The 54,988-nt window shown below is 38.0% G+C and overlaps 3 protein-coding genes across 4 annotated transcripts; all 3 read left to right on the plus strand.

The window, feature by feature from the left end:
• The first annotated feature begins 23,622 nt into the window (after positions 1-23,622).
• LOC129941625 (chitin deacetylase 1) lies at positions 23,623-30,566 on the plus strand. Of its 2 annotated transcripts, none has more exons than XM_056050312.1 (6): positions 23,623-23,776; positions 23,855-23,931; positions 26,953-27,088; positions 27,272-27,402; positions 28,679-28,828; positions 28,894-30,566. In XM_056050312.1, exons 2-6 carry the CDS (start codon positions 23,880-23,882, stop codon positions 30,042-30,044), a joined length of 1,620 nt encoding a protein of 539 aa, XP_055906287.1. In that variant the 5' UTR covers positions 23,623-23,776; positions 23,855-23,879; the 3' UTR covers positions 30,045-30,566. The 2 variants fall into 2 exon arrangements, with proteins under 2 accessions (XP_055906287.1, XP_055906288.1); XM_056050313.1 differs by lacking the exon at positions 27,272-27,402 and adding an exon at positions 27,851-27,963.
• A 4,213-nt stretch (positions 30,567-34,779) lies between these two features.
• On the plus strand, positions 34,780-36,735 carry LOC129938814 (trafficking protein particle complex subunit 12). The gene is made up of 7 exons (XM_056046598.1): positions 34,780-34,978; positions 35,049-35,236; positions 35,290-35,470; positions 35,525-35,682; positions 35,744-35,983; positions 36,039-36,214; positions 36,275-36,735. Exons 1-7 carry the CDS (start codon positions 34,867-34,869, stop codon positions 36,651-36,653), a joined length of 1,434 nt encoding a protein of 477 aa, XP_055902573.1. The 5' UTR covers positions 34,780-34,866; the 3' UTR covers positions 36,654-36,735.
• Positions 36,736-43,176: 6,441 nt separating this feature from the next.
• Positions 43,177-54,601, plus strand: LOC129941628 (mRNA (2'-O-methyladenosine-N(6)-)-methyltransferase). Its single transcript, XM_056050316.1, has 5 exons — positions 43,177-43,689; positions 51,615-53,405; positions 53,467-53,592; positions 53,664-53,792; positions 53,856-54,601. The coding sequence occupies exons 2-5, from the start codon at positions 51,700-51,702 to the stop codon at positions 54,304-54,306; spliced, it is 2,412 nt and encodes an 803-aa protein (XP_055906291.1). The 5' UTR covers positions 43,177-43,689; positions 51,615-51,699; the 3' UTR covers positions 54,307-54,601.
• The last annotated feature ends 387 nt before the right edge of the window (positions 54,602-54,988 follow it).

Below are 54,988 nucleotides of genomic sequence, written 5' to 3' on the forward strand. Positions count from 1 at the left end.
TGTCGGATTTCGAAATTTAAATATAATTTTTAACTGATTTTTATCTAACTTGGTTCAGGGTGATATCAAAGATGAAAAAAGAGGCTGGGATGCGACCCACACTGATAACTTCCCATCCCGTCTTTCGATTTGTCTTGCTTAAAATTTGTCTATATGTACTCGTATAAATTTTTACCAAATTTGCGTAGGTACTATTTTTTGTAGATTTTATTTTTATAAATAACGGACTGTTGGATTTTTATATAAAAATTAATGAATATCGAAAACAATTTAAATTTTGTTTAGGTTTTTAATTTTTTGTTAAAAACGGTCAATTCGATTTTTCTCAACATTTTTCAGAATGTTGAAAACAATATTTCCTGTAAGATAAAATATGTTTGAAGCCTAAATTTCAAGTTTTTGAAAAGATATTAAATCGATATTCAATTTTTACCAACTCTGAGTAATGTTTTTTTTAGATTTTTATTTTTTATAAAAAAAACTGTCAATTCGATTTTTCGATGGATTTTTTTCAAAAAATGTACTTCTTTGATATCACGTTACACTATATTATATAAAATTTAATTCAAGTCTCTAGCGTTTTTGGTTCGTAAGATATTTAAGGTTAACCAAAGTTTTCACCTTTTTATCAAACTGCTATGGTAAAAAAAAACACCCACGCAATTTTGTTGAGAGCCCTTTCTGCATCTTTCTGCCTTATTATCTGTATAACAAAATTTATTTGAAGTCGATATCTCTTCTGTTTCTTGAGCTATGGACGACGAAAAAAACGTCGCGAACGTACGGACGTACAAACGTACGTACACACGCACGCACAGACATCTTTCTAAAAATCTTTTATTTCGACTCTAGGGACCTTGAAACGTCGAGAAATGTCAAAATTTTCAATTTGACAAATCGGACCCATTACAATAACTTCCTATGGGAAGTTAAAAAAAGGCGGAGACATTGTGGTGCCCTGTCCCATACCATAATGCATTTGTTAATTTCTAACTATTCATGCATTGTAACTTTAGAAACGATTTCATTGACGGTTTTTGGAGTATTGCTTATCTTATTTGATGTAAAGGGTTTTTCAAATGGTGGGGGTAGATTTTGGCGCCCTGTGGTGGCCATTTTATTTTGGTGACATCTGTCAAATCTTTTTTTTATTATTCAGTTGCTTATGCCAAATCATCATGGCAAGTTACACGATTGAAATGCATGTTCAAATGATAAAACTTTATTATCAAAATATGTATTCGTTAAAGTAAACGTTGCGCACATTGCGCCGATTTCACGGTAGAAGAGGTGACCCTTCACAGTCGACTTTTCAACTTTTTGTGGCCAAATTTGAGACGAAAGAAAGAAAAGATCATAGCGCGGTTCGTGAAAGTATACAGCACAACCCGAGGCAGTCTATTCCTCACCGTGCACAAGAACTCGGTCTTTCGCAGACTTCAACAACGACACCAACCCACACGGGGTTCACCAGGTGATATCCTTATCCTCACCTCAAAAAGTTACCGTTTGGTATGTGTTTGTGCCGGCGGAATTGGTCCGTACTTTTTTGGAAATGGCGTTTCCGTAAACAGCGAGCGCTGCAGTATGATGATAACTAATTTCTTATGGTCTAAAGTGAACAATATGGACCTAGACGACATCCGTACAGCGCTACATGGTACACCATGAACAATTCAGAAATCTCTAATTCTCATTACACTTAGCTTGCTTGGTATCCAAACTCTATAAGCCTTAAACTCTCCCGTAACCAACCTTAGGTGTAAACTTTAGACCCATTCTTTTTTTCAGAAAAGCCACATTTGGTTAGCTCCCACTCCATTGGTGTAGCTATTGCCGGATTGTGGGGAGGGCAACCGTGGCGGGGGGCCTTCGAATTTTTTTTTCAAACTCCTTCTAGTAAACTAGTAAACATCTTTTCCTTTGAAATTTATTTTTTTTTGCTCTTTTACCTTTACATAAAGCTTACAGTACTTTGTACATGATTATTTAATTATATTAAGCTTAAATAACAGAAATAATTGATCTATATTTGTTCACTCCAGTCATTCAATCAGTGAAATATTAAAATCAAATGAAAAAATGCTGCAAACATGAGTGACAAATACAAGGGTATGCGGGCTCTTATTTTGGAGAACATATCATTTATAGGCGTTTGTACGTTGTTGTGGTCATTCTCTAAAATTAGTGGGGAAGGCAGCTGCTAACTCTTGTCCATCGGCTGTTTAATTCGTGCAGAATTCGTGCAGAATTCTTACACGTATTTCACAGCCAGTACAGAGGGGCATAGGATTCTGATTGAGAAATTATCGGAGAAGAAAAGTGTCAAGTTTTTAGTCTTGAAAAAGCTCAGTGACATTCGTTGGTCTTGTCGAGCTGAAGCTACGAAAGCCATAGTCAACGGCTATTCGGAAATAAAAGAAGCTCTAACCAGCACATCTTCCAATAAAGAGCAAAAAACCATCGTGAGTATTGAAGCATCGCACCTAATACAGAAGATGAGTGGTCTCGAAACCACTTTGTTTACAACATTTTGGAACGATATCTTGGAGCTATTCAACGCTACAAACAAGATGTTGCAAGACCCGAAAATGATTCTTGAACCGGTAATGCGTGCACTAAAATTATTAAAATCCTTCGTGGAATCCAAACGAAATGGTTTTGATAAATACAAGGAAGCAGCCCAAAAAAAATGTACACGCTGCAGCAGAGGCATTGGTGAAAGTGTATCCGGATGATTTGGGGCCTAGTCTTGGTAATGAGTTGGTTTAATTTGTGTCTTTGATTGATTCATACAAAAATTAAAGGGCCTATGGAATAGATCAATCGTTGGAACTATTTTACTACCAAATCCTAAAAAATCGAAATTTTAAGAGCTACTATCAGAAATTGCTTTGAGAATGAATTTGGTTTTGATTGTAACAACTTGCACTAGAGTGCGTTCATTTTCAAAAATGAAAATTATAAAAAACAGGCACGATAGGACAAACCGTCTATCGAAGCTCTTTTTCCTGACCATTGAAAGCGATTTACTCCCAGAACTGGATTTTAACGAAATCATCAACGATTTTTCGGCGAAAAAAGCTCGAAAGGTTCCGTTCGTTAACCCTAAAATTTATTTTCTGATATTTCTTTTTTACGTTTATATTTATATGTGGTTGTTGATTACTTAAGGAATCTACTTGGTTTCACAAGAAATCTCCTTTATGAATTGTATGGCCAAGATTATAATGGGAATTCTCAACAAAAGGCTAAACTCATGAGTGAAAGCAAATGATATACTAGCAGAATTTCAGGCGGGCTTTAGGAAAAAATATTCGACGGTGGATAACATTATAATCTGATATCAATCGTTCATCTAAAGTTGAAACAAAAAAAGAAGGTGTATGCATTTTTTGTCGATCTGAAAGCTGTATTTGATATAAATCTCAAGAAAATTGCTTATCAACAAACTACACACAATAGGAGTTTCGACCAAATTTGTTAACTTGATAGAAGCCATATTCTCCAACAGACAATCAGCCGTTTGGACGGGAGAAGAGCTCTCCGAATATTTTGAGACACTTTTTGGAGTCAAACAGGGATGCTTGCTATCACTGTTGCCTTTCGCACTATATATACCTAAACGATTTGCATGAATCTTTAGGTTGCTGCTTCATGCAGACGATATGGTTATTCTGGCAGATGATGTCACGGTCTTGCAGCAGATGATAGTGCAACTGGAATGGTACTGCATTAATGGAGCCTAGAAGTAAATTTATCTAAATCTGAGATAATGGTGTTTAGAAATGGTGGAAGATTATCTAGTCAAGAAAATTGGACATTTAATGGAGAAAGAATTCGAATTGTCTAAAACTAATCTTACTTAGAAGTTTTACTTTCACCAAAGATGTCGTTCTCAAAGCACTTAGAAAAGAGAAACACTGCAGCCAAGAACAGCATAAACTCGGCGTGGCAATGCTTTCTAGCAAAAAAATATCAACTCAAAAACCAAATGGAAACTATTTCAGGCGGTTTGTAGAGCTATTTAAACCTACAGTGCTCAGATCTGGGGCTTTGGAATGTTCGAAGAAGTGGATAAACTTCAACGCTATTTTTTGAAACGAATTTTAAAATTACCTACATTTTCTCCAAACTCCTATTTGGCAAAGGAAACTGGGCGGAGGACGGACATTATTATACCCTAGATCTTCACGTCAGATATACATAAAAAACAATATGCAAATACAGTGAAACAAGACTACCGCATCAGCTAACAAAAATTCTTTTGAGGGAAACATTTTTCTAGGTAAAGGGATTGATATTGTTTTGGAATGCGTTGGGATGAGAGATCTAAATATTTCACAAACTAATTGGATCAAAAAAGGCAATGATCTATTGCGGCTGTTGAAATCAGAGGGTCAACAAGAAAACCTGAACAGGATCACCTGGATTTTTAAGGCAAGATGTGATTTAATCAAGCTTAATGGAAAAGGATTTGGCCAGAACGAATCATCATTATGTACTGTGTGCAGCTTAAGAGAAGGAAGAAAACATCCAGCACTTCTTCTCTGGGGCAGATGTCCGAGTTTAAAGGAATTTAGGATGGCCTTCCTTGAGAAAGTTTGGTTAATAGAAGCGGAAATAATCCAGGTGCTCAATGGAGAAAATAGCACCAATTTTGAATTACTTGCTTATATTTTTGGAAAAACGTCCAATTAACGGTTTTTTTATAAATCAAAAACAACTGAAAAAAAATATTTGTCACCTCGAAAACTTTACGAATAAAAACTGATTTTATTTCCAAAACAATGTTGTGCAACGAAAAATAAGGTTTTCAACATTTGGTAAAATTTTAAGTTAAATCAAACTGACAGTTTTTTTTCTACAAAAAATAAAAACTTAAAAGAAAATTTAACAGAATTGATTTTCGACACAAATATCTTTTAAATATTTGAGACTATGGCTTCCAACTAATTTTAACTCATAACAAAACATTGTTTTCAACATTCAGTAAAATTTTGTGAAAAATGTAATTGACAGTTTTTTTACAAAAAATAAAAACCTAAAAAAAACAAAACCAAAAACTTGTTAAAAATTTACTTTAGACTTAAATAGTTTTTCAAAAATTAAAAATATCTTCAAACTTTTTTTATTCCACAGAAAATATTGTTTTCAATAGTTTCTTTTTATCAAAATCCAAAAGTCTGTTTTTTTTATACAAAGATTAAATCTACAAAAAATAGTACACAAATTTGGTAAAAATTTATGTTCGGTTCTTGATATATCTCAAATTAATTTCATTCATCCAAATTGTAAAAATTTAAGAAATGCTTCTAAAATTGGTAAAAATTCGTTTTCTTTATATGAAAAAATATAGTTGGTAATTTTAAAATTTTAAAGAATAATTTAACTGACAACTTTCTTAATCCAACACGAAAACCTACAAACTTTTAATCAAGACAAATCGACAGATGAGATCTGAAGTTTTCAGTGTGGGTCGCATCCCAGCCTCTTTTTTAATTTATTGTTCATGGTTATGGCTCAGTATGCTGTAGATTGATCTATGAACTGAAGACGTCGCCATGTTGATACAGTCAACCCTATATTTTTCATCAACTTTAGATACTAAGTCATAGAGGGCATCTTTTACTACTTTTTTGTCATTTATGTGATGGCTTAAATTCAGGTTAAAATCACAATAGTCTGCAAGCTTCATTAGTTTCTCCTACCAAAGTCCCTTCTTCTGGATCGTATACAATGCTATTACTTTTGGCAATCTTCCACTTGGCATATTAAGCACTTTCAATACATAGTCAACATGTAACTTAAGTGTTTTGATAAACAGGGGTGACAATTCAGTTTCGATGTTTATCATGTAGTTCGGTGTGTTGATCGGTATAGCTGGAAACATCTTTTTATATAAAATCTCAACAACTTTTAAACCGTTTCATATTTTTCAAAATCCTAAGTTTGTGCTGAATACATCATCACGGATTCCGCCACTGCAAAGAAAACCTTGTATTTACCACTATGTGAAATTAAGTTGTTTCCGCAGCATTTCTTTCAAGTCGCGCTAATAGCACTTTAAGCTTTTATAAGTTTATCTTTTAAATGATTTTCCATGTTTAGATTGCTGGTTATAATCACACCAAGATATTTGTAGGCTCTCACAACTTCGATCGTTTCACTGTTTAAGTACTTACTTACTTATTTAAGGTGGCGCTACAGTCCGGGGCGGACCTGGGCCTCAACCAACAAGCGTCTCCAGCCAGCTCGGTCCCTAGCTAGCTGTCTCCAGTTTCGCACGCCAAGTTGGTTGAGGTCCTCTCCCACCTGGGTGCGCCACCTGAGTCGCGGTCTTCCTCTACTGCGCCGTCCCTCGGGATTGGATTCGAAGACCTTCCGGGCTGGAGAGTTGATGCCCATCCGCTCTACATGACCTAGCCATCTAAGCCGTTGGACTTTGATTCTGCTAACTAGGTCGTTGTGGCTGTACAGCCCGTAGAGCTCGTGGTTATATCTTCTCCCCATTCTCCATCTATGCGTACGGGACCAAAAATCGCCAGAAGAATTTTTCTCTCGAAGCATCCTAAGACGCTCTCATCTTTCTTTGACAGGGTCCAGGCCTCAGCGCCATAAATGAGAACCGGGATGATGAGTGTCTTATAGATGGTGATTTTACATGCTCGAGAGAGGACTTTACTTCTCAATTGCCTTCTAAGTCCAAGGAAGCAGCGATTTGCAAGAGTTATTCTTCGTTCGATTTCAGCGCTGGTGTCGTTGTCTGTGTTAATAGCGGTGCTTAGGTAGACAAAGTCCTTAACTACCTCAAAGTTATAGCTGTCCATGGTGACGTTTTGTCCAAGACGTCGTCGTTCAGTTTCCTTTTTTGATGACAGCATATACTTGGTCTTGCCCTCATTGACCACTAAACCCATCTTCTTCGCCTCCGTCGCAATGCTCAAAAACGCTCCACTGACATCACGCTTTGATCTTCCAATTATGTCAATATCATCTGCGTATCCGAGTAATTGGATGGATCTTTGGAAGATTGTGCCTCTAGTGTTGACGGTTGAGTTTTGCACAATTCTTTCCAGAACGATGTTGAAGAAGTCGCATGACAGTGCATCGCCTTGTCTAAAAACTTTTTTGACATCAAATGCATCGGTAAGATCTTTTCCGACCTTGATAGAGCAGCGTGCATTCTCCATCGTCATTCTGCACAAACGGATAAGTTTGACAGGGATGCCATAACTAGGTTGGTCGGTAGAGCTCTTGCCCATAGATGCTGTCATATGCGGCTTTAAAATCGATAAAGAGATGGTGGGTATCGATTTGAAGTTCCTGGGTTTTTTCCAGAGAGGATCTTATACACAATGTTAAGGAGATCGATGCCTCTGTAGTTGGCGCAGTTTAGAGGGTCTCCTTTCCTATGTATCAGACTATGCTGAGATTCCACTCATCGGGCATGCTTTCTTCCGACCATATTTTGCAGATGAGTTGGTGCATGCTCCCTACCAAGTCATCGCCTGCTGCTTTGAATAGTTCGGCAGCGATGCCGTCAGCTCCAGCAGCTTTGTTTGACTTAAGTTTAGATATCTTCACTTCGTCAAGGTCAGGTAGGCGGAATTGTTGATCTGCGTCGCCGAGGTTGAGTGGTTCTATCTCCCTCACCGCAGAATTCGGTTCGTCATCGCCGTTATTCAATTTGAACAAGTAGTCTTTCCATATTCTCAACATCGACTGCGGTTCTACAACGATGTTTCCCCTGATCATCTTTACAGGCTTCGGTTCGTGGCTGGTACCCTTGGGAGGTTTTTTTTACCTTTTGGTAAAATTTACGAACCTCATTCCTGTTGTGACATCCCTCTATCTCCTCGATCGCGCGCTTCTCATTCTCTCTTTTTTTCCGTCTAAGAAGCCGGTGTTCCTCTCTCCTCTTCTGCTCGTAGAGCTCGCGAGCAGCTCTCGTCCTTTTGTGCAGCGCCGTTTTGTATGCCTCTTGTTTCGCTGCGTGAGCTTGCCGGCATTCGTCGTCAAACCAGGGGTTTCGCTGTGGTGGCCGTGTGAAACCTAGCACTTCAGAGGCGGCATCTCTGATGGCTGCAAGGCAATGTTGCCACTGGTTTTCAATGCTTAATGCAGGAAGCATAGGACTCCTTAGGAGGTTATTAAAGACTCGATCGGAAAAGGACATGGCAGTCTCTTGCGATTGTACCCGTCGAACGTCGAATCTTCTCACAGTACTTCCTTGTTTTGGCTTGGATCGGGATATCCGTAGCCGTACCTTGGCTACAACGAGGTAGTGGTCCGAGTCAATGTTGGCCTCTCGGTATGTTCGGATATCCTGGATACTGGAGAAGTGTCGTGCGTCGATCGCAATGTGGTCAATCTGGTTGACGGTTGATTGATCAGGAGATTTCCATGTCCCCTTGTGGATTTTAAGATGCGTGAACTGCGTACTAGCTACCAAAACGTCTCGCCCCGCAGCGAAATCGACCAGCCTGAATCCGTTGTCGGAGGTGGTGTCGTGCAGGCTGTATCTCCCGATTATGCCACCAAAGATGTCTTCTCTTCCTAGCTTGGCATTAAAATCTCCTAAGACAATTTTAATGTCATAGCCAGGGCACTGCTCATATGTCTTGTCCAAGAGCTCGAAGAATATGTCTTTGGTGTCTTCATCTTTCTCCTCTGTTGGGGCATGCGCGCATATTAGGCTTATATTAGCGAATTTAGCCTTGATGCGGATTGTCGTGATGCGACAAATCACTGTTGAAACTCAAGACTTTTTGCCTGAGTCTAGTTCCAAACAACTAATCCACACCCAAATAGTCGCTGTCTTTGTTCTCGGTAGCAGTCGCCGTAGTAGATATCGCAGTCTTTTAGTTTGCGTTTGCCCGGTCCATCCCATCGCACTTCTTGGATGGCTGTAATATCTGCCTTGCAGCAGTTTAGGGCTTCCGCTAATTGTTCGGCTGCACGTGGTCTGTTAAGGGACCTAACATTCCACGTACATATCCGAAGTTCGTTGTCCTTATTTCGTTTGCGTGGGTTGTCAACAGTGAATCCGTCCGTATCCGAGGCTTGTTGTTGCTTTGAAACTATGATGTTTTTACGTGGCCAGGAAGTCACCCCGACGGCACAACCCCCAACCTGGAGGGCCAGATCCTAAGTATAACTCCAAGGAAGGGGAGCCGGATGAACCGCTCCTTATAGGCCTGGGCCGAATATGTCGAAGAAGCCCTATAAGGTGTTCACTAAGTAGTTCAACCTTACTGGAACTGTAGACGCCACCGTTGATTCTATCTCGAGAATTCGTCCGCTGCCGCCTGGATAAGGAGAGGTGCCTTAGTGGAAACACCTCTCCCCCCCTCTCTCGTTTGCTGCCCCTGTTTAAGTACCACTGCTCATTCCTGGACATTCTGCCAGAGCCCTTTTTAAAGACCATCACGTTGGTTTTTCAAACCATTCCGACATTTCATAACCGTTTCATACTGTAGCATGATTTTTATCATAAAGGTTTTCCAAGACTCTGTCAAACTTTGATGTCATTCCGGCATTATATAGTTTGTAAAACAACGCTCTTCTATCGAGTGTGTCGAAGGCTCCCAACGAATAATACGTATAAACTTCCTGCAAACATCTTAAGATAAAGATGTTATCACGATTGTTCAAAACTGACACAAAGATTTTGTATGCGGCATTGAGAAAGCATATTCCGCGGTAATTTTTGGTTCTGACATGTCTCCTTTTTTATGAATAGAGAACAAAATTGCCTCCTTAAACTGCTGTGGTATATTTCCGGTTTCTAAAATTTCATTGAAGGCCTCTGTAAGTTTTTTGCCAAGGTCTACCGTTCCAAATTTCAAAAGCTCTACCGTGATTCTATCAGATCCGGGTGCTTTTCCATCTTTAAGTTTGTTCATTGTCAGACGTACATCTTCATCTGTAAAAGGCGAATTCAGAATAGCCTCAGATGTAAACGGTTTTGCATATAAAATGGCTGGAGCAACCAAAACTGAATTTAAAAGATTCTGGAAGTGCTCTCGCAGTAAGGGTATCGAGAGATTATTGCTGATTTGGAGACTTTTACCGTTAATTTGTTTTATCTCCTTCCAAAATTCGTTTGTGCCTCTGCAGCATACCAATTTTAGGGCCGTAGTTTCATAGTACCTTATTTTTTTTTCCTTGCAGATTTTCTTGTAGAAATTGCTTGCTTCAATGTAATGCTTTTTCAGAACTGGATAGTTAAATTTTCGGAATATTCTTAGCCACCCAAATGATTTCTTTCTAACCTTTTCACACTCCGTATTATGCCACTCCTTCTTCGATTTCCCTCTTGCAGTATGTGATTGTCTACAAACCGGATTTGAAATTTTAATTAAGTGTTATTAATTATTACTTTAATGTCAAAAGTCGATAGTGTCAAAAGTGACAGCTGTCCCCACATAAAAAAAGGTTGATAATAACAAGTATTTAAGAAAGAAGAGAGGTGACAATGTGGAGTCCTGCTGCATGCCACAAATAATTTTGTTAATTTCTCACTATACTTGAAGACATCAAATACAACTTGTATTTCTTAGCCAAGAGGAGTTTCTATTGCACCAAATACACAATAGTTACAATATTTATCTCATCAACTGTCATCACAGCATCGTCGTCGCTTGGAGTCTCTTTATTCCAACAATTGTATATTGAAACACAAAAAAGGCAGAAACTCTTATAAATAATGAACAATATTTCAAAACATTGCGCTATTCTAACAATTTCCATGATTAGATACATGGTCTTGTTGTAAATGTCACACCACCTATTCCATTGCAATCCCCCCCCCCCCTCGAAGCAGCAAATTGCAACTTAACTCAACTCTTGTGCCATTTGTTTGCCTGAATATCTATAATACATCATTGAGACTGATGGTTATAGGATCGCTCGAGCTAGGAATCTACCTAGCCTAGGTTTTTTTTAACCAATTTCAAAAGACCACGACAATTATCGCACCATCATCACTTCCAAGTAGCTTAAGTATTTTTTTATACTCATTTATCAGAATACTTGATGGGTGCTTGTGGATCTCCCCCCCTGTCCAAAGTCTCCAACAACTCCACTCCACACTGACTGACAAACATCACAAGTCGCGCGTAAGGCGCAACAAAGCAAAACACCATCAGGCCAGGCTATGGCTAAATTTATTCCCTCAAGACTCAAAGACTCATGAAGCAATTCAAGCAGGAAGCCCAAAGTGCACGTAACACGCCTCAAGAACACAAATTCCTCTCTGTATATCTTCTTAGTGAAGGAAGAGTGGGGAGGGGTTGGTATGGGTATTGCACTCCTTCACTCTCACTCCTTTGGTGCTAGTTTTACCCTCGAATGGAACAACATTCAACTTTTACAATTTTATTTTTATTTTTTTTCAGCTTCGGCTTCAGCTTTATACCAAAGAATTGCCAGTACTGTCGTTGGTCCACATTCAAGTGAACTGTTCGCAATATGGGGGGAAAGTTGGGGTGACGAAGGGGTATTGGGACTAGTGCTGCACTGCACTATAATGTTGCTGCCATGTTTGCGTATAAAGACGGCGCGACGACTACGACAACAACTTGGATGGCTAAGGCAACAGCGCAGCGGTGACGGTGAAAGACGGTGGCGACGAACGCGAACGAGCGACGGCAGTTCGGACGACTAGTTGGCGATAGTAATGCAGTTTGACGCCCGATTGCTGCTGGCACAGAGGTTCACCTTGGGGGAGTTGTTGCCGCTTATGATGCTGATGGTGGATTTTTCTGGGGAATTCTCGGCTTGGTTGGTGGCGAATGCCATTTCATCAGTTTTCACCCGCACCAACTCCCGCGCCTCCACAGTGCCAAGCCGGGCAAAGCCATACTTTTTGCTATCTTGGGTATAGAGTATAGATTATGCGACGACGACGGAGACAACTACGAGAACGGAGACCACGAGAATCTACATTATAACTTCTTTGGCATGTTGACATTTCATCTTGTGTATCTAATTTTGGCATAAATTATTTCTATAGAATGTATAAAGTCTGATCGAATTGTAGGTGCAAAAATGTTATTTGAATTTTGAGTTGTGTGTCGTAGTCGGTAGTGCAGTTTACTCGACGACGCACGTCGACAGTCTGCACAATTAAGTGGTTTTTCTTGCAATTATTAGACTAACAACGATGATACTTTAAGTTGTTTAACTTATCTTATCTGCTTATGAAACACTTGTTATTAAATTTGTTGTGTAGAATAAAATTCCACAAGTTATAATTAAAAGAATTTGCTTTTAGTATGTCAACATATTTAAGTCCATTACCTTTAAATATGTGGAATGTGAACATTGTTTTTCTGCTCGACAACAGCTTGAAGCAATTCCAGCAGCCGATTTATTTCGGAATTTTAAGAAAATTACAGTTAGAAATATGTGAAAAGAACATTTTTTAAAAGCTGACTTTTTTTCAAGAACTAATTTTAAGGGCAGCGAGATACTGTCTTTCAGAATACTGTATAATATAAAGTGTTGGAAAATTTAATACAAAATCTCATAGAGTCCATGTCAAGCACACTATTTTGCAAATTACTCTAAAACTATAGTTTCACACTTTTTTTCGTAAAGTAAATGGATTGGGAGAAAATGAAAAGCCTACTACTTACTAACTTAAGGTGGTGCTACAGTCCGGGGCATACCCTGGCTTCAACCAATGCGTCTCCAGCCAGATCGTTTCCTAGCTAGCTGTCTTTAGATTCGCACGCCAAGTTGGTTGAGGTCTTTACTCACCTGAGTGCACCACCTGAGTCGCGGTCTTCCTCTACTGCACCATCCCTCGGGATTGGATTCGAAGACCTTCCAGGCTGGAGCGTTAATGTCCATTTGCTCTACATGACCTAGCCATCTAAGTCGTTGGACTTTAATTCTGCTAACTAGGTCAGTGTCGCTGTACAGCCCGTACAGTTCGTCGTTATATCTTCTCCTCCATTCTCCATCTATGCGTACGGCATCAAAAATCACCCGAAAAGTTTTTCTCTCGAAGCATCCAGGGTTCAGTCATCAGCGCCATAAATGAAAACCGGGATAATGAGTGTCCAAAGAAGCTACTATTATTCCTTATTCAATTTAAGCGCTGGTGTCGTTGTCTGAAATTATAGCAGTGCCTAGGTAGAGAAAGTGCTTAACTACCTAGAAGTTAAAACTGTCCATTTTGACGTTTTATTCGTTTTTTCCAAGACGTCGTCGTTCAATGTCCTTTTTTTATGACAGCATATAATTGGTCTTGCCTTTTGGACCACTAAACCCATCTTCTTCACTTCCGTAGCAATGCTCAAAAACGCTCCACTGAAATCACGCTTTGATATTCCAATTATGTCAATATCATCGGTGCATAAAATGCATCGGTGAGATCTTTTCCGCAATTAATAAAGCAGAGTGCATTCTCCATCTTCATTCTGCACAAACGGATAAGTTTGACAGGGATGCCAAAACTAGACATTGCTCTTCCCTATGAACCGCGTATGACAGGGTTTTAAAATTAATCAAGAATGGTGGGTATCGATTTGAAGCTCGTGGGTGTTTTCCAATGTTTGCCGTAGTGTGAATATTTGGTCGATAGTGGACTTTCCTGGACTGAAGCCATACTGATAAGGACCAATCAGGTTGTTGACGAATGGCTTCAGACGTTCACATAGCACTGCAGAGAGGATCTTATACGCAATGTCAAGGAGACTGATGCCTCTGTAGTTGGCGCAGTTTAGAGGGTCTCCTTTCTTATGTATCGGGCACACTATGCTGAGATTCCACTCATCGGGCATGCTTTCTTCCGACCATATTTTGCAGATGAGTTGGTGCATGCTCCGTACCAAGTCATCGCCTGCTGCTTTAAATACTTCGCAGCGATGCCGTTATCTCCAGCAGCTTTGTTTGACTTCAGTTTAGATATAGCTATCTTCACTTCGTCAAGGTCGGGTAGGCGGAATTGTTGATCTGCGCCGCCGAGGTTGAGTGATTCTATCTCCCTTACAACGGAATTCGGGTCGTCATCGCCGTTATATAATTTGGAGAAGTGATCCATATTCTCAGCATCGACTGCGGTTCTACTACGATGTTCCCTTGATCGTCTTTACAGGCTTCGGTTCGTGGCTGATACCCTTGGGAGGTTTTTTTTACCTTTTGGTAAAATTAACTAACCTCATTCCGGTTGAGTCATCCCTCTATCTCCTCAATCGCGCGCTTCTCGTGCTCTCTTTTTTCCATCTAAGAAGCCGGTGTTCCTCTCTCCTCTTCTGCTCGTAGAGCTCGCGAGGCCCTCTGGTCCTTCTGTGCAACGCCGTTTTGTATGCCTGTTGTTTCTCTGCGTGCGCTTGCCGGCATTCGTCGTCAAACCACGGGTTTCGTTGTGGTGGCCTTTTGAAACCTAGCACTTCAGAGGCGGCATCTCTGATGGCTGCAAGGCAGAGTTGCCACTGGTTTTCAATGCTTAATGCAGGCAGCAGGATATGGTAGTCTCTTGCGATTGTAGCCGTCTAACGTCGAAACTTCTCACAGAACTTCCTTGTTTTAGTTTGGACCAGGATATCCGTAGCCATACCTTGGCTACAACGAGGTAGTGGTCAGAGTCAATGTTGGCCCCTTGGAAAGTTCAGATATCCTGTATACTGGATACTGGTTGACAGTGATTGATCAGGAGCTTCCATGTCCCCTTGTGGATATTGAGATTTTTGAACTGCGTACTAGCTACCAGAACGTCACGCCCCGCAACGAAATCGATCAGCCTGAATCCGGAGGTGGAGGTAGTGTCGTGCAGGCTGTATCTCCCGATTATGCCACCAAATATGTCTTCTCTTCTTCTTAATTTTAATGTCATAGCCAGGGCACTGCTCATAAGCCTGGTTCAAGAGCTGGAAGAATATGTCTTTTGTGTCTTCGTCTTTCTCCTCTGTTGGGGCATGCGCGCATTTAAGGCCCTTGTTGGCACGTTAGCCTAGATGAGACTGTTGAAACTCAAGACTTTTTGCCTGAGTCTAGTTCCAACAACAAATCCACACCCAAATAGACGCAGTTTTTGTTTTCGGTAGCAGTCGCCATAGTATACATCGAAGTCTTTTAGTTTGCGTTTGCCCGCTCCATCCCATCGCGCCAGCAGTTTAGGGCTTCCGCTAATTATTTGGCTGCACGTGGCCTGTAAAGGGACTTAACATTCCACGTACAGATCCGAAGTTCGTTGTCCTTATTTCGTTTGCTTGGGTTGTCAACAGTGAATCCGTCCGTATCCGAGGCTTGTTGGTGCTTCGCAACTAATGTTTTTTGTGTATGTGGTCAGAAAGTCACCTCGACGAACGGCATAACCCCCAACCTGGAGGGAAAACAATGAAAAGCAACCATCTTGAAAAAGATGTGTTTGTTTGCATTGTGTTAAATAACTCCCAAAAACGATTCTTAAACGATCTGAGAACCACATTTAGACAATACAATTATTATGAAGTTTTATGTCTCGGAGACACAGCCCACTAACTAAAAAGAGCAACTTCTTCAATAATAATCTTGAAAAACTCGAAGAAGCAGCCTATTAGACTTAATTAAAGCCTCTAAATGGCTAGAACAACCACTCACTTTTAGGGAATTTTAATACCTTTGGGTACTACAATGGATCTACGCTAATCTTAGTGTGGCGATAACGTCATCATTCGCCAAACCATCTACCGTACCTTTCTCACGCAATTGACAGGCAACGTCAATCGCTTCTATGGCTTATTTGTTACAACTAGTTTTCGCTTTAAATCAAATGGACTTCTTAAAATTTGACAGTAAGGATAGCATGGTTAGGTTAGGTTATAGTGGCTGTCCAAGATGGAACGGACACACTTAGGCCAGTCTAATGGCCCATTGTGATACCACATGAATCTTGAGGCTTCCTCCTAAGCTCAATGGAACCAGCTTGAGTCCCTTATGAAACGTGAGAGGCTGATTATAACGATATGATTTAGATCGTTTAGATCGTTAAAGAAGAATTCTCCTAGGTAATTCTTGCGTTTTCGAGCTAGAGCAGGGCATGTGCAGAGAAGATGAAGAACCGTTTCTTCCTCTTCCTCGTCCATACAGCTTCTGCAAAAGTCATTTGAGAATACGCCTAGTCTCATGGCGTGCTTTCCTATTAGACAGTGTCCGGTTATGACACCTATTATCGAGCTTATATGCGATCTGCTTAGAGAGAGCAAGCACCTTGAACGTTTTAAATCCAGTGTTGGCCAGATGTTTTTTGTGGCTTGACACGTGGTGATGTTGGTCCACCTGGTGCCTGCCCTCCTCACAGCGTCTTGCATTAGTAGCAGTTTACAAGTAGCGATTGGTATGCCAGTACTTGCCAGACGTGGTAGGATGGGTTGTACTGTACCGTTCCTGGCGAGTTCATCTGCCTTACAGTTACCTGGAATATCTCTATGGCCCGGCACCCAGCAAAGGTGAATATTAAACTGTTGCGCCATCTCCATTAGAGATGATCGACAGTTATAGACTGTTATAGAGTTTGTAGAGACTGAGTCCAGAGATTTGATAGCGGCCTGGCTGTCGGAGAAAATACGGATATCAGATGTTGATATCACGTTTTCTTTGAGCCAAGACAAGACTTCCTTAATCGCCAAAAGTTCCGCCTGGAACACGCTACAATGATTGGGAAGGCGGAATGAGAGACTTAATTTCAGTCGTTCAGAGTACACACCTCCACCAACACCTTCATTTGTTTTTGACCCATATGTATAAAAATGGATTGACTAATCCTCCAAGAATGTCCTATCCTCCCAAAAACATCTGGGAGGTATAGAAATCTGGAAATTCCTGTCGAATTGTAGTTGGGGGATGGTGTAGTCTGTGTGCTTTGGAATTGATTCTAAGTACCTTAGAATTACGGAGTGGCCAATGTTGTTGTTAGTCCACTGCGACGAAGCATTGAGGCGAACTTGCAGCTATGTGTTTGCTAAATATGTCAAGAGGTGTAAGGTAGAGCAGGGTGTCCACTGCTGCAGACGGGGTCGTGCGATCCACTTATACACAGGCAGGCTGAACGTTGGACTTTATTTAACTTATCCCTGTTTATACCTTTCTCTAAAGCAGTCCACCATACTGCCACACCGTACGTTAAAATCGGTCTGATTACCGATGTGTATAGCCAATGCGTGATTCTGGGCTGTAAACCCCAATTATTACCTATAGCTTTTTTGCAAGAAAAGAGAGCTACAGTAGCTTTTTTGACTCTTTCCTGTACGTTGCGTTTCCAATTTAGTTTTTTGTCTAAGTCAAGACCTAGGTATTTAGCCTCGTCTGAGAATTTTAATTGGATACCTTTAATATAAGGAGGGTTGACAAATGGAATTTTGTATCTCCTCGAAAATAAGACCAGATCGGTTTTGTGTGGGTTAACACCCAGTCCCCACCAATCAGCCCAAAGTATTGGTCTGTCCAAGGCATTTCGTAAGAGTTCTTTTAGGATATTAAGATGTTTTCCTGAAACTGCTATAGCAACGTCGTCCGCATAAGCTATCACTCTGTAACCCTCCGCATCCAGACTAGTTAGGATTTCATTCACCACTAGGTTCCAGAGGAGAGGGGATAGAACACCACCTTGCGGTGTCCCTCTACTAATGAATCGTCTGCTAGAAGAGTTGCCCAGTTTTGAGTTAATTATTCTGCTAGTAAGCATTAAATGAATTAACTCCCGAAGCGAACTCTCTACACTTAGAGATGTCAGTGCAGATGTGATTGCAGATGTGTCCACGTTGTTAAAGGCACCTTCAATGTCAAGGAAAGCAACCAAAGTGAACTCTTTATGATGGAGGGAATATTCGATGGTGCGTACTAAAGTGTGTAACGCTGTTTCCACCGATTTATCTTTACAGTAGGCATGTTGAGACGAAGACAGAAGTCTTGTATCGATACGTGCCCTTAAATGGATATCAGTCAATCTTCCCAAGGTCTTAAGAAGGAATGATGATAGGCTTATAGGTCGTAGATCTTTAGGATTGACTTGGGAGCATTTACCTGCTTAAGGTATAAAAACAACTTTAACTTCTCTCCATGCCAAGGGAACATGGACCAGGTAAAGACAGCTGGTAAAAATTGCCTCAAGGATTGGTGCAATTATATCAGAAGTCTTTTGTAATTCTGCTGGTATTATTTTATCTGGTCCTGCAGCTTTAAATGGTTTGAAGCTGTTGAGAGCCCATTGTAACTTATCCTTTGTGATCAGACCTTGTGGATATGTTGTATTTGAACTTGAACGTGCAAAGCTGTTGCAAGTTTCGGTAAGAGAACTACCAGGAAAGTGAGTGTCCAATAGTAGGTTCAGTGATTCATTACTTGAATTAGTCCAGGAGCCGTCTGCATTTTTCAAGCAGCTTGGCATAGCTGGATTAGTTGAAAGAATTTTCCGTAACCTAGAGGCTTCAGAAGTTTCTTCTATCATGCCACAGAAGGATCGCCAAGAAGATCGCTTGGATTTCCTTAGTGCCTTCTTGTAGATTCTTAGGGATTCTTTGTAGGAGTCCCAATGAGAGGCTAGTCTTGCAGCTTTGGCCCGGTTGAAAAGTTTCCTGAGTGAATCAAGCTCTGAGGCCCACCATTGTGGTTTCCTCTTTCCTCTTATGTGTATAAGTGGACAAGAAATTTCTAGCGATCTGTTCATAGCTGAGGTAAGGTCATTGACTTTGTTGTCAAGTTCGTTAGCGTTAGAGGAAGGACTAGATAGTCCAGGTTCTAGTAAACTCTGTAATAAGTTCCTGTATAAAGCCCAGTCAGTTTTCCGATAGTTTCGAAAAGTCAATGGACTCGGGTTATCATCCCGACACTCACCTTTTTTTAATATTCTTCAATGTTCGTTTGTATAGTAGGCTTTTCACACCAAATCCATAGTTTTCGCGAAACTATCGGTTTTGGCCGAAAAGCTACATCGAAAACTCAAGTTTTCCCATACAATTTGGGAAAACCATAAGTTTTCGTAAACCACAAGTTTTATATAAAACCTCTCGAAAGCTAGTAGCAATTCAAAATTGAACTAAACAAACAAACCTTTCGAAACATTCAGCGCTCAAATAAATGTAAACAAAACACCTGATGGATGCTGTCAAAACAAATATTTCATTTTGAAATAAATTTGGTCGTAGTACAAAAGGAAATTGCTTGGCAACAAAAAAAACGTCGAGAATAAAAGCCCGTGACTACTTGCGGCACTGGCGGTTCTTTTTTGATACTCCAGAGTTTCAAACGCTCTTTGTTAAGCGAGGAACCGGAATTCACTATGGCTACTCTCGTGACGACTCTAAGGACGAAGGACGTTTCCAAGGGATGCGTCTTCCAATTCGTCGCCACAAATGTGTTTGACACTTTCGCTTACTACCTGGAGAAAGACTTTCCGTTAATCCGTTCAATTACAAGGGTTTGGGAGATATGAGATAGGCGATAAGTTCATAAGTATGAAAGAAAATCTCTGGTGGAGGCTAAGTAGCAGCGGGCTAGGAACATTTGCTCCTTTCAGTAAATAAAACCACAACAGTGGGCTACAGTCCCTTGGTCAACAGCGATGCCAACATCAAGATTTAATTTTTTCAACACACTCAACTTGGTTAGTTCGTTTAGCAATCTCATAGCCTTATGTTGCAATGTCGTCTTTTGTGGCCAGTTTGCTTAAGTTTCGCTCGAGGAGACTATTCAGTTCGGCAATAGTCATAGTGCCTACGCTGCTTATAGTGCCTCTTTTATGCATTAGCCAGTTGAACAACACCCTTAAGGTTATGTACAAAGCGAAATCTATTTTTTTGTGCTACCAGTTAGTAACCTAATAACTATTTCTTACTGAAAAGGAATGCTATAAAGAAAACTATTTAACGGTAACTGATTTACTATCTATTTTCTTTTCTTTAATTTTCTGTATTTTGAATAATTTATTAACTTTTATCGAGAGCTTATTTTACCGCGAACTCACTTTTTTGGCACTCAATCTGTCAAATTGATTGATTTACAGTGTAAACTATGTCAAACACTCACTTGAAATGAATATTGTGTTGTTTCATAAAAGATTTAAGGACTGTCTTTGCACCAAGTACAGCAACTTTGCTTGTTTATGAAGACATTAAACTAGAAACCAACTTTATCACTAAATATCATAAGATGGACGAAATTCTCTATGCACATTAAATTAAGTGTCCACAATTTTAAAGCGTTATTCTGACGGAATTAAAAGTTTTTCAAACAGTTTGAAATTCTCAACTGTCAAACCATAAACACAAATAATCGAAAGTTCTCGAGTAACTAAAAAAGCACCCTTTACAATTTCAACAAGGCAACGAAAATAATAAAATTGAAAATGACCAATTTGAACCAAAAAACCAAACATCCAGAGATAAATGAGCTTTTTTGTATGTCATAAAATTTTATTAAACCTTTTAACAGAACACATCAAAATAAAGTACTTCACAACGAAGCACGACGTTGCCAGCTGGAATTACGTTATGATATTTTATAAAAATGAAAGTAAAACAAAATGTTTATGGCTCGATGACAACTGCCTTCGATTTTTATTCAGGTCAATAAAATATAGAATTTAATTTACCTCAATTTATATATTTTTTCTTTTAAATTTCCAAGAAAATCAAATTCAGTTTCTAAATAAATTTACCTACAGCACGTATGTAATTGTTTTTCAATTTAAAATGTTCAATTTAAAATTTAATGAATTGTAAATAAATTGACCAAATGAAATAGTGTTGAGTATTGACCATTCATTAATTTATTATATTTATTTAGAGAACCAAAAACCTATGTCTGCAATCGACCGATCGACTGAAAAGACGCGACAACAACCAACGTGCAACCGTAATTTGTTTTTAATTAATAGTGTTTATGGTTTTTCGAACATAATCATCAACAAATTAAGGTCAGTTTATCAATTGCGAATGAACGAGACCAAAACCTATTTTCTTCCTACCCTCTCGTTTTGCTCGTATCGTTTAGTAAAATAAAATCGATGGCCTGCCATTAAATCGAACAGTACATGCTATATCGAAATGTTGATTAAAATACAATTGACCAGACCACATACAGTATTATTTGTTGTCAGTTTACGATGACAATCAATACCGTTATTTAAGTTTAATTCATTCAGAAATCTAATGCACCATCACCGATTGACGCGACGCGACCGTTGGGTTTTTATTTGTTCACTTTAAGCATGTTTTATGGGAGGTTATTTTAGCTTAGAGATCTTTTTTTTTCTTTCATTGGGATTTTATTATTTTTCAATTGAAGTACGATTAAGCCCAAATCAAAATACCGGTCCTACCAGCTATAAGCTTTAACTACCTGTTCTCCAAAAATACTCGTAGTACCCCACGTACTCGTACGTACCGTATACCCGACTCGTACCGTACATGTGTCTTGTTTTGTGGACCCACAAATTCCAAACTTCTAGCAGCTAAACCGGTAAAATGTGTTTTTTCGTTTTTTTTTTTTATTTTGGCTGGTTGGATAGTTGGTTGGTTTGTCTCTGCAATTGGATACAAGGTACCTTGTTGTTTCTATTTTTGGAAACACCTTTAGCAGCCGAGTGCTTAAGTATTTAAATAAAACATAGAACGCATTCAAATGTAGTGGGTTGTCATTTTTTTTATTTTATTTTATTCAAAATGTCAACCGTTAAAACGGACTTTGATGGTAGGTAGGTTTAGAAACATGTTTGAATCGTTCAACAATAAAGTTTAATGCTTCATTAAAGTCAAATGAGCGATCGGTACCTAATATTATTTCTCTATAAGAAACCTGTCAAGTATTTTTATATTTTTAACATAAAATAATAATATTTAACAGTTAAAACTAATGTTCACAAATCGATGATTGGTTCGTTTTAGTAGGGGTAAGTTAACTGACAGACGTCACTTTCAGTATTGTTGGTAGCCAACAAATTGTACGTATTTGCTTTTTATTCTTACTGTACATCTCAAGGTTTTTTCCTTGGAAAAGAAATCAAAACTGCAAGAGCCAAATCAAGTCTAAAAAGAGGGTGGTGATCTTATTTCACTATACAATGCAATTAGTTCACAAATTTTGAAATGAAACAGATCTTTGAAATCCTATAATGGTAGTGCCTACACCATGATTAAAATTGAATACATCTCTGCATTTAAAAATTGTTTAGTGGACTGTAGGTCAAAAAGAACGATGTTAGATGTGCGTACATATTTTGCAACGTTTGAAGCTTATCATAAGACCCTTATTTCGCAAATGTTTGTATTATTTGTTTTATTTTTGTGAAATAAATGTCTAATGATGAGCTTGAAGATGCTCCAAACATCCCAAATAAATTGTTTGCATTGTACTCGATTTGATTGCGGGAACTCAACAAATTCTAACAAAAGTTTTTATTTTGACACTTTTGAGGTGAATAATATTATGATGTCAAAATCGATTATTCTCTGTAATCACGGCATATGTGTACATATAAAAAAAACTTATTTTCAATGTTCCTGATGAATAAATAATTCAGTTTTTGGCTTTTATTTTCAAACAGAAATTTTAAATTTACACATATTCGCTTAGGAATGAGAAACACTGTGGTCAATGTTTAGAAATGTCAATATTTTTAATGTACATATTTTGACATCAATCTGCAAACATTCAGAAATTCGCAAAATGTTTGATTACTTATTCCGAATGAACGTCAGAATTTAGTCTGGATCTAATCAGTTTTTAATTTATTTTAACTTCCGAAACCTTATAGCGCTTCATGTTCTGCCAAGGATACACAAAAAGAAAAACATCCCAGAATACAAAATTTAAATGATCACCAAAATGTAACCGTTTTTGGCTGAGTGAATCGAGTGAATGTCAAACTATTTGTAAGAAGTAAAAATGTGTTGACTGATTCAGGTAAAATGTTTTTTCTTTCTGTCAAAGCGCAACAATTTAAAAATAATTTAACCCAAGATAAGATAAAAAGAAAATTCGCTACAATTAAAATTCAATTCAAAAACAATAAAATAATCCAATAGTCGTTTATTTATCATTTAAAATAAATCAGACTATTTCACCACACTGCCGTATACAATTTACAATAACACATTAATTCTTGCAATAAAGTTACACGACGGTATTTCTTTGTTTGAATAACAAAGCCTGACTTGTTGTTGTTGGTATATTCTCGGTCTTTCTGTAAGAAAATCTTATAATTTTACTTCTTTTCTTTCCCTTTCAATTTAAATTGTTTTTTGTTTTTTTCTTTCTTGCATACCTTACCTTATAACATAAGATCAAAGGTGAAATATCGAAAGAAATTTTCATGTATACACAGCTGTGGTGAGTTTAAATCTACTTTTAACCGAAACCAACAACAACAACCTAACTGACCAACAGGTATTTTGTGAACAAAAATCTGGAGATTGATTAGACATAAGTTCCACACGGTACAATTTGCCATTCAAACATTATTCACGGAGGAGAAATCAAAAGAAACCACAGGTTGGGGAATATTACCTCAGGCTCAATGGTAATATGGTGTCTTTTATTCCACCATAGTCACACGTACATGGTGTGCACACAAATTGCCCCTACTCTGTGCGATCTTAAAGAAATTGGCAATTCCAAAAGATTCGGGTGGGAGATTTTTTTTAACTTGCGTTACGTAGGTCTTAATAAATAGAACTTCATCCTACTAGCCAACACCTAGTGCAAGCGTGGCTGTGTATTGAGCAACTACAGCTGTCTCGTTTACAGTTTCACACGGACACCCCGTTAAGGATATCGTTTTTCATATGTAAATTTTTGACATAAAAAAATAAATAAAATACAAAATTTTTTTAACGTTTAAACTTTCTTATTTAATTTCTGACAGAAAGTACAGTAAGCACATACGCAAGATGGCGCGTGTGTTGCCGCTTTTAAGTGTGGTTTTCATGTGTTTAGCACTTGGTAAGTACTTTAAATTATTATTATTATTATCTAATTTTTATTATTTAAGAAAAAAAAATCGAAGTGTAAAAAAGTAAAAGTGTGAAAATAAGTGCAAAACTTTTTAAATAGTGACCGTTTTATTTTTATTTTTAACTGCCGGTGCGTAAAGAAAGGACAGAAAAAGAAAGAGAGACACAATTTTGTTTTACATCAAATGAAAAACTTGTTGGAAAGTTGCATTGCATTGAATTAGCTATACCTAGTTGCATAATAATAATTTGCGGATATATATTTTCTTTATCAAAGTGAAAGAGTAGGAAGTTCAATTTCACTTCCCTCATAATGTTTTACTCTTATACGTGTGTTAATTTTTTATATCCATCAGTGAAATTTCATGCAAACAAGAAAAATATACCTAAATCTCCTAGTGTCAACGTGGCATAAGAGACTGTAAAATTTAGGTGGATACACATTACAAACACCTATGTACTCCTACAATAACTCCCACTCTGTGCAATTTTTATCCGCCATTTAAATCCAGTTCCATTCACAATTAAATTTATTGCAACAAGTGTACTTTATCAAGTGAAAATTCAAGGTTTTTCTTTGACATCTTCAGTCAATTAATTCACTATGCTAACACAGTCTTGTGTGGTTAATAATAAAATAGAAACATGTTTTTAAATAAATGCAAAACAATAACAACAACAACAAAAATCAAAGACTTAAACCACAAGACGACCCATTCACTTTCAAGCCAATGCAATTGCAACGTATAAATCGATACATGATGGCATCTATACCTATAGTTGCTATGGGATAAGGTGGTTTCTAGACTAGTCGAGAACTTCTTTTTTGTTTTTGCAAGAGAACAAGAATTCTGCAATTTAATTGAGATTATTATCAACAACAGGTGTCAATTACTAATGGACCGATCACGATGTTTGAATTTAGATTTTTATTTGTAGTGCAGATAAAATAAATCAAATAGAATTTATTTTTATTTTTAGTTCATTATAATAAGGCAAAATGTTTACTTTTTTTATAAAGTCACGAATCTTTTTATTTAACGAAAGATTTTAATAGGATACACTTTATACCTTTTCTGATTTACACATGCATTTTTTGTATTACATTTTTTTATTCACCCACTTAGACATTTTTTCGCATTTATTTACTGCGTCGGTAATTTATAACCACCGCTTTCGTTTAATGCAGCTTTAGTTAGAACTAAGTAAGGAACAACTTGTGGAAACTATGATTTTTAGCTGACGCATATTAAATTAATAAATGTCACTGTTTTTGACGAATAAGGTGTGGTTGTATTGTGTGTGAATTGTACACAATCGGCTTGGTTCAAGGTTTAAATTAGCGCTCACATACTTAAACCTTGAACTTAGGTCTTACCTCAGATAATCCACCAAAAATGATCTATGAAAGGATTAATAAAAAGCTTTTGACAACAAAACATTATGATTGTCAATTTATATTATAATTTTTTATTTTTTAACTTAAAATGCAGTTTTTGAAAAAAAAATTTCTACAGGAGGTGTGTTTGTAACAGGCCTGACCTGTCAATTGTTTGCTGTCACTTCAAAGTAGTAAACTTAGACATGTGCATTTTGACAGCCGCAGTATTCTGCAATGTCACCAAAGGTTCTCATAAGAACTGTCATAACAGTTTTCAATGGAATAGTCATGCCTATATAGTAGTACCTGTATCATGATGGTTAGTGCGTTGGACTGTCATGCAAGGGGTCTTGGGTTCAATCCCTGCCTGTGCCACCTTAATTTAAAAAAAAAAATAATTTTCGCGGGTACTGCCTCTTGCGAGGAATTGACAAATCCTTCAAGAGTAATTCTTGTCATGAAAAAGTGCTTTCTCAAACTAGCCGTTCGGATTCGGCATACAAATTGTAGGTCCCCTCCATTCCTGACAACATTACTCGCACACAGGAATGGTTGAGAGTTGTAAGTCACTAGGCCCTGGTTCACAACGGACTGTTGCGCCACCCCATTTGATTTTTTTGAGTCATGCCTATAATGGATCTAATTAAAAGTTTAAGCCTGCAAACATAACTTGTTTTACGCTCTAGTAGAACTGTTTGCGTGTCCAAAATCTGTGCTCTTCAACAACAACAACAAAAATTAATTATAAAAACATCACAGAAGCTTGTATTATGTAAATTTTAACAGACAACCATTTTAAATGGACGCTCCAAGATACGAATAGGTATAGATATACTATGAAGGTATCTGTTACCTCATAGCTTCTCTTGAAAGTGGGACATTAATTTCGTTTTCATCTTCTTCAACAACATCTTTGTCTGTTAACAGATTCGATTTCATCTTATAGTTTGCGCTTGGTGTGATTTTATTGATTCGAAAGTGGGTTAACACAATCGAGTCGTAGATGAACATGAAAAAGAAGAAGAAGATGAAGATGAAAATCAAGTTTGTTCACATGTTATTTAATAGATTTTGTATTTTATTTAGTTAAGTGTTTAACTTTATTTTATGACAGCGCACTATCATGGATGTTTTGTTGTCAAACTGGTAGTCTTATGATTTTAATTTCGCTTTCATTTGAATATGCAATGAGCGGAGGGATTAGGTAACTTGTTTGACTTGGAGCAAATAACAATATTTAAAGCAAGTTTTATTGATAAAAGCAAAAGTGGATTTATTGGAATGTAAATTTCGAATAGCCGGATTAAAAAAAGAACTATGCGGAAATTTATGTAGATACCATATAGAAGGTGTTTAAAATGTCAAAAAGATATTTTAGCATATAAATGGTTTTTTTTTGTTTATTTAGTGGTTTTTATGATGCAGGTTTTTTATGCTAAAATTGGTATTGAAATAGAAAAAGATTGAAAAAAGTGTCTCATCATGAACTGGAGGTAATATTCTTGAATTTTTATCTGCCGTTTGACATTTGATAAATCTGTCAGTTGCATTATCAAAATGCATCTACTGTTTTAAGTCAATGTGACATTTTGCATCCCTTTCTACAACTGCCTTATCTTTTATTTATAGTCTCTGCTGAACGAGTCAAACGTCAGGATGACAACGAAAAGCCCGATGACAATCAAATTGAAGAACTTTGCCAGGATAGACCTGGAGATGAATACTTCCGTTTGTCAACCGACGGTGATTGTCGTGATGTCGTAAGGTATGTTTTTATAAATTTTTATAATTTAATTAATTTCGTAATTTGAAAACAAAATTGTTAAATACACAAAATAGACACAAAACAATTTTTTTATTAAAATATACAAAAATTCCTTAAATTACAATAAAAAATTTGAAAAACACACTAAAAAATATTACAAATAAATAAAAACATCATACATAGATGCGACAATGCCGGTGAAAATGGCATTACTCGACTTGCAACTGTAAAATGCCCGGCAGGTTTAGGTTTTGACATTATACGTCAGACATGTGACTGGAAGACAAATGTCAAAAATTGTGATAAACTTGAAAGTAAGTTTTTTGTATGTTGTGGCATGTCAAACAAAATGTCTTTTCATGTCATCCTGTGATTTTTCCCCACATTTCTATATGTTCTGCTATGCCTGTACTTATTGTTTTTTTTTTATTATCTTATATACTTTTTTCCTATGAAGTTTTTCTTTGGAATGCATTTTACAAAATAAAATTTACTATTTATATTTATACTATACATAAACATATACCTACATGTCTACTCTCCTACTTGTGACTAACAAAAATACAACTACAAATAAACAGTACAAAATATACTGGGTCTGGCAACGATGTTTAATTAAATTTGTTTCAAGTCCTCAACAATTTTTGTTTTCGATTTATCGTTTATAATATATTTACAGAGAAATATTTTTAAATTCTACTTTTTTTTAATAAAATCAAAATTGATAACTTAATAAACAAAAAAAACCGAAACATAATTTAGATGTACAAGATCTGGACTGAAACAAATCACATGCCCATCCGGCTTATCTTTTGATATTATCAAACAGACCTGTGACTGGAAGGCTAAAGTTACAAACTGCGATGAAAAAGAAAGTAAGTCTCAAACCAAAGCTTAAAAAAAAAAACAAAAACCTCAAAAAAATCAAAGTCAACGACACATTAAAAAAATTAAACTAAAGAACCACAAAAATGATGTAGACAAAATTAGAAAGAAAACAAAAATGCCTTAAATATTGGTTTGGGATTGAAGATAAAAATTATTTTGTTAATATGTTGTTTAAATTAACCAATTGTTTGCCATTAAATTCAAGCTTAACTAAGAACAGTTATAACCGATTTAAATACAAAAAAGAATTTTGTATAATCCTTGTACCCACCTTAATTCTTCCTTTTCCTCCTCTTCTGCTTCCTTCCTTATCCTAATATAAGTCTTAAAAATAACTAACAAGCTTTTTTTTGTATACTAATACTTTATTCTAACTTTCTTTACCTAATTTTAGTGTTAAATCACTTGTGGAACGTATTCTAAAACTTACATTCCACAAGCGATATCTTAGATACTACCAAAAATAAGTATATTTTTGTTTTCTATTTTGCATGATCTTCTTTAAATCTTTTTGATAACGAACTTTATAAGTTTCAAAAATTTAGAGTCGTTGTAATTAGCAATCTATTTTGGTATCTAAAGGTTTAAATTTCATTTGATCACCAGCAAAAATCACGCTTAATCCATCCTCACTGTGATCCTTAAATTAACCCCGCCATCTATCGTGCAAAATAATCTAATTTCCACATTACTTTTATCTAGAGCCCCGCAAAGCTCTTCCAATCTTCAAGACCGACGAACCCATCTGTCCAGATGGTAAATTGTCCTGTGGAGATGGTGAGTGTTTGTCCAAGGATTTGTTCTGTAACGGAAAACCCGACTGCAAAGATGAATCTGATGAAAATGCTTGCTGTAAGTTAATCAACTTTAACTTTTCAACTCGAAGTGGATTTAATGTTCGATTTTAAATTTTTTAGCTGTTGATGACGATCCAAACCGCGCTCCTGAATGTGACACAACTCAGTGTGTTTTGCCTGAATGTTTCTGTTCTGCTGATGGTACTCGCATTCCCGGTGCCATTGAACCCCAACAAGTGCCCCAGATGGTGACCATCACCTTCAACGGTGCCGTCAATGTTGACAACGTCGACTTGTACGAAGAAATCTTCAACGGACAACGCCAAAACCCCAACGGTTGTTCAATCAAGGGAACCTTCTTCGTTTCCCACAAATACACCAACTACTCAGCCGTCCAGGACCTTCACCGTCGTGGTCACGAAATCTCAGTCTTCTCCCTTACCCACAAGGATGATCCAAACTACTGGACTCACGGTACCTACGACGATTGGCTCGCTGAAATGGCCGGTTCCCGTTTGATCGCCGAACGTTTCGCCAACATTACCGATGGCTCAATCATTGGTGTTCGTGCTCCATACCTCCGTGTCGGTGGCAACAAGCAATTCGAGATGATGGCTGATCAATTCTTCGTCTATGATGCTTCAATCACTGCTTCCTTGGGACGTGTCCCAATCTGGCCATACACTTTGTACTACCGCATGCCCCATAAGTGCAACGGTAACGCCCACAACTGCCCATCCCGTAGCCACGCCGTCTGGGAAATGGTAATGAACGAATTGGATCGTCGTGATGACCCTTCATTCGATGAGTCTCTGCCCGGTTGTCACATGGTTGACTCTTGCTCAAACATCGCTGCTGGAGACCAATTCGGTCGTCTTCTGCGTCACAACTTCAACCGTCACTACAATAGTAACCGTGCTCCATTGGGTCTTCACTTCCACGCTTCATGGTTGAAATCGAAGAAGGAATACAAAGATGAGTTGATCAAGTTCATCGAAGAGATGTTGGGACGCAACGATGTGTTCTTTGTCACCAACATGCAAGTCATCCAATGGATGCAAAACCCAACTGAGCTCAACTCGCTGAGAGACTTCCAAGAATGGAAGGAGAAGTGTGACGTCAAGGGTCAACCCTACTGCTCCCTGCCAAATGCCTGCCCATTAACCACCCGGGAATTGCCAGGTGAAACTCTACGTTTGTTCACCTGCATGGAGTGCCCCAACAATTATCCATGGATTTTAGATCCAACTGGTGATGGCTTCTCAGTTTAAATTTAAAAAAAAAGAGGGAGTTTAAGCTTCTTTTATAAATTAGCAGTTATTCCACCAAGAGAGTCTGATCTTTTTATATTATTTTTTTTTATTATTTCTTATTTTATAAATGATTTTTTGTTTATTTTCATTTCTGTTCTACGTGGTAAAGTGTACGATTTTTATAAAATCCAACTACACGCGTCTATGTTTTGCTATTTTTTTTATTTTTATTTTTTCCTAAAATTCTTCATTTCTTTCTTTTCTTTTCCTTCTATTTTTATTTTTGTTTTGTACAATCTTTCTCTTATCTGACCTGATGAAAACTCAATTTTTTTTAACTTTAATATACTTTGTTGTGTCTCTTTTTAATGATAAGTGATATTCTGTGTTTAATATTTTTTGTGTTTTATAAGAGAATTAAAAAAAGGCAAGAAACCAATTTGACGTAAATTAATTATGTTTATAATTTGTGTAATAGGAAAAGCAAACACGCTACAAATACTTAAAAAAAATAAAACAAACAAAAACATACATAAAAAATCGTTTTTCTTTTTATTCACTATATACAATTTTATGCTGGCAACAATTGAAGTAATAAAGACGTTGCCACTAGCGGTACTTTATGAGCTGGCGCACCAAAACCAATGGCCACGTTCTAACTTTAAATCATATTGACAGCATTCAGTAAGTATTTCAAAGCTTTTGGGTGCATGCACATTTGACATTCAGACCTTAATTGCGTTTTAAGTCCAACTACATCTGAGAACTCATTACTGAATTTAAGTTAAACGCACCCTATAGATCTGTCAATTTTCTGTCACCACAGGCTCATGTAAGAAATTGCAACTGACAGAACTTAGAACAAAAATTAATTTTATATTTCAAATCAACAAACGTTAAAAGCAAATCACAAAAAGTTAGTATGTATTAGCAGTAAAATAAATATTGGGTGCCTGCGGCATGGCTTGGTTTAGGCCAGCAATGCAACTTTCTTGCCATGTCGAAGTTCTCCTGTCTCTTCAGGATAGGTTATGGAGATTAGCACTCGTAACTGAATTCCATCCCTTTACGGAAACCGAAATTAAGCCTAGGATAATTAATGATAACTCGTTGACGACTTTTGGCTATTGTACCCGGACAAAGATTGGTTTCTGGAATGTGAGGACGCTTCTGGACGGAAGTGAAGGTCCAAAAAATGCCAGATTCCTGCAATTAGGATAGATATCTTAGGGTTAAGCGAAATTTGATGGTTGCGATCAGGCAAATACAAGTCACCGACACGTAACACTGTATTGATCTACTCTGGTCACGATCCAGGAAACGCTCGAGAAGCTGGTGTTGGGTTACTCCTTACAAAAACGGCAACCAGGAGTCTTTTTTCTGTAAGCCCTTTAGGGAAAGGCTTATCAAAGCTAGATTTCAGAGAAGAGTACGAGCCGTCACCATTATACAGTGTTACGCACCGACGGATCTCGCATCTGATAAAGAGAAAGAATGCTTTTAAGGTCAACTGGGATCCGCGGAGATATTATTTTGGTTATGGGAGAGCTCAATGCTAAGGTTGGCAATAACAACAACGGGCTAAGGCATGTGATGGGTGTTCACGGAGTCGGCAATTGTAATGAAAATGGTGAGAGGTTCATTAACTTCTGCAATGCCAATAGCCTTGTGATTGGTGGCACTATGTTTGAACACAAACTCTGTCATAAAATTAGCTGGGTGTCGACGGACAGACAAGCGTCTTCCAACCAAATTGACCACTTCACGATTAGTCGTCGATTTAGGAGCAGTTTCTTGGATGTACGAAACAGAAGAGGCACCGATATGCGACTTGCCCGTGACCACCACTTAATGATAAGATTGCGTACAGCTACAGTTCGAAGATCCAACGAAATAAATCGAGCCCTCAAATTCAACATCGCCAGACTAGAGGACCCCGCGACCCGTCAACAATTTAGGAACCACTTGTCACACGAAATGAGAACAATCAGCAGCACAGAATATGACGACATCGAAAACCATTGGAATGCATTTTAGGTGCTGGCTTTCAGGAGAATCTTGGGGTAGGATCAACGAACGCAAACAGTTAAGAGCTTTAATAACTGCTGCACAAGAGAAAGAAAGAAACGAGCTGGATTCCTCGTATCGCATGAAAAAGAGAGAGGTTCACCGCAGTGTGCACCGCGACAAGCGTAACTACATCAACGGATTGGTGCAAGAAGCAGAAGATGCTACAAACAGGTGCGACAGCAGGACCGTTTACAGAATAACCAATGAGCTAACCGGTGCACACAGCTCAAAGCAATACCTGGTGAAAGAAGTAGACGATACTGTGATCAATTCGTTGGATGAGTAAGTCAAAAGGTGGAAAGAACACTTTTCCTCGGTTTTAAACCGAGTGTTTGCAAACAACTCGCAGCCGATACCTTATGAAGCTCTTGAAGAAACTAGTCCCCGAATCCGCACTATACCTCCCAGTAAAGATGAGATCGTTGCCGCAATTAAAGCACTTAACAACAACCAAGCGGTAGGACTTGATGGAATTCCCGCAGAGCTTTTACAAGCAGCGCCAACGTCATCAAGCGAACTGCTTCATCCGCTCATAAAAGAAACCTGGACCACCGAAAGCTTCCCCGATAAATGGAAGAAGGGAACGATCGTCAAGCTCCTAAAAAAAGGATATCTTCCAAAGTGTGAAAACTGCAGAGGAATTTGACTTCTACCTGCCTTTGCCAATGAAAATAGCAAAATAACATGCTGGAACGCATTAGAGAACACCTTGAGGCCACACTCGATGCCGTACAAGCTGGATTCCGCGCTAGATCCTCCTGTATTGATCATTTCAACACCCTGCGGATCATTATTGAATATCGATCAACACTACACCTGCTGTTCATCGACTTCGAGAAGGCATTTGATAGCGTTAACAGGGAGTATATCTGGTTAGCTTTGCGGAGGAGAGGCATCCCCGAAAAACCAATTGCTATTATTAAAGCAACATATGATGGATCCAAGTGTCACGTTCTGCACGATGGTAGGTTGTCAGATGATTGTGAAATCCGAAGCAGTCTGACAGGGGTATATTCTGTCGCCAATATTATTTTTGTTGGTGATAAGCGATGTACTACGCTCAGCTCTGTCAGGTAGCGGAGGGATCCAATTACGCGGACGATGTTTGCTTACTCTCTCATAGGATCATGGATCTCCATCAAATGACAACAAGTATAATTCCGACAAAACAAAAATGATCAGCTTTGGAACCCGACCATCCTCTCAAATAAATATTTTCTCGCAAACGGTGGAAAAAGCGGAGAACTTTCAATACCTTGGAAGTATCGTTTCCATCGATCTCTTAACAGGATACAAGTTTCCCAACCCCACAATTTTTCTGTAGAGAACATAAACATCTTACCATATGCATACAATAAAATAATTTCTGACTCTTAAGTGTTCGAGCAAATTTTTAAAAAGTGAATATTTGAATACTGGTCGTATTATTTGAAAGTTGGTACAGTTGACATTTTTTTCTGAATAATATGAAACAAATTTTAAATATTTTAGGCATATACAATGGCCGAATTGTCAAAAGTTTTCCAATGACATATCTTGTTAAAATTGATCATGCGTCCATTAATTTTCAACATTTTTTTGTATGTTTTCTTTTTCGTTATTTTGCCAAACAGTGCGTTCTTAATTCTTTCTATTTTCGAAGTTTTTAAATTCTTTCAAATTCCTGTAATCTTCATTGTGCCAATTAAAAATCAAATTAAATTGTTGGCAAAAACTAGTGGACAATCGTTCAAATATTTAAAAATTGGTAGCTTTTTCAAGTTTAACCAATAGCAAGATGTCGATTGGCTGCCTATTTTCTTCTGTCACTTTTGACAGATACAATTGAGTGTTTGTATGGTTGATAGGAAATTGTTTTAATTTGTTTTCCGGAAAATCTGCCAGTATTGGAAGATCTCCGAATCGTGTACACTTAGCTTAGTTTATTCTTTTCTAAATTTATTGAAATATGAACTGAAGGGATTATTCGTTCGTAAATTAAAATTAAAAATCAAAGTGACATAAATTGATCATAAATTTAACAGAAAATGACAAATCGATTATAGAAGAACAGATTAAATGCTACAATAATCTACAATCAAATTGCTTTTGATAAAGTTATTCTTTGACAGTGTGGTAACCTAAAATGTTTCCCCAATTATTTTCTTTATCGATTCACTTTGCTTCTAAAAAAGGAATGCGATGAATAAATAGCCTTCTGTTATACCCCTCATACACTATAACAGGAGAAACTGAAACGAGCTTCAAATTTGGGTCTAAAGAAATTTTGAATACTTGGAAATGTTTCGGACTTTCCTGGCGATAAAAGAATTTAAAGAACATGTCAACCAAATCTAAATAAAATTTATTTTGACACCTCAGACTTTTACTAAGCCATTAACTCCCACTTGATGTTCAAAGTTAGATAAAAATGTATCTTTATGAGTTGTTTACAAATTAATGAGAGCGAGATAAACGTATAAATCATCAAAACTATTCTTCCTTAAACATAGAAAAGAGATAAATGTTAACGATGAGCACCGCCCATAAAATAAATTCAAAATTTAACGTACTTTAAAAAGCGTCATCTATATTCGTATCTCAAGAACAAACAAAATTTACATCCAACCTACGATCCACAAAACTCAACGAGAAAACAACCTGTCATCTATCAAAGTCAAAAAGAAACGTCAAAAAGCTCACAAAAATAAATGAAATAAACATTAAACTCCTGAAAGTAATTATTATATATTTTTCTGTGATAACAAATTAAAAATTCTCCAAAATTCTGATGGATAATCAAAATTCTGGAGCAACTGGACCGAGCCTGAGTCAGTATTTCGCAAATGATCCACCAAGTTTCTTTGATGAATTAGCTCCAAAGGAGAAGCATCAGAAGAATGGTCAGAACCCGAATGTTCAATTCTTTGTTTTTACACAAAATTTCAAATGAACTTTGTTTGTTTTTGTTAGAAAATGTATCTATAATGTCTGCAACATTCAATGGAGCATTTAAGCAACCTGAATATATTGAAACTGGTGATATCGAAGATGATCTCAAAGTTCCCGATGAAGTGCGCAATTTCTGGGAGCCTCCTTTTACCGAACCTGGTATTCCGCCACATCTGACAATGCCTGGTGTCATGTCACCCAATGATTTGGTAAGAGAAATTTTCTTTACATTTTATTTGAAGGATTTCAAAATCCAATTTAGTCAGATCCAATTAGAGAAGCTGTCCTCATTCACTTGGGAGAGTCTGAGCTGTCACAGAGGAAGATCTTGCGGGCCGATGATGTTACACAAGACGAGCGAGGATTGAGGAATCTCATTGTCGCTGGATGCTACCGCTCGGCAGTAAACTTAACCGGCAGACTGTTGACTATTTATGGACAAGGTGAGTTTTGAAAGAATCCTTCTTCGAAAAAATGATAAACATGTCTCCCTTTAGGTTACGGACGTGTCGGACAGCCAGCCAAGAACACTCCCCATTCACTTCAACTGTGGTTCACAAGGTTGTCACTTCTAGCAAAGCTAGGACAGTACGAACTTTTACAATCCGAAGCTGAAGCATTCGACCATCTCACTCGTCCGGACGTCTACTATGAAGTTGGTTTTGTTCTTCGCACACATTTGATTCATTTTATTCCCACCACCTCCCTATTTCTAGTTCCATCCAGATATGTACAGTGGGAAGAAAGGTTCGATGGCATGTTTTTCATTCCGCTTGCTTCTAGCCGAGCTTCCAGTATATTTTGGCAACGCCCCGGAAGCTCTGGACAAACTGTCCGAGCTCCATGCCATTTGTAACGAAATAAAAAAGTATTTCAGCGATGACAGCACTGCCTGTGCGTTCTGGAGAAGAAGAGAAATGAGAGTTCTACATTCGATTGTTAACTGTGCTATTATGGTATGTACCTTGGCTTTTCTCCATTCATAAGCGACTCTGAATGCCTTTCTTCCAGATGCGCAAGTTTAACCTAATTGATGATATAATTCGAGGAATGATCCTGGAGGAGACGACTCTAACCAGAGAGGAGCGAAGGTCACTGTTTTCCGCTTGGGGAAGAATCTATTTGCAAATTGGTGATATATTTGGAGCTGAGCAGAAATTTGCAGAATCGAGACGTCTTAAAGAAACGTAAGCAATATTCTTCTCTTGATTTTTGCAAACTACAAAAATGTCTCCTTCTTTCCTCAGCATTTCTTCACCTGATCTTCGTGACTTCGTCGATAAGGGGTTAATAGCTGTTGCAAAGAATGACTTCCAAGAAGCCTATTTGCTCTTCCAGAAAGCTCTTCAAATCGAATCTGGAAATACTATGATTCTAAATAACATGGGAGTCTGTCTACTCTACGGTGGCAAACTGAAAGATGCCATCAATCTCTTTGAACGTGCAATAAATTTGAATCCACAAAAGTCACTAAATGAAAGTTTGCTGGTGAACTTGTCGACTTTGTACGAATTGGAATCATATAATTCAGCAAATAAGAAGTTGAATCTTTTGAAATTGGTTAACAAATTTAAGCCAGATTTGAATATAAGTTTAGAGTTTTGTTTAAAATTACAAGGCTCTTAGGTTTGTTAATAAGCAAAGGCAAGGTCAATGGGTACTGTTTAAGAAATCAAATAAAAAAGCTTTTAAAAATCAAACACACAAATATTAGTAGTTTTTTTCGTAATTAAGAAATTCGGGAATTAAAGAAGGTATTCTGTATTTTTTTGACAATTATGGTTTTTAGATTGATTGTGGTAGTTTTTCTGCAAAGTTCGGTTTTGGTGATACGGGAACAGATGTTGGATGTTTTTTGTATTAAGGTAACACTTCCATCGAGAAGACTGAAGAGCTTTCAATGCGCATCATCTCCAGTTTCGCACGCCAAGTTGGTTGAGGTCCTCTCCCACCTGGGTGCGCCACCTGAGTCGCGCTCTTCCTCTACTCCGCAGTCCCTCGGGATCGGATTCGAAGACCTTCCGGCTGGAGCGTTGATGTCCATCCGCTCTACATGACCTAGCCATCTAAGCCGTTGGACTTTAATTCTGTTAACTAGGTCAGTGTCGCTGTACAGCCCGTACAGTTCGTCTTTATATCTTCTCCATCTATGCGTACGGGACCAAAAATCACCCAAAGAATTTTTCTCTCGAAGCATCCTAAGACGCTCTCATCTTACTTTGACAGGGTCAAGGCCTCGGCGCCATAAATGAGAACCGGGATGATGAGTGTCTTATAGATGGTGATTTTAGATGCTCGAGAGAGGACTTTACTTCTCAATTGCCTTCTAAGTCCAAAGAAGCAGCGATTTGCGAGAGTTATTCTTCGTTTGATTTCAGCGTTGGTGTCGTTGTCTGTATTAATAGCGGTGCCTAGGTAGACAAAGTCCTTAACTACCTCAAAGTTATAGCTGTCCATGGTGAAGTTTTATCCAAGACGTCGTTGTTCAGTGTCCTTTTTTGATGAAAGCATATACTTGGTCTTGCCCTCATTGACCACTAAACCCATCTTCTTCGCTTCCATCGCAATGCTCAAAAACGCTCCACTGACATCACGGTTTGATCTTCCAATTATGTTAATATAATCTGCGTATCCGAGTAATTGGATGGACCTTTGGAATATTGTGCCTCTAGTGTTGACGGTTGAGTTTTGCACAATTCTTTCCAAAACAATGTTAAAGAAGTCGCATGACAGTGCATCGCCTTGTCTAAAACCTTTTTTGACATCAAATGCATCGGTAAGATCTTTTCCGACCTTGATAAAGCAGCGTGCATTCTCCATCGTCATTTTGCACGAACGGATAAGTTTGACAGGGATGCCAAAACTAGACATTAAAATCGATAAGGAGATGGTGGGTATCGATTTGAAGTTCCTGGGTTTTTTCCAGAGAGGATCTGATGCCTCTGTAGTTGGCGCAGTTTAGAGGGTCTCCTTTCTTATGTATCAGACTATGCTGAGATTCCACTCATCGGGCATGCTTTCTTATGATCATATTTTGCAGAGGAGTTGGTGCATGCTCCGTACCAAGTCACCGCCTGCTGCTTTTAATAGTTCGGCAGCGATGCCGTCAGCTATAGCAGCTTTGTTTGACTTCAGTTTAGATATAGCTATCTTCACTTCCTCAAGGTCGGGTAGGCGGAATTGTTGATCTGCGCCGCCGAGGTTGAGTGATTCTATCTCCCTTACAACGGAATTCGGGTCGTCATCGCCGTTATATAATTTGGAGAAGTGATCCATATTCTCAGCATCGACTGCGGTTCTACTACGATGTTCCCCTGATCGTCTTTACAGGCTTCGGTGGCTGGTACCCTTTTGAGGTTTTTTTTTTACCTTTTGGTAAAATTTACGAACCTCATTCCTGTTGTGACATCTGACATCCCTCTATCTCCTCGATCGCGCGCTCTCATGCTCTCTTTTTTTCCGTCTAAGAAGCCGGTGTTCCTCTCTCCTCTTCTGCTCGTAGAGCTCGCGAGCAGCTCTAGTCCTTTTGTGCAGCGCCGTTTTGTATGCCTTCTGTTTCGCTGCGTGCGCTTGCCGGCATTCGCCGTCAAACCAGGGGTTTCACTGTGGTGGCCGTGTGAAACCTAGCACTTCAGAGGCGGCATCTCTGATGGCTGCAAGGCAATGTTGCCACTGGTTTTCAATGCTTAATGCAGGCAGCATAGGACTCCTTATGAGGTTATTATAGAGACTTTTTTTTGGCTTGGATCAGGATATCCATAGCCGTACCTTGGCTACAATGATAGTGGTCCGAGTCAATGTTGGCCTTTCGGAATGTTCGGATATCCTGTATACTGGAGAAGTGTCGTGCGTCGATCGCAATGTGGTCAATCTGGTTGACGGTTGATTGATCAGGAGATTTCCATGTCCCCTTGTGGATATTAAGATGCGTGAACTGCGTACTAGCTACCAGAACGTCTCGCCCCGCAGCGAAATCGACCAGCCTGAATCCGTTGTCGGAGGTTATGTCATGCAGGCTGTATCTCCCGTTGAAACTCAAGACTTTTTGCCTGAGTCTAGTTCCAACAACAAATCCACACCCAAATAGACGCCGTCTTTGTTCTCGGTAGCAGTCGGCGTAGTAGATATCGCAGTCTTATAGTTTGCGTTTGCCCGGTCCATCCCATCGCACTTCTTGGATGGCGGTTGTTCGGTTGCACGTGGTCTGTTAAGGGACATAACATTCCACGTACATACTTCGGATATGTCCGAAGTTCGTTGTCCTTATTTCGTTTGCGTGGGTTGTCAACAGTGAATCCGTCCGTATCCGAGGCTTGTTGGTGCTTCGAAACTAAAGGAATTTTTTACGTGGCCACCCCTACGGCACAACCCCCAACCTGGAGGGCCAGATCGTTAGTATAACTCCAAGGAAGGCGAGCCGGATAAACCGCTCCTTACAGGCCTGGGCTCCGAATATGTCGAAGAAGCCCTATAAGGTGTTCACTAAGTAGTTCAACCTCACTGAAACTGTAGACACCACCGTTGATTCCATCTCGAGAATTCGTCCGCTTCCGCCTGGATAAGGAGAGGTGCCTTAGTGGAAACACCTCTCCCCCCTCTCTCGTTTGCTGCCCCCAACAACTTTCCACTGGGGTTGGAACCCAATCTCTAGTTGAGGTACCCGATGTTCACTTAAACTTCACACACAAATCATTTTTGTATGCGGATAACTGTTTTCTTGCAATATATGTACATTAATTTGAATTTTAAACTTTTTTGTTTCAAGTTTTGTATTATTTTATTAAAAAAAACGTTATTGAGAACATTTTTGAATTCACGTAGGAAGTTGTTACAATGGGTTTTTTAAATTTAAATTGTAGAAATGTTTTGACGTTTTAAGATGTCTAGAATCTAAGTGCATACTTTTTTTCGTCTGTCATATCTCCAGAAAAAGCTGGATATTGATTCCAAATTCATTTGTTTACAAAAGGTAGCATCATAATGAACAAAACTTTATGACATACATTGGTGGACACGTAAATAGCACGCTTTACCTTGTATATGGTGAATTGCATACAAAACTCAGTTCTTCTCATAAAATAACGGGGTTTATCTTTGCTTTGAACTAATGAAACCCCGAGAGCATAAAATCGTTAGATTGTTCATGTTTTTTATTTAAAGGTGAAACTAGTCAAAGATCATTGTTAGTGCTTGGTCATTTAATTAACACAAGAAAACTTTTGCTCAGAAATATCCATTATTCTGATTTTTTTCATATAAATATATTAACTTTTATTTTAATTAATTGACCGGTAAGTGCTTATGCGTGAATTTAAAAAAAAATGTCTGTACAAAAAATTTAATAGACATGGGAACAGGACCACATTGCACAGAGGATAAAAGACAGATAATAAATGGGATGAAAGCTCAAGGAAAGACGGTTTCGGAAATTACTGAGCCATTTAATTGTTCAAGAAAGCTTGTTTACAACGCAATTCACCACCTTGGGACATTTGGAACTTCACAAAACGTATCAAGAGCCCCACGTGCAAGAAAAACCACATTAAGAGAAGATCATTTAATACAAAGAGCTTCGACCGCAGACCCATTTAAGACTTCAAACCAAATAAAATCTGGTATTTCTGTGTCTTCTCGGACAATCAGGCGGCGGTTGAATGAAATTCAATTAAGAAGGTGCATGTCACAGAAAAAACCATTCTATTAAAAAAATATAAAGTGCAGAATTCAGTTTGCTAAGGAACACCTAAGAAAGCCTCTTAATTTTTGGAAAAACGTGCTCTGGAGTGATGAATCAAAGTTCTGCAGATTCGGATCAGATGGAAAAAAAGTACACTCTCAGAACAATTAAACACGGAGGAGGAAATGTTTTGGTGTGGGGAGCTTTCTCTTGGCACGGCGTTGGCCCAATTGTCAAAATAAGCTCAAAAATGGATCAAAATATTTATAAAAACATATTTACTTCTCGGTTAATAAAATCATGTTTAGAGGATAATTGTGTTAGTGTGATCTCAACCCGATTGAGAATCTGTGGAATGGCATTGAACGCCAATTGGTAGGTCAAAATCCCAAAAAATTTGAGGAATTGTGGGACAATATTAAAAACACCAATAGCACAGTGCAGAAAATTGGTGGAAAGTCTGCTAAAAAGATGTAAAGCCGTGATTGACAGCAAGGGTTTTCCAACTAAATATTAAGTAAAATGAAGAAATCAAAAGGTAAATTCAATTTGATAGTACATGTGCTATATGTATTTTCCTAAAGATCGCTCATGGTAAATATGCAATTCCTAAGGATTCATAGATGCTCTAAGCTACGTTGCATAAATTCGTATTTATAAAACATTTCCCCATAATTTTTAGTTTTACAGTGCTTATGCCATAAAAACTAGAAACATTTAAAATTTAGCTGTCATCATCAAATCATTCAAAAAAAATCCTTCCCTGCACTGGGATCAGCAGAATATTTTATTTCGATCAAACAGGTCCTTTTAATTTTTGTAATTAGACCTTACAATTCATCGATCTTCAATTTTCCATAGATTTTTTTGGGGGTTGAGATCTGGGGACTGTATCCATATCCATTTCAGAGGTATCTGATCCTCAGCATGTGGAAGCATTATATTTTGCAAAATAAAACGTTCCATTGTACCATCTATTTGGTGAATCGGTCCCAGTCCATGTCCTGAAAAACAAACCCACACCATTACGTTACCTCATCCATACTTTACAGTAGCTTCGGATTAACGTGCATTTAGTGGCCGCCTAATGATGTAAAAAGGTCTTGATGATGTTAAAAGGTCTTTATTAGTTGATTTTTGTATTGCAGAATTCTCTCGTTTTATTGTTTTTCTTGGTCTGCCACCTCGATGAACCCTTAAGAATGGCTTTTGTTTGAATTTGTAAAATGTATTTATCGGCAAACCACTGATTTTGGAATGGAATGTTTTTCCGATATTTTAATTTGACTCAACTTTTATATTCTTTTATAATTTTTTCTTTTAATTCATTAGAGTATTTGTTTCCGGTCATTTTACAAAAGTTAGTTAAGAACACTGATTAAAATGCCCGAGAACTGAATAATACCTAATAAATAGATTCGTTTGCCAAAACCTTTACTATGAGAAATGGATTTTGTCAAAAACAATCTAATAAAGATATAAATCCACGGTAGCCATCTTGGTTTGCCTAGAAGCTTAACCGGAAATCATATATAGAGTGTTTTTGGATTTTGAAGTTACCGGACTAACTTTTCTCTATAGCAGAGAGAGATACGTTACACTCTAAACCCCTGTCCCTGAGTCGTGAAGAAGGAAATTTTCCACCTCATCCGGGCCCACTCGGTATTGATACATTTGTGGTGGTTTCACCTGTTCGTAAAAGATGCTTTTGTTTTGGCCAACAAAAAATTGGGTTCCAAGTCCTACTTATGTCATATTTAATAACCTGTTATGAAAACTTTTTTCTCTTGCTGTCCATTTCGAAGTAAATACATAATAAATTAAATTTAAGAATAAAATTAACATGAGTTGTGTAAGTTATTCATTTTTGAATGACATAAAAATGAATGTATTTTTGATTGTTTATGTTTTGTACTTTTATTGGTTTTAATCATTAAAATCAATGAATTGAATATGTGAACGATCGGTCATAGCAATCATTGAAAATGTATTTCATTGATACTGAGTTTCCTGATTATAATCAAGCATTTGATAGTTTAATAATTGAAAGAAAATGTGACATGTGGGACTACTAAAAATAATAAAATCACAAATCAGGTGTTAATAGGAAACAATTTTATCGTTGGAAAAAATAAAGTGAAGACAAAGAAAAGTTTTTGGTTAAATAAAGTTTGTAATTTGTTTATTAAACAAAATCTATAATATATTAGCTCCATTTGACACCAAACATAACAAATTTGACTCTCTTGGCCGCTTTTAAATCTCGAAACAAAATCTTCAATGGTGAAAACCAATGATAGCTATAATTATCTCCTTATTTTTTAAACCTATTTGATATGGAATGAAATTGAAAAGGATTTTTATTGTTTTTCAATTTAAATCAAATTAACATTTTGTAACTTTTTCTATCCAACCTTTAAACTAGTTTTGTTTCCTATTGCTTTAAGCAAAGTTGCCCTAGTTTAACAGCATTAAATAAATATTTAATTTGTGCTTTGTTTATTTATTTGGATAACACCAATCTAATCGGACCATAATCTTCCTCTTATATGGCAACTCTCTTCTATGGAACTTATCTATCACCCAATTTCTTTTCCATCACCAATTCCAATCAGTCTGAATGGGTCAACATCATAATATTTTTCATTCTCTCTCCCTCTAAACTAAACGAAAATACCAAAACGAAAACATAACACACAAAAATCAAACCAACCGAAAGAAGGAAGAAGAAACTCAAAAAAAAAGGAAAAGAAATAAGAAAATCCAACGAACAACACACAGAATGAAAAAATATTGCAAATGGCGAACATTCGTGTCGGACGTTGAATTCATTTCGTTTGTTAAAAAATCGTAATATCCATGCTTTACCGTAATGTTTTTGTTGCAAAACAAAACAAATTGTTGATCAGCACAAAACCCGTCAGTGTTTTATTTTATTTTTCCAATTCCAATTCGATTGAGAACTGAGATTTTATGAACAATCTGGTGAGTTTTCTTCTTCGCAAAGAAACGACAAAATGTTCCACAATTTTTTTGAGAGAAAAGAAAAAAATTCAATATTTCTTTTTGTAATTCGGTGATAAATAAATAAAATTTCCTCCGCCGCGGAGTGAAGTTGCGATTTTGATGTTGGAAATTTTCGCGGGAAGTCGTGAGGATTTCTTTGAATTTGGTGTGAAAATTGTGAGCTTCTGAATGAAAAATGAGTTTTCGAGAAAATTTTCACTTTGCCGCCCTTTTGGAAAGAAAGAAAAAAAGTATTTCTTATGTGACCCCCTTTGCCGATTCATCACCCCATCTTCCCCACGGTTGCTACCAGAAAGACGTCGTCATCGTAATTGCCATCGTCGTCGTCGTGGTTGCTACTTGCTCTGCTGCTAATGCCCTATAGCTGTGGCGACGAGAACGTCGATCCATTGAAGATTTTGCGTTGTGGCGCGCGACTTGAGATGGCGGCTTTCTCAAAACGTCTTTAACTTGCCGTTGCCACTTGGTGGCGAATAGCGATAACGTCGTCAAGAGTCAAGACGTCGATACAAGACAAGACTCCCTTCCATATGGACACCTAAATGCATTCTGATTTGATATTTGATTATTCTGTTGTGCTTCCACAAATTTAATATTTTTCTTGTTTTATTTATGAAACGAAAACACAAGAATAAAGATGAGTGTAAAATGATGACGACAACGCATAGTACATATCACCACAGTCACAGTGGGCTAAAGCCAACGACGACTCAGAGCAACCAGTAGTAAATTCCATGTTGTTACGAGATCACAGAGTGCACTTGACTCTCAGTCTTTTGTCGTCCGTTGTTATCTTTTAGATAGGAATTTCTTGAAATCCAATAGAAAGCGGCCATAAAAAGACAACAAACAATCTGCCTTCAGTGTAGGGTTCATTTTAGTACAGATTTCTTATTATTTTTTGATACAAAGATACACATTTATTTGATGACGTCACTTGTATCTTGTTTTTGTGTTCTTCTGTTCAAGTCCCACTCAATCGAGCGACTTGCGTGCTGCTTTTGGCTGATTCACTAGCGCCACGAAAAACGAACACCGAACACGATTCACACAAAACTCAACTGGAATGGGTTACACTGCTGTGCCTATGGCTGTGTTACCTTCTTGTGGAAGGCATTCTGTTGGTATCGTTTTCGGTTCGATTCGGTGTAGTTGCTCCCCCAACATATAACACTCAACTGAGGGTTAATCATAAAAAAACTTCAATTTTATTTGATTTCTTCAGATTCAGTTTTTCGTCGTTGTCATCGTCATCGTCGTAGTCGTCGCCGCTTGAGCTGAGCACAGCACAGCTACAGCAACACCATCAGAATCAGATTCAGATATCAACTCTCAACTGGGGAGGCGAGCAAATGTGTCTTTTTTTATTATTATTTTTTATTTTACTTATTTACTTTCCTGTTCGTCGTCTACGTCTATAATAATAATTTTTAAATGATTCCACTTAAATGTGTGTGGAATAAAATGGATTCCGTTGTTGTTTTGTTTTATTTGGATTTTGGGAGGGACGAGCGAGCGCGAGGGAAGCTCAGTCGCAGACTGTGGACACGGAGTACACAGTACAACAGTATACGGAAATCTTGTTGGGTATTATTATAGTGGAAGCAGTCGTTAACCAGCCGTTGTCTCGATTGCAACAGCAATCATCCACCACTTGTGAAGGAAGGAATCCCTTAGGTTGGAGGACAAAATGTCTAGTTTTTCCTCCTTCTTTTGGTGGTAGTGGTGATGGTGGTTGCTGCTGATGATGATGATGCAAAGTGGCAAAATGGTTTTTTTGATTTCCTGGGCGCTACATGGTTACGGACGGTCTGTATCAAATGAGAACTTACACGTGCTTGGGTTTAAATGAATTTGTTAGTCTCTTCTCTCGTTGTGCTCTTTTTGTAGTCGTTGTCAGTTTTTGGTCGTTTTGTTGCAAAATATTATATTTATTTTTCTTAATATTTTCTTCTTTTTTTTTACAAAACATGAACTATAAGCTATTGGGGTAAGCAATTATTGTTTATGTTTATTGTAGTGTTTTTGTTTGGTTTTGAGAACAAAAATCAGCTGTTTTTCTTGGTTATGGGACGTTGCAAGCAATCGGGGGGTAGATTGGTACTTATTTGTGTTTAAGCATGCAGGTACTTGGTTATTTCGATTCGACTTGATGATCAGTTATTTAAAATCAGCTAAAGAGTAAAGGTTGGATATTCCTAGGGTGAAGAGATGGCTCTTTATCTTTATCACGATAGTGTATGCTCGATGTGGATAGGTATTTTATATTGTTTTTAAATTTATTTAAGGTCTTTGAATTTGGTTAACGCTGATGTACAGATATGGACATTAAAATAGACACAGATACAGTTGCTTAGAGTAAAACCAAATTACAACAAAAACATGCATTAGAAGTAGTTTTAACCGTTATCATAAAAAAGTTAGATGCATTTTATTGTTTTGTTTGCTTGTTGATTGTTTGGAGATGAACCGATCATTAGGTTAGAGTTTGTTTTTGGTGGATATTAAAATGGAAACACATTGGAACACGGACCTTAATATGTAATTTGTATCAAAAATATTAGTATTTAATACATTTTTTTACTTACTTTAAATTTATTAATAATTAAAACATGGGTCGCGGTAAGCATTGTTTCTTTAAAGAGAAAGCTGTCATTTTAGTTCTACGAAGTGAGGGAAATTGAAAAAAAACAAGCAAAACAACCCCAAAAGATGACTGAAAGATCATTAACACTTAAAAAATCCTTACAAGTCTTCAAGGGCAATAAAAAACATGCTACAGATTCCAACAATTTCCAGAACTGATCGTAGAAGACTTGTTGTAGCTAACTTGCTCAGAAAGATCGCAAGAATAGTTTCCTTTCTAAAGATAATACAAAATATAACAACAATGTGAATTTTTTCAAATTTATGAAATATCAAGTACTTATAAGTTGAGAAAATGGTTTGGATCAAATTTGGCACACCATGCAGAAATATACGTTCATTTTATACCGAGATAACAGAATTCAGATATGGATCCACATCGATTTTACGGAGGTATCCATACTTCTATACAAAATTTTCCCGACAACAGCAATGACGAAGATTTTTCAGATGATGAGCACGAGGTAACAGATGCAAAAATATTCCGCCTCTATATATTCCAGAGTCTGATGTATCTGATTGGTAATTAGAAGATAACAATTCTCTATCCCAGATGGTACCTGCCTCAAATAGAAGTGCGAGAGTTGAAAAAACCCAGAGGCAGGATGGTTTTTGGAAAAAGGTGATAACGAAACCGCATTCACAGCTGATGATACGCCAATACGACGCAAATACCCAAAAGACAACCCGGACATGACCCCCTTCATAAAATAAGACCATTCTTGGATCAAACAATATGGCAATAGATGAATAAATTATATGAACCAAAAGCAGATCATCTATGCGGTAATACAACCAACAAAAAAAAACACAGATGGGGATATCAAAATTTTGTTCTTAGCGGTAGCTCTGGGTTCAGCTACTACATTGAACTTTATACTTGAGCCCAAGGACATGTACAGTTGTGCACCGATTTGCCAAAAACTAGTACATTAATTGACGTTGTTGTTAGAGAACTATTCCCGACGGATTTAACTACAAATTATTCTTTGACAACTGGTACACGTCTTTACCGCTGTTGACTTATCTGGCAAATAAAGCGTTTTTACCACTAGGAACCATAAAATCCAATCAGATTCCGGGTTATAAAGTTCCTACTCAAAAGGAATTGAAAAAAAAGGAAGAGGTGCAACTGTGGAAAAACTGGTGACATGGTTTGTGACCTAGATATTTCTGTGGTAACATGGTTTGACAACAGAATTGTGAACCTTGCTTCGACATATTTCGGCAGCAAACCGTCTTCTGAATCCAACGCTTCAACAAGGATAATCGGCATATGGGGGGAGTTGATCTTTTGCTCTTCTAGGATACTATAGAATACAAATTAAATCAAAAAAATGTTACCACTGAATATTCTTCAACGTGATCGACATGACAGCCATGAATGCGTGCCTATTGGTTCTGAGGCGTGGCTGCCACTAACAGATTTCAAGTGCGCGATAGTCAAAGATCTATGCCATGGCAGCAAACTAAGCACAACTAACAAACGTGGACGACGCACTTATGCCATGGAAAATAATCTACAATTGAAGAAATTGAAAGGACCTGTTCCAGACTGCCCTAAAAGATCTTATGTGGAGAGCCGAAAATGAAAAGTAAATATTTGTTTAATTGAGTAAAGAAACTGTTTCACAATATTCCATACTACATAATTTTTTGAATAAATAGTTGATTTCATTTATTGAAAATTTGTTTGTTACTTTTCTCCTCAATGTGCTATATATGATTCAAACCGAAAATCACAAAATTTTGCACTTTTTTGTGGGGGAATGTTGTTCGAAAGTGATGTCAGACAAACAGTTGGAAGGTTTTTTTGAAAGAAATAAATAATTTGAGTGAGGGTAAAATGGATCAATATATAAAGGAGAATATTATGAAGGATGCGATGCGGACGAGAACGTGCCTCTAAGAACAAATCCAACCATGCTTAAACGTATTTAAAGACCAAAACATCAACTTATTGGAGTGGCTATCCCAATCGCCTGACTTAAATACCATACAACATTTTGTGGGGAGATTTAAAATGCGCGAACTGTGGAGAATGGTCCAACAGGAGTGGTATAATATTTCAATTGAAAGATTTCGCCGATTATTCGACTCCATGTCCAACAGATGTCACACTGTAATTAAAGCTAAGGACTTAAGAAGAAAATTATATGAAATTCACTATGCTAGTGGTAAGGGGAGTTACCATTCTTCGAGTGGTTGGTTTGCTAAGAGCTTCTAGTAAACCTTTAGAAGAAGATAAGTTTTGTTACTAAGTCTTCCAGAAAGATATTCTGCATATATGATGGATACGTCACTTTTAAGATGTTAGACGAATACCGAAGACGCTTTGGAAGCAATGAAGATAAAATGATAATGAAGTTGCTAAGTGTTGTAAGCAAAGAAGAAATCCAAACCCTTGAAAACCGAAGAAGACAGATGCCAAATAAGGAAGGATATGTTTTTTACATACTGGACTACTCAAACAAAAGTCAACTTTACCAAAAAGAAAACGTGCATCAACATCGCATAATTAGATCCGCAATCAAGATTTTCTTTCAACTGGTATTTCTCTGAGGAAGTCCTCTGTGAAGATCATTTGTGAACATGGCATTAAAGGCAAGCTGGCACAGTCTAAGTTCCCTATGAGACAAAATAGAGAAAAAAAACCATTACAATTAATTCATTTTGATCTCTGCGATCCTTTGCAGACATCAACTCCAAGAGGCAACCGATATTTCTTAACATTAATTGACTATTTTTCTAGTAACATAGTGGTTTGCCGAAATCAAAAGATAAGTTAGCTAGTTCTATAAAAGGCTGCAGCTGAAATGAATAAATTAGGTGGAGCAACAGTCCGTTGAGAACTAGAGCCTAGTGACTTACGGCTCTTAACCATTCCTGTGTGCGATTAATGCTGTCAGGAATAGAGGGGACCTGCAGTTTTAAGTCGGTTCCGACCATCATGACAAGAATTACTATTGGATAATTTTTCAATTCCTCGCAAGAGGCAGTACCGGTGAAAAAACTTTAGATGGCACGGGCAGGGATTGAACCCAGGACCTCTCAAGGAGGCATTAATCATCAGTACACGGTTCCATACACACTACAGCAAAACTGAGTAGCAGAATGCAATAACCCTAACTGAAACAGCGAAGTGTATCCTACTTCATGCCAAACTTCCAAATCGTTTTCCGGGAGAAACTGTTAACAAAAGCCTATTTGCAGAATAGGTTAACCAGCAACAGCCTTAAGAAGATACCAGTTGAGTTTTTTACAGGAAAAAGCTTGATCTGAACCATATTAGTGTGTTTGGATCAAAATAATTTACCTTTGATGATGAAAAAGCTCAAGAAGACGTTCTTGTTGCGTACGATCTCAACTCAAAAGGTTATCGTATTATTGATCAAAAATCCAATAGAGTTTGGATATCAAGATTCTTGAGAATTATCGAAAATGAACCTAAGAATCCAAAGCTTTCCACAAATACACAAGAATCTAGAACTAGACACAATTATGAAAAGAAAGATACTTCTCTGAAAGGAAGTTACGTTTCAGTAAGACTGGGAACATTTAATGAGCAAGTTTTTCAAGGAGATGACGCCCTCGTTCTAGAAGAACTGACAGTAGCCCTAGGATTAAAAATCAGACTGAAAATCATGAACAACAAAGTCAAACCGTTCAAATAAAGGCATTCCGCCTGTACGTCTGTCCTACAAAAAGCCTTTTTTAATGTTGCGAAAGAACCAGAATCCTGGGAAGAAGTATTGCGTTTTACAATTGTCAAGGAGCGCAAATGGACTGAAGCTGTACATGAGGAAATCAAGTTATTAAAAGAGCTTCAAGTTTGGCCACCAACAGATCTGCCGTGTCTGGAAGAACAGTAAGTTGTGAATGGTTATTTAAAGCACAACTTATTCCCTTCAATTAAAAAAAATATTAGCAAAGTTACTTGGAAAAAAATTGGTAATAAATATTTTATATTTTTCAAATCAGATAAGGCTACATTTTAATTTGTCGTTCCTAATAATTCCAAAATGAAAGTTAAAGCTTTTTCAACAAGAATGAAAAATAATATGGCGTAAATTGTGACAACAGCGGAATTGGCAATGAATCATGTGTGTGGTTTAAGTACAATATCATAGGAATGCGATACTTGGCACTCGTTCTGGAAAAACGACGAATCTAAAACACTAGAATGGTCTTAAGCAAAAGCAAGCTAGCAGAGTTCTGAACTTACACATTCGAAAAAAGATCATTGCATTAACTGTATTAGCAACCGGCATAGAAAGAAATTAATTGATCAAGAACCATACATCAAGACAAGGCTTAAACGTTTCAACATGGATTATTGAAATTCTGTTTTAACACCGTTTTATCAAAAATGGAGGCTTTATTAAAATTAAATAACAAACCTAATTAGCAATTAGCAATTGAAGGTCTTTTTGGCTATATCACTGTAAACTGCAATTTAGATTTTACTCTTGACGATCAGAGACTTTTTGAAATATTTTAGGATACAGATACAGGCAAGGAACAGGTGTTCTCTAGTAGCAACGATTCTCGCGTTGCACCCTTTTAATGGGGTTCATGTCGTCCTTCTAAGTCGACTATTCAACGATTGGTTAACGAAAATTGGTGAACGTACGTACGTTAACAAAACGGAGGATCTGCCGAAAACATCGCCACTATTCCTGAAAGTGTGCAACTGAATCCTAGGAGCTAGAAGGAGGAATCTCTAAGACCTGAAACCAAACGAACAGTGTCATGTGTTGGCTGATTTCATTTTGGAGCAGTTGCAATAGTTGAAACCAATTTTGGTAGAAAAATCATCTTTTTGGATGAATAAGCGAAATTTCCGGATTTGGGACGACACCAATCCACTCGAGATTCAATTCAATTTTGACACGCCTTTAATGGAAAACCCTTCATTTGTTGAAAATACAATTTTCATTCATGTTTCGAACCTCAATACCAGATTTACATATGCCTATAAAATTAAGTAACGAGTATAGCCCAAATCCAGCCTTAGTCTATCTCAAGTGAAATATAAGGGGGGGGGGGGGAGCGGCGGTTGTTACGGAATTGAAAAAAACTGCCATATGGTTAAATTTAAGTTTTATAAAAGTTCACAGCTTTTTCATTTGATATGCTTTTCATTCTAATCTTGCTATCCTAATATTTCGATTGTATCTGCTGAAGTTTTCTGCTTTTTCAACTTATTTATTATGAACGTATATTTGTATTTCCAGGCAAACTTGTAAAAGGTTGAACATTTCTTCCTCTGTAGAATCGTTGTTCTGAGTTGTTGAAAACATTTCTCAATCAGGTCGCAATATGAATGATATTGCACCAAGTACGTCTGCGGCAGCTATAGCTTCACCACAGACGTCTGCAGCTGCTGTTGCGGCAGCAGCGGCAGCCGCTGCTAGTGCACAATCAGCTTGGGATCAACTGACAGCACCACAAAACCAAAATGATGCTGCAGCCGCCAACAATACCCTTCTAAATTTGAGTCCGCCATTGGTGGGAGCTTCATCGCCGAGTTGTAGTTCCCCCTCGACTCCAGTGAAATTGGGTCCACCGCCCGAGATGACAGCACACACCCCACAAGGTCCACCAACTTCACATGGCTCTGGATACGGCGAGGAGCTCAGCACAGAATTGGTTAACCAAGGATGGCGGAAATTCTGGTCAAAACGGGAGAACCGGCCGTACTATTGGAATAAAGTGACCGGAGAATCCCTTTGGGAAAATCCCGGTCAAAGACCATTCGATCCACTCACTGATCCGCTTGGTATATGCCATCCTGGCGCCCCCCAGCCAAATAGCCCTTTGCCTCATCCGAACCTTAAGAGAAGACCCTCGGAAGATATGCATCATGGTATGGCGCCGCCTATGAAGAAGTTCGTTCTGCCGGGGCCGTGGGACTTGGAGATATTCACAAATGCCGTTATCGTTGAGCGACCACCGACATTGTTGCCCCATCCACACCCCGAAATCGAGGCGATTCGGGCAGCCTACACGATGAAGCTGGTAAAAACCTACGAGGACCTATGTATGCGAAGGGAGAGCATAAAAGCTCCCAAAGACTCCTTTAACCGTTGGCTCATCGAGCGCAAGGTTATTGACCGTGGCTACGATCCACTCCTTCCGAGCTTCTGCAAGATCGAAGTATCCCCAGCGATGTACTTCGAAATAATGAACGACATCCCCATAAAAATTGTCAAACCCAAATTCACTGGCGACGCCCGGAAACAGCTCTCCCGCTACGCAGAAGCAGCCAAACACATAATCGAGTCCCGATCTGCTCCTCCCGAAAGCAAAAAAGTAGTCAAATGGAACGTCGAAGACACATTCCAGTGGCTACGGCGTACAGTCGGTGCCAGCTATGAGGATTTTCAAGATCGCCTGCAGCACCTCAAGCGACAATGTGAGCCTCATCTGGTGGAGACGGTCAAAGGCAGTGTCGAGGCACTGTGCACAAAAATCTATCATCTGTCGGCGGAACACGCTAAAAAGATCCGCGAACGACACATGCTGCTGCTCAAAGAACACGGAATCCCCGAGCCCGCCCCACCAGTTCCACCTCCGCACCTCAAGAAAGTCTGGTGCTATCCCATCCAGTTTGCGGTGCCATCGCCCAGAATGCCCACCATCGAGTATCTGCAAGACCGCGATCACATGATCATCAAGTTCACACCGGCCACACTAAACCAACCAGATGCCCAGTACATCAATTTGACCCATCTGCAGAAGCTCGAGCAGTTGTACCGTTTCAACTGCTTCGACGACAAGAAATTCGATCTCTTCATCGGGCGAGTGTGGTGTCTGCTGAAGCGCTATCAGACTTTCCTGGGCAATGCTCTCAACTCGTCGCAAGAAGCAGAGCTAACACAAGCCTCGTTGCCAGTGCCGGTCTTCGAGTGCCTGCATCGACACTTTGGCGTCACATTCGAGTGCTTTGCGTCGCCTTTCAATTCATACTTCAGGCAATACTGCTCGGCATTTGCGGACACAGACGCGTACTTTGGATCAAGAGGGTGAGTGGGCGAAATAAAAAAATAGTCATAGGAAATCTCTCAATGATTTTCTATGTTTCAGTCCATTTCTGGATTTCAAGCCTGTATCGGGGTCTTTTCAAGTGAATCCACCTCATGTCGAGGAACTTATCGATGCTGCTCTTTTGCACATCGATAAACTGTTAACAGACTCAATGGAACCGCTAAGGTAAGTGAAGTTGGAAACATTAAAATGAAAAAAAAAGAATTTCAATAAAATTTGATTGGCTTTTTGTGTAGTTTCATAATTTTCTTACCGGAATGGAAGAGTATAGCTAAACTTGAGGAGAACATCCACAAGCGACGTTCTATGGTGGTTCTAGGAATGGCCCATGAATACCGTCATGGCTATCAGCATATTATTCCAAAGTAAGTTAAAGCGGAGGGGTTTGTTCTTTTGATCAGGAGGTAATGTTTAACTTTGTTTTGCAGATCTGATGTGAATGTGAAGTGCATTCAGGGAACAACAGTAGTTTGGATGCAAAACAGCGGAGGTTACGCTCGCTGGGGACCAAATGAATCGCGAGTTGATGCCCTAAGGGAAGCATTTAGACCGCAACGCGACAAAGAACGCGAAAAGGCGGCGGCCGCAGCAGCTGCTGCAGCGGCGGCGTCAGCGAACACCCCCACGACGACCTCCACTCCACATACTCCAAACACCACTGTACCGTCCTTATCTTCAGGTCCCCAACATCCGACCACCTCTACAATGGTGCTCCAATCCTCTGTGAGCTCACTGGGAAACTCATCTTCAAATGATAGCCTCGATGCGGGACCATCTGCAATTGCCACAGCTATTGTTACAAACTCAATGTCGTCGGCAACAACATCAGTTCTCGTAACTCCAGGAAATTCAGCAACTGCAATAAATTCTGCTGTTTAAAATGGATGGAAATGGAGAAGAAGAAAATGAGAAATGTATGAATGTTCCAAAGAGAGAGAAAGGGAGAGCGAAAGAGAGGATGTTGACGGGAAAAACAAAAAAATTGTTACTACTTAGGAGTAAGTGAAAAGTCGTTTTAAACAAACAAAACACTAAAACTATAAATATAAAAATATATATATTTTTAGTTTGTTAAGTTAAGTGCTAAAGCAAAGCTAATAATGAGTGGTTTTTTAAGAGATTTATATTAAATAAATAAATTAGAAGAAGGATGAATACAAATAGAAAAAAATAAGGGGTGAGTGTTTCTCATAAGTCGGTTTAAAGAAAGCAGAAAAGTTTTATAATTAAGTTTTTAAAAGCTTTGTTGATTTTGAAACGGGGGAAGTAGATTTTTTGTTGTTTAATTTGGAATTATTTTTCCTGTGAATTAAGACTTAATAAGTCTTTTTGTGGTTTTTTCAATCATCATTTTGTTTCTTAATAATGGAAAAAGAGTCGGTTAAGCAGCCTAGAGGGTGGAATAGGCTAAGGGGATAGTTGATTGTCAATTTGTTGATAATCGTTTTGACCATGTATTTTTCTTCCTTTCTCTTAAAAATTATCCATCGTGAGGTTTGATTTAGAATGTTAAATAAAACACATACAAACATATGAAAGTGAACTTAAAATTTAAATATTG

This window comes from Eupeodes corollae, chromosome 1 (assembly GCF_945859685.1).
Source record: "Eupeodes corollae chromosome 1, idEupCoro1.1, whole genome shotgun sequence".
In the NCBI taxonomy this organism is placed as follows: domain Eukaryota; kingdom Metazoa; phylum Arthropoda; class Insecta; order Diptera; family Syrphidae; genus Eupeodes; species Eupeodes corollae.

Coding starts and splice junctions, on each gene's coding strand:
- LOC129941625 (XM_056050312.1), top strand. CDS start 23,880: ATGGCGCGTGTGTTGCCGCTTTTAAGTGTGGTTTTCATGTGTTTAGCA. Junction 23,932..26,952: donor TTTCATGTGTTTAGCACTTG/GTAAGTACTTTA, acceptor TTTTATTTATAG/TCTCTGCTGAACGAGTCAAA. Junction 27,403..28,678: donor AAATTGTGATAAACTTGAAA/GTAAGTTTTTTG, acceptor ACTTTTATCTAG/AGCCCCGCAAAGCTCTTCCA.
- LOC129938814 (XM_056046598.1), top strand. CDS start 34,867: ATGGATAATCAAAATTCTGGAGCAACTGGACCGAGCCTGAGTCAGTAT. Junction 34,979..35,048: donor GGAGAAGCATCAGAAGAATG/GTCAGAACCCGA, acceptor TGTTTTTGTTAG/AAAATGTATCTATAATGTCT. Junction 35,683..35,743: donor GTCCGGACGTCTACTATGAA/GTTGGTTTTGTT, acceptor CCCTATTTCTAG/TTCCATCCAGATATGTACAG.
- LOC129941628 (XM_056050316.1), top strand. CDS start 51,700: ATGAATGATATTGCACCAAGTACGTCTGCGGCAGCTATAGCTTCACCA. Junction 53,406..53,466: donor GCGTACTTTGGATCAAGAGG/GTGAGTGGGCGA, acceptor TCTATGTTTCAG/TCCATTTCTGGATTTCAAGC. Junction 53,793..53,855: donor TATCAGCATATTATTCCAAA/GTAAGTTAAAGC, acceptor TTTGTTTTGCAG/ATCTGATGTGAATGTGAAGT.